Below are 72,089 nucleotides of genomic sequence, written 5' to 3'. Positions count from 1 at the left end.
AACTTAGATCAAAAGAGATTATGCACTAGCTCAGACAAATGCTCTTTATTCAGTTCTCTCAGAAATGCCTGGAATTTCCACTCCAATACTTGGGACTTTCTGCAGTTAGCTGGTCACCCACTGAGCAGCTGTGGAAACTGCAGGTTTCCGAAGGTTGCTGCAGACCTTATGAGAGCTGGAAGAAAATCCATTTTCCATAGCTCAGGTCACTTCTTTTTTTTTTCCTGGAAAACCCTGCATTCCATGGGTTTAACTGTCTGAATTTGATATATGTGAAATCCAAGCTTCTAAGCATGTTCCCCATGAGAGATTTATTTTTTTTGCTGCCACAAATAAAGCAGGCATCACAGTAGGAAAAACACTGGAAGAGAAGTGTTAGAATAGATGATAGAAGGGTGAGGTAACAGTATCATCATTTCCCAGAGGCTGAGACACTCATGTAGAAAGGAGGGTTCATGGGAGCTAGGTGACAGTTTTCTTGCTGGAACCTGAAATCCCAACCCCTAGTGACCACCAGCTACCACTGGCTTCAAGGTTTCACAAGGTGTGACACTCCTCCTTAGACCAGAACAAAGCCTCTGTGCCAGGAGAGCAGACATGGTGTTTCTGATCATGCCATTTGTGACATTTTCTGACAATACCAACAGCCACAGGAGGAGTTTTCCATGACCATAAGCAGCAGGTGCCCTCTACCATAAGCCTTACAACACAGAGTTATTTAGATCAAAGCTGGATTTTGAGCTCTCTCTCTTACATACCAGTAGGACTGGGGTTGAGGACTGATTCTGCAGTGACTTTTTGTTTAACTTGCTCTCCTCATTCTGTACTGTTATTTGTAAGAGCATGCTACCTGCTACCAGTGGTTATTGCAAGTGTTGTTGAGACTGGGCAGCAAGAAACTGCTAAATATAAAATCAGAGTGCAAGACAGTGTCTTGTTTCCTGTGCAGTGTGTGCCACTAAGCTGATGCTACCCTCTGGCACAGGGGCCTCACTTGCCTTGCTGTGGCAATTCTGCACACAATGTTTGGTGGGAGCATTAATGTGTGGTCCAAGAGCTGCAGAAGGACCTTATACCTCCCTCCTCTTCCACCCCTGACCATGTCAGCAAAGCTGGGGGCCATACTCACCTGCAGGAAGGTTTACCTGAACATGGCAAGTGCTGTGTGACAGCTATCTCAGCTAACCCTGAACAGCTGATGCCCTTCCCAAACACTGTAATCTGTCAGTTTACAGCCAGAGGAGTGGGCACCTGGACTCTCCTGTGCCTGGCCCTGCCAGCATGGAAGGAAGAGCTGTGCACAGGAGGAATAAGGTCACCCAGGGCTTGGACTTGGTCATGATCCAGTCCCTCCCCGCATGCAGGCAGAAGAGCCGCTCAGCGTAAAACAGAGTTCTCTGCAGGCAACAACGACCTGATGAGCAGGCCAGACACATGATGTCATCCTTTTTATCATCTATAAATCTCCTGCTTTCCGTACTCCTAGCCAACTCTATGATGTGGTGGATCAAGCTTTGCTAGAGAAGGAATAGGAGCCCACTTGTTATTTCTTATGAAATAACCTGTGGGTCCACCGCAGGGGATATCAAACATTGCTTATCCAAATGTATAAATCTTGTAAGACTTAACATGGGGATTAGGATGTACCTTCAGTGCAGCTCTGATGTGTCTGCTGTAGGAGAAATCACTTTGCCCTGAAGGACAGCACTTGCAAGTTTTGAGAATCCAGCGCCATTGAACATCCCTGTTCCTTCATACAAATACTGTCACTAAAGACAAGCCTTTAGCTGTGCTGAAACCATCAAACAAGTAAGCATGCATCATATCCAGATAACCATGACAGGGATGGATGTAACATCTTGAATTTTAGGGCTGGTTTCATGTAAATTGAGCACTGTAGAGCAGATTAGAATAAAATTATTCAGGAGACATGTAGGAGGAAAAAGATATGATATGTCCACATGTAAGTACCTTTTTATCTAAGTATTCAAATCTCATGGGACATAGTAAAAATCCAGGTTTGGCCAAGGTCAAAGGGCAGTTGACCATTATATTAAAGAATATCACTCAAGAACACTTTCTTTGCCACTGCAGTACGTTACTTCAGCTTGACTGGGGAGTTACAAGAAAATATATAATTTCTAATGTGAGTGCAAAACTGTTGGTAAACTGAGAGGCCTCAAAGCCTCCAAAGCAAACATGACAACCCCTGCCAGCAGTCCTAGCACAAAGGCACCATGCAAAGTACAGTTGGAAGCAGAGCTGTGTTTCAATTGGGAAGGATGGGCCAGGGTTAGGGTGCCTTCTGGAGGATACATCATTTTTGACATGAAAAGAAACAGAGGAATCAAGTACCACATAATTCTGTATCAGAAAGAAATGGTAAAAGGACTTTGAAAGGACACCAGTGGGACGCATGAGACTTTGTCAGTGACTACAGCTAGATTTCCATGTATGGTGGAGCCCATAAAAGTATTAAATGAAGTGCACCCCTAAATTTTCCTTCAGCCTTGTAGGTGCTTAAGATCACATCTTCACTCTGATGCACCCAGTGCATATCATTATGCTCTTCTACCACTGACAGTGTGGACTTTGTATAATTGCCACTTCTCTAATTTGGCAGAAAACTGTCTTGCATGGCTGATTGTAAAGATGAGCTCAACAGTTAATGCTTAATTCCATACAAGTATCTCCTAGGGTCCTGAGATCACTGTGTGTTAAAATATGGCCAGATTGCACTGCCAAGAATTAAATCCAAACAAAATTTATGGGCTTCCTGTGAGCTGAAGAGATAACGAATTCCCAGGGAAGGAAGCATGGCTTTTTATTGTGTGATGTTGAATGCGCACCTATACTTTTAGATAAAAATCAGAAAATGCAACTTGCATTTAACTTAAAATGACAGGAGTTACTACTTGGTCTCAGTTTTGGCCCTGGCAGGACTCAGGTTGCAACATCCATCAGGTTTAAAAGAAACATCTCTCCATGTTCACCTGAGAAGAAGCTCTGTTTTAAACACCTTTTGAGACCCAGTTATTTCCACACCAGCAATGAGAGCAGCTGAAATAAAATTCATGTAGCACAATGTGGGACTTGTCACTGGAAAAGCCCCACTGTGGAGACTCGCTGTCAGTGCCCCCAACCCCACCTCCATTCCTGTGCTACCTTGTTCTTGTGACTTTTGCATATTTACCAGGAGTGCGCCAACAGCTACTGGGAAGCCCAGGAGGCAGCTGTGGGTCTGGGGCTGATGTGGGGTTCTTGTATGTCAAGTGTGGGGTAAGAGGAGCAAGTGGTCTGCAGCTCCTTCTAGACTGAAGCCTGATCCCTGATGCTGGACATGGGGGACTAGGCTCACCTCACTGCTTCCAAACCTGCACTCTCCAACTAAGAAGAAATTTAGTTTTATTGGCCTTATCCACAACACATGGAAACTCAGCCATGGAGAAAGGTACCATACAAAGTACCCTAGCCTGAAGGTGCACTTGTATGTTAAGAAGTTGTTGAAGAACTGCTCATACTTACAGAACTGTAACTGCCAAAGTTAAGGTTTGCACGGTTACCAACAACATAAATGGCAGTTCCATAGAAGAAATGTGACTTTGCAACATGACTGGCTGCCAGACCTAACTCCAGTAAGCATTTTCTGACTCATTTGGTAGCCTCATCTTTGCCTGTCATCCTTGCCAGGCACAGTACATAACCAGCTTTCCATCTCCTGCAAAATCGGCAGAGTGACAGGAGCACGGGTGAGACAAACATTGGAAAGAACACGTTTATTGTTTGGCTTTTGCCTGGTTGCTCACATCCAACCTGAGCTGGACTCTCTTACACATGAGCAGTCTTGCCTTTGAGCCAAGAGATCTGTACACTGGTATAAACTGACATCAGTATGTGAAGAGTATGAGCAAAATCACATCCCTTTTTCAGTTCAGTTCTGCTTAGCTATCTTCCCTCTAGGACAGATACCTCTGATTCCCATTATGTTTAAAATCATAGAATCATAGAATCGCTAGGGTTGGAAAGGACCTAAAGATCATTCAGTTCCAACCCCCCTGCCACGGGCAGGGACACCTCACGCAAAACCATGCCACCCAAGGCTCTGTCCAACCTGGCCTTGAACACTGCCAGGGACGGAGCATTCACAACTTCCCTGGGCAACCCATTCCAGTGCCTCACCAAGCAAAAATGAGCATGAAAATACTGTGTTTTTTCAGGCTTCTCAGGAACGCGTTTTGGGCCTTTTTTCCTGAAGAGCTGTGCAGAACATTTTTCAGCACAATGAAGGAAGTGTCATTCTCCAGCTCTCTGTAGGAGCTCACAGCAGTTATACCTCCTGAACACTAAAATTCTGCTTACAAGTGAGATTTGCTGCCCATACAGGAGTATGTTTTGGATGCAAGAGTCCATGCTGGGTGAGTTGGTGCAGAGGCAGGTGCTGATGCTCAGCTCCCTACCAGCGCTTTGTTACAGCATCTTTTTCCCCTGTACCTCACCCTTCATCTCACCTAGAGCCAGTGGATATCCTAAATCATGTTCTCAGTAAGCATATGGTGTTTAAGATCTGGATCACAGAATCTGTAACTATTTAAGCTGTTATTGTTGTTATCTCTCGACCAGCACATCTGTCTAATACTCACAGCCTGTGAGGACTGTATCTCTGTTGTTTCTTACTTAGGTTGTTTACATGAACATGAAACTTCCTGGCTTGTGGCCTTTTTCAGAACTATAGATTATTAGTATTTGTTTATATCAAGGAAGTCCCTAGACAATCACCAGGCACCATTCAGCTAGGAAAGTTGTTATCTTAACATGTAAAAAATAATTCTTTGCTCTCCTTCAAGTCCATGATCAAAGCAAAAGGAAAGAAAGAAGAGGCACTTACAGAGCATAAGGAAACAACATCTGTGTATGACAAAAGTTTACTGTGAGAGTTGCTGGGTTGGATTGATTAAAGATTGTGAATGCAATCTCAAATGAAACAACATCAGAGTAAAACATAAGAATGGTTGTGCTGGGTCAGAACAGGCTGATGAGCTTCTCCTCAGTCTCCTCCTCACCATCATGCATGATCTCTTTGCTTTTCCAGTCCAGGGTTGATGCCCCCTTGGATGCCTTTGCTGGACATCTCCGTGGCAATGGCTGCTCATGCAAGACTGACAGCACATTCCCATCTACCTTTTCTGTCTAGTTCCTTGTACAGAAAAAGTAAACTGTGACTTAGACACCAACCCCAGAGGTAGCTCAGGGGCAGAAACCCAGACACCCTCCTAGCCAAGCTGTGCTCAGTCAACCATCTTGCATTCATCTCTTCACTCATTCACTTTAATCAGAGGATTTAAATATAGCAGAGGAAATGCAATTCATATAACACTGCTTCACTTCCATGATGATACTCACGTATAAGAGGTGCAGGTGCTCATTTCTGTCTGTATGTACACACATCAGCTGCTCTTTCAGAGGAGGAATCAAAGTTTTGTTTTTAGTTTTCTGTTACTATTACTTACCTTCCCAATGGGTTTCAAAAGTCAATACAGTATCTTCAAAATTATGATACTGTTCCCTTTTCTTAAATACCAGGAAAATCTGATACTCACAGTCATGATATCTATGAAAAATCTTTCCACTTACCTACTTACTTCCTATTACCTATGAGTAATATTTAAACATAAAGTAAAATCATCAGTCGAAGACGTCTGAGGCCAAATTCTTCTTTCTGTGATATTTTGGAATGCTCCTGAAGCTGATGGGGTTTAACAAAGACATTTATACAAAGTGAGCAGTATTGGAAAAGAGCGTAACAACACTTCTCAGGAGCAAAATGCTTCTCACTTGGGCAGTCTCTCAGAAGATGCAGGTGGACGGCTCCAGGAATGGACATGCTTACGAATATGGATCTTTCATATCCTGAAAAAACTTGGGATCCATTGCCTTCCTCTGAGGTGTTCTGCTTGTAGCCATTCATTTCCTTTCTTTTCTTGCAAGTGCTTGAAATGACACATTTAATCTGGAGTCAGAAGGAGTGTTTCCTGCCATAGTAAGTGTACTTAGTTTGGTTCTGCTTCACTGGGTGAGAAACAAAATGCCTTCTTTTTCCAATCTGAAGCTGAACATTTTTCCCATAATCTGTCTAAGTGAAAAGTCTTGACATAGCCTCATGAAGAAGAAAAAGTACAGCCATACCCCACACAATTAGCAGATCAAGTACAAGAGGAGAGGCAGGAGATGAGCACAGCCCTCTTGAATTCTCCTGTCTTTACAGAGGTGACAAGACATAGTATGTCCTGGTCCCCATGTCTATGGCAAGTGCTGTCCAAATGTTGCTTGCCATGACAAGACTGGCTTCTCATCCTTTGTTCAGTGATGAACCTTTGCATGGTGTCTGCCACTTTATGGGCACCTGGGATGAGAAAAAGCCTTGCAAAACAATCTCTTCTGAAATGTACCAGAGATCAAAACAAAACTGGCCTACTGCCTAAAACAATGAGGATCTTGGTGGTAGTTTCTGAGTTTCTTACATCTCAGGAGCTTCCCTGCATCATTTCTGTACCTTAGAGCCTTTCATTTAATCCCCGCAATAAAGCTGTTTTCCCCTTACAGGTGAATGACAGCAATCTGAAATGAAAAGGATGTTTGCCTGGTGCAGTGGTGATAGAGATACCTCTCACACGAATACATAGCATATTTTCTTGCTGCTCAGCAGGCGTAGGTGTCCCAGTCCCCTCATGAGCTCCTGCACGTTTCTGCCTGGGACAAGTTTTCATGAAACAAGCTAAATAAACAAGCTGCACAAAAACCCCACCAAGATAAAACATTGGATGATGTTGGACTGCAGTCACTAGTGTAGCACCCAAAGGAAATTAAAAGGAAAAAGGCAGGCCAGGACAGAGTTTAAGCCGCTGAAACTGGAAATCCCATTACTTCTTCTGGACTGTTTTCAAGCAAATCTGGGCTAGATGGAAGTATTTCTCAGTTGGCTAGATCACAGGCTGCTGCACTGGGAGGCTCACAGACACCAGGATAAATGACTTGTCCACACTGTTCTGGTCTTCAAGGACTGTCTGAGGCTGGTGTGTTTTGGCTATCGGCTTATGTAGGTTCCCCAAAACACTGCTGAGCCTCAGAAAAAAGGTTCTCATAAAAGAGTAGAGCAGAATGTGGGTGTAAGGCCCCAGAGAACGCCCTGTCCTTCTGGCCTGGACTTTACCTAGCAGATCTGGGTGCTGTTCAGGGCATTGGTTTAGATCTACCAAGTCTTGCACCAAGGTTACTACAAACACCTCCTAAGCAACTGTGGCATCTTTGCAATCACCAGAATTACTGAGAAGTTTCCACCTCTTGGTTTTTGGGTCTCCATACACACATGAATCTTGCCTTTTCTTTCAGGCATTTGGAAAGATGTTGGGACTAGGGTGTTATGGCCAGTTCAACATACACATTCATTTCTTGCTTCTTGGCTTGTTCCAGACTGCTTTCTCTGGAAAACAGCTTTTCTAGGCTGCCTATTTGATGTCTGTAGATGCTGCCTTTTCATCCTTCTGACCCTAGCCTTGTCTCCCCTCTGCAGTTCCTCTTAAACTAACTTTTGCCCCCATGAGCTGAGGATGTGAGCATTGCACATTACTACCATGAGGAAATGGCATTCCCTGAGCTAACCAGCTTTATATGAGCAGTGGTGCCTACAGTTGTTTAACACTGTCAATCATTGCTCTGTGGTTCAAGTTCTAGTGTCCCCTCCAGCTTTGCCTCCCAGCAGCCTAGCAGACTGCTTTTGATTTCTGGAGGGGATTTCGGATGTGGCAATTTAATTAATACACTACTGGAGCAAATTCTGTCACAAGGAAAAATTTCATGTTAAATTCTGTAAAGCAACAAGCGTATTCTAGTGGTGCCTTAGGATGCCTGAACACACTCTGTGTCACAGGGCTGCTGTGACCACCGCTCCTCAATTTCTTTGGATTATATCAAGACAGCCTGCCCTTTAGTGCAGCAGCTCACAAAGGGCAGGAGCAATTTCCATGGCAGTAACCAGTCTCCTCTCTCTAGAGGAAATCCCCCCAAAAAGCTCGACTGGGAGTCTGAGTGCTTGAGGGTTTGGTTGGGGATCTGTAATTGCTACCAAAAAGCAAGGCGGCTGGTGGCTTGGATGCTTGTGGCTAGAGAGGCAAATGGGTTGGTTGAGGCAATCCCCATTGATTATAGTGGGCTCGGTAATTAAGAGTTTAATGCTGTCCCAGGAACCAGGAAAACCAGCTGTTTTCCTGTAGGGGTCAGCATGGAATTTCCCCCACCATCACTTGCTGTGCTGCCCAGGGGAAGTTCTGGCAGGCAGGCAGCTACCCCAGCCTTCAGCCTTGTGACCTGGTAGCCAGCAGGAAAGCACAGAAAATGACCAGTGCTGAATGACCACGGAAATGAGCCACTGGAAACATTTGTCTTAGACCAGAAACCATGGCCATGCCATTACAGAGCACTATCTGGACTATTCAAGCAGTAACCACTCCAGCACTCTGCTTCAGGTGCCCAAATGCCCTAGCATTGCTTGGCTTGTAATACATCAGTGCTCGAATCCACTTTGCAAAGTCACTGTTTATCCAGACAGCAATCCCAGCAACCTCCTCTCCTTCTCTTTGCTTGGTCCTGCAGAAAGACAGCATATGGGGAAAATACAGCTAAGGCAGGAGAAAACGTTTGTCCCACAGCTACAGAGGCAAGTGACAGGCTCAGGCAACGAAGCTAAATACCTGAAGACAAAGGTCTTGTTCATGGCTCTCCACCTTATCCTAGTCCTTACCAATACCTGTTTTTGGGGTGGGAGATGACAGTGAAAAGGACGGAATAAGCTGCACTCAGGACCTACTAGTCAGGTATAGAACTGTAAGAGTGGTTGGATACACTCGATTATGCAGAAATTATACACGTAAATATAAATATATCTATATGTTCATAACTATATATTTGCATGTATATAGGAAAGATCTCTATATATGGCAAACCCATCAGTGAGCAGCCCTTATTTTTAAAGCATTTGCTGCCTCCCATGGGATACTGTTTAAGGACAAGCTTGCTAAGACCTTGGCTCGGGTCACATTATCTATAAAGAAGCTCAACATTATTTTTCCATCCTGCAGGTTGAAGTGCCTGGCTGGGTTTTCCTCCTTCAGTGGAAGAATACTGATACATTCAGAGGTCCCACATGAAGTATATATATGCCAATTCCATTAATTTCCTTCAACATTACCACAGCATCAGCCTGAAAACACATTTGTCCGGAGGTGAATTTTTCCCTAATGGGATAAGCAGAAGTATCTGTAAGAAGCGTTGTGCCTCTGCCTCCTCCTGCAGAATGGCTGCTAAAAAGCCCAGCAATGACAGGACTCTGATGTGTCCTCAGAAGAGCCAAAGAGCCCAGTGAAAAAAGCCAAGTGCCCTCTGCCAAGAGTGGCCAAGAGCCTGGATCCAGCCAAACCTGTCTGCTGTTCCAGTGCCAGTGAGCACAGACTTTACCTTCAGTGAGCACAAACCTCCCAGAGGTAAAAATGGAGAAACACCTTGGGAGCTGTTGCTTAATGTTCAGATATTGCCTCCTCCATGCCTTCAGATCTTTTGGGTCTCACCCAAAGACAGAGCTTCTGCCTCTTTCTGCAAGCCACTGTCAGGCTACACGGGTACGAGATGACAACCAGCTCTCTGAATTAAAATGACAAGCAAAAACTTTTGACCAAGCTCCTAAATGCCCTGGTTTCAGTGAGATGACCTCAGTTTTTCTTGCTAATCAACCAGTAGAATTTGTCTCATTTCATATTTTCTCTATGAGCCAGGGAAGCATTTCTGCTGGTTACAATGAAACACAACAAACCCACATTTTGCCTTAACCTGAAGTAATTCAAGACTGCATAGCCCAGCACACCAGTGAAATTTTTAACCTGCTTGACAACTACAACCCAAATCTTCAACCACGACTCTGTTAAAAGGCGGGAACAAAACTCCCCTCAGGAAGCATCATCAATGCACTCTCTGCAGATACCAGACTTGAGACATGAAAATGCTGTGAGATTGCTACACTATAAATCTCTGAGCAGCTAAGGAGAAAATGTAAGCCGAAATAAATTGCTGAGGACCAACAGACACACTGTGAAATTTTACCAGGAAAGGCCTGACAAAAGGGCTTAGTAGGCATTGCAATAAATGCACGGGGATGTAGAGAACATACTTCAGGAGCAGCAGGTATGTGATAAAGATGCGTGTTAAATACAACTAAATTGCAGGGTGGAAAAGTCACATGGTCTCCAAGGGGAGGCAGGTGAAACATGGAACAGGCTGGTAACAGGACTTCAAAGTGTCCATGTCAGGATTTCTTGGTATTCATGCTGATGTTTCTGAATTCCCACTTCAGCCACGGAGGATAGGTGTAAAATATCATTCAGCAGATACCACAAGTAAAAAAATACGTCTCATTCCAAAACTTTGGCAGTAGGTTACAAACAAGTTGTTGTGTAAATGGACTTAAAACATTTGAACACAAGTTCATATTTTTCATTCATAATTCATTTTTACTCTCAAATAGGGATTAGAGCTTGAGCACTTTTAAAGTTCTGTAATAAAATCTCTTCCTAGAAACACATTCGTAAGTCCATAGCCTGACTGAGCTCTTAGCCAGGCTTCAGCCAACCCAACAAAATAGTTATTGGCCAAACATTAATGATGAATCAAGCGTGCTTTTTATAGAGAATGATTGAGGCAAAGCAGGTCCTGTTCACTGTACGTCAAAGAAAAAGCCCTAGGAGTCCAGTTGCTTACTGAAGCAGTCACACCCCATGCTGCTGTGTCTCTGGAGAGAACATCATCTGTGCAGAAGTGCCACGTTTTCAGCACTAGAGCTAAGGAACCTCTTAGGCTTTTTTAAGACTCTAATGTTTTGAAGCAACAGAAATAACCCTTTTTGGCAAGCATTCTCTCCAAAATGTGCAGATAATTCCTATACAGTAAAAAATGAACGAGAAAACTGCACTGTACCAAGAGGAAAACTTATAAAACAGACCTTCCTGAGAGAAGCCAAGCTAAACGTGTCTAGCACTTTTCAGGAACCTGCCTTGCTTCAGCTCCTGTTGTCCAAACCACAGGGCAGTGCTGGGTTTGGCAAAACCCTGAATGCTCACGCTGGCAACCCAGTGGTCCCAAGGGGCTGCACCCTTCCAGGTGCACTTGGTAGTCAACTCCATTGCTTTTTCTGTGGCGGGGAGAGGGGCTGCTCCCATTACACAGCTTTGCCCATAGAGCACCACATCTTTGTATCTATGGGCTCATATTCTTTTTTTAATTCTAAAATTTCTAGTGTACCCTGACCAATTTCTTCCCTTGCCTATTGTCCTTCCAGGTCTTCATATCCCTTGACATAAAAAAGTATCCTCAAGCTTCTTCTCTTTTCTACTCCTCCAGTGAGTCTACAACTTCTTTTCTTCTTTCATAGACCTCACATCCACTTGTCTGGTGACTGCATGACCTCAAACATCTGTCCAGGACTTAGATGCTCCACCAAAACACTTCATTATGCATCATCCCTTGTCTGGCCTCTGGCAAGCTTATGTCTTCCTGTTCTTCTGGCTGGCACATGTCCAACCTGCCAAGATGCGTCTGCTTCCATGAACCAGGCGAAACTGCAAGTTTCTCATCACTTTCCTATGCAACCAGAAGCAGTTTATCTCGCAGCCAGGCTTGAGTTCATCCTAAGTGTTCAAAGCAGGGTTTTCTGTAGGGTTTAAGACATAAGGTAAAGAGTGTGAGACCTGAAGTCCCACTGCCAGATGTTCCACCATTTTAAAGAGGATGGAGGACCCATGGTTAGCTGCACAGCTGCAGCTCTGCTGAGGCCTGACCCACCTGCTGCTGCACTTTGTCTTTGCTGAGTTAATCTGAACCATCTGGCTGCTACCATCTTCTAACAGCCACACATTTTCTGCACATTTTCTTGTCACTGCCAGTGCTTTCTTCCGGTGTCTTTGCGAACACATCTGCCCTGAGGATTCTCCTTCTTATAATCACTTTAAAATATGTCACCATCTGCTCCCTCTTAAAAACCTCCTCCTTGATCCCATCACTAGTGACTGGCCCCTCTGTGACCTCCCATTCCATAGCAAGGTGCTTGAGCAGGGACATTCATTCCTTTGCTTCACATGACACATTATTTTGTATCGCATTTTGGTCCAGTGGTTTGTCCACGGTATAGCAGATAAACACCTCTGCTTTAGCCTCCTTCCAGACCCATAGCAAAATGCATGGCCTAACATGTCCTTTGGACATCACAAAGGGGATGATTTTTTGCACATCCCTGGATATTTCATACCACTAACAATTCCCCATCCTGAAGAGACAAAAAGGAAGTACGGAAATTCATTGCGAGAGCCCAAAAGCTGCTTCCCCATGCACAGTGTGCACGGTTCCCCATGTGACTGTTACGTTACAGCCAGTTCCTGGTAAGAACAATTAATACCTGCTTTAAGATGAAGAAAACTTGTGCCCAGGCCTCCTCCACAGCTCCGCTTTGAGTTTGAATTCTCTCAAGTCCCACAAAAAAAGCCACCAAGAATGTCACAATGCTAACCAAACTGTTAGTAATTTTGCTCCAACACAAAGAAATACCACCTCTTTTTTGCAAAGGTTTGAGACACACGGAAATCTGTCTTGCTACCACCTGAAGTAGGGAACCAGGAAAAACCCCTTCCTTCCATCTGTCAAAACACTCACTTTAGAAGGCACTAAATGATCTGGTTTCATGCAAATACAAGAATATGAGAAAAACAGGCTTTGATTTCCTCCACCAAATTTATACGCTAAGGGTGATTGGCTGAGTTCATTTGAAAATGAGAATCATGGAAAGGATAAAACAGTTCTGTAAGAACATACCCTGGGTGAATGGCAGGAGGGAGAAGGAACTACCTAAAGAGAACGAAGCCATTGACATTAGCACAAAAGGGCACAAACCGGACTGCAATATCATTAGGTTGCAAATTGGAAGAAATCCCTGGCCCAGGGTGCCATGGTGATGAGGAAGATCTCCCAGACTCCACTGGGACAAGCAGCCGACCAGGTGCAAGGTCTCTTTGGCTCCCCAAAGGGGTTGCATGCCCCACTGCCCACAGCCCAGGGAGCTGGATTTGCCATGCCAGAGCGTCTCCCCCAGGCCTGTGCCCATCTCCAGCCCACTGCCCAGCTTCCCTTCCTTGGTGGTTCAGCCTGCTCTCCCAGCACCAGGGTGATGTCTGTGGTCTACCCGTGCCACAGACAGGCTTCCCCTTTATGGGAAAACATGTGAGAAAGCCCCTAGAGTTTGTCTTATGGCACTGTCTTATGGTTAAAGAAAGCATTGCAGTATATTAGAGAGAAATTTTAGCACCTTAAAGATCCAGAGAAAATTACTTCTGTCATTGGACATTATTTTTATTTGTTTGAATGCAGCATCCTAGAGCATTACCATGGGACTATGAGGATCTGAAACTGGAATCTTTGAGATGAAAAGAAGAAATTGGTTGATTTTTTCCCTTTCCTTTTTTTTTACATTTGCTTTTAATTTATTAAAATACTTGTGAAACTTCCTGGAGATTCACTAGGAATAATTCCAGGGGGACTAATGCTCATCATTTTTCTGGAACCAATTAAGTCTAACAAACATCCACTGCCCTCATCGCTAACATATATTTAAACAGGGCTAAATCTATAATTTTATTGTAAACTACATATAATTTGGCTTATTTGTTTTTCTTCTGTGGGCACTGATATCTGTGTTCTGCTCTGAATTTGTCATCAATAAACCAGAATTCATCCAGAGAGAGCCATTAACTGCCTGTACAAAATAATCTATCAGAAAACGTTAGCAGAGGATGTCAGCAGGTGGGTCCCATGGACATTACAGAGAGCTACAACCATTTCTAAATGGGGAAAATGTTGCAATTTCTGCCACTGTTCGCTGCACAACTTGGCTTCTAAAAACACTGGCAAACAGAAATCCAGCACTGCCAACACTTGCAATTGTATCAGGAGTTGCTGACGCTGAACTTTTTAATGAAGTCCCCACTCCTGAAAGTATCTGGATTAGATGAAAATCTAAACTTCCATTTCTTATGCAAACACTGTTTTTCTAACCCAATCTAATCCAATATTTTCTATGTGTTCCTGCTGGTGGTGCTTACCATTCCCTGAACAGGGAAATCCCTGTGCTAATGATCTGAATGCGGATCTTCCACCTAAGCTGTAAGTAACTTCAGACTGGTGTCAGGCAGATCCAACACACCACCCAAACGGTAGCCATGTGTTTTACACCAGGAGGTGCGGGTCCATGATGATTGCAGTAAGAACAGCCCTCACACTCTGTAAGGTATCTTTTAAAATGCTATTTATTAGAGCTAGCACTGTAAGAAGAGAATAGCATGGATAGATGCCCTTACGTCCCTGTTAGGTGCTGGAAGCTTTGGGCAGTGTAGCATTTAACAGGACTTCAACCCATGCACAGTGTGCCACACGCAGACCCCATCCACAGTAGAGGCTCTCCCCTTTCAGTAATCTGAGCAATTAAAGGATTTTCTTACAAGGAAACTGCTCTGTAATGGTCTGTATAATGATCTTCTGGTCAGGATCACATCATCATGTCAAGTGCTATGCTGCATATGCATATGTTAGTGAGAGAGAAGAAAACCAAGAACCAGCAGTCCAGCTAAAATGAGTGTTTAGCATGGTAAAGACTCAAAAACAATAATCCAAATGGCAACAGAAGTTGCCTGGATAGGATTAGAACTGCTGCAAAAAGCTTTTTATATCCCCAGAAGGCTTGTTAGAGATGGGGTAAGTTTAATGTTGGCTGGAAATATTGTGCTAATAGAGGAAAATGCAAGTTCTGTAAAAGGAAATGATAGTGTGCTACAGAGATTTAGTAAAAAGCTATTTGAAAGACAAATATGGTAGTGTATCATGGGTAGAGCAGAAGCGGCTTTGAAAGAAGTCATGGTTTAAGAAAACCTGGTGCTTGTTTTCATTGCTGCCCCTTGCTGTCTGGAGGGGCTCTTCAGCACAGAGGATCCCAGATCACCCAACACCCTGTGTTTGGGTGCAGGGCCCAGCAGTACTCTGCTGAGCATAAGAAGCCCTGAAAAGGGTTGAAGGGACAAAGGCAAGAAGGATCAAGGCTGTGGCACGGTGGGGCAGGGCTGTCACACCATCTTTCTTGGCCGTTGTGATGAAAACCCACCACCTTGTCTACATCCTGGGCTTCCCCCGGACTCGGGCTTCTCTCCAGGTCCCTGCACCTAGGCTGTCTGTGTCTTACACCGGCAGCATGCTGAGCTGTGGATCTGGATAACTACCTCTAAAGGCAGTTTCTCACACCTTGATTAATGAACCATCCAACCTGGACAAAATATGTTCTGATTCATCATTTCACACAACAGTCCTTCTCTTACCTCTCCCTTGGCGTCACCACAGCAGTATTCTCTTATCCTGGCTGCTTTGGTTGTAGGAAGGAAGAGGCAGGAACATGCGTCTAAGGGCACTTGCAGACTTACATTGCCTGCTTTGTAGCCAGCAGCAAAGAAACTCAGTCCATCTAAATGCATATTCAGTCGCCATGTGTCCAGCACATGCTCCCCTGAGGAACCAACAATAAAGGGCAGAATGTGCAGGAGCACACACAAGGCAGGGGTAGCAAGAAGTGCAGAATTCAGCCTTAATAATCTGGCTATTTTTCACAAATGTGAAATTGAGTTTGTAAATGCAGAGCTCCGACACCCTCAGCCTTAGCAGGAGTGGCAGGGTCTTGGTGGGACACCTTCACTTTGAAGGACAGCTGTGCTGCTGAGCAAGTTTTTCCTGGCTATTGGACTTTAACTTAAAATGGCTGGCACAATTTTTAGGCCACGCTACCTTGCATAACCAGCCTCATCCTTGTGGAGAAAGATTATAAATCAAAATGATGACAGGACTTTCATGCTCCCAGGTTTGATCACAGATCATAGCTGTATTCTTTGTAACATGGATAACTACATAAACTGAACAAAGCAGAGAATGGCATGGGGCAAATGCACCCTGGGGCAGCAGAGGGAGGGCAATGCGGTGCCCAGGTGGGTGCCGGGCAGGAAATGAATTTAACTTTTCATTTCTGCAAGCACAGCTTGCTCGGGAAAACATTTGCTCGGGAAATATCACCAGTGAGATCTAAAAGTTCTTCTGTAGTTCTGAAGTTCAGTCAAGACCTGAGACTCAGAAACAGCAACGCTACCCACCTTTGGCCACAAAGGAGAGAGCTGCCCTGGGTTTAGAGGGGTGCATTTGCCCTTTCTCAGAGGGGTGGGGCAGAGAGACTTTCATGATACCCACATGGGGCTCTCGGCAAAAGTGAGGAGGACTGGCCACAGCCGGACAAGGAGCAAAGTGAAGAACGCTTTGAAGGGTATCTTCATAATGTTTTATACGTTACTTTGCTGGCTGGACAGCAGCACAGAGCATCTGTTTCCAGATACAGAACTGCTCATGGAAAATACTCTGGTGGCTGCAGAAGCTCCCTTCCCCCTCCCCAAAGCCTCCCTCCAAACCACACCAGTGCTGGATTGCAGGCTCCATCACTTGAGGCATTTTGCCTGTAGTCACTGGCAATAGATTTATACATGAAATCCAATTATATCCTCAAATTTATGATTATAGTGGAGTGATTTGTACTGCAAACAAAGGAAGGAGCTAATGGGTCACAAGACTTTTTCTGTGTTTCAGTTTGTTCCCCTGATGCCTTTTTCTTCTTTGATTTTGGGGGAGTTGGGGTTTGGGTTTTTATTGTTTTTTCTCTGCCAGAGAAGCGGCTTCCTCGTAGCTTGACTGTACAAGGGAAGAGGTAGGAGGCAGGCCAATAGGAAGCAGTGATTTGCCATGCCTTGTGCATCTAATTGTTTTTAATTGATGAGCTGTAGGCAGACGGTGGCTGCAACACTAAGAACTTTCTTTAGGAAATAATGCAAAGGTTTTTCTTGCCAGTGCCTGAATAATCCTGCATCCTGAATAAAAACTGTGAGAGTGCAGCCCAGCATCGGCACTGGCATAGCACCTCCAGTACAACTGAAAAGACATGGGCTCTGTTCTTGCTCAGGGCTTTTGCCGAGTGAAGGCAGCTAAAGGAGAGTACAAGAGCTCCAATGAAATAAGAAGAGCTGATGACAACAGATGCTTGCTCTGAAGGTGAGCACTGCCTCTCACCCTGTGCAACACTGTCTCTGCACCCACTTATCTTCCCTGATCTGGTGAGGAACCTCAAAGGGAAAAGAACAAAGTAAAAAGAACAAAGTAAAAAGAAACAGGATCTTGGAAGAGGAGAGGAGCTGCTGCTGTGAATAAAGAATCACAGATGGGAAAATCACTGCACAGAAATGCAGTGTGAATCACTACAATGGAATCATGGCTCTTTTGGTATACCTGGACCTCAGACGTTGCTGCAGACACTGTGTGTCAGAAGCCTGGCATATATTATTGCTATTACTAAATACTTCATCTTGGGTCATTTGGAACATCTGGTAATAAAAAAATCTGCAGGAAGACTGAGTAGCTCCCTGGATCTCACTGTTAACAATACTGAAAAGGCAGATAAAACCTTTAATTCTGTTCATGACATGAGGAATCCACCATCAATATCTTTCCACCCCAAATACACTTGGCACAGGATGCTGCAGGTATAAAACTCCACTTGGTTTCAAGGGACAAGTTTACAGGTTCATGAACCAGAAATACATGAAGAGCTATTACACACAAAGGTACTCCCTTCTGGCTCATAAGCACGCTGCTGGAAGATGGGGAAGCATCCCTTCACTTTTTTCCCAGTCTGACACCATTCCCTGGCTTTCAGCGTGGGCAATGGTAGGGCACAGCTTGCTGGTCTGGGTGAACCTCTGTCCTGACCCACATGGTTGCTCTTATGTTCCTGTAGATGCATTTTGTAGCAAGTCCAGTATTGCTAGATCATTCCCACACCTCTTCTAAGGTCTTTCTTCCAAGAGAAGAGCACCTCAGGTCTTATCAACACAGTAGTTTGCACTGGTGTAGATATTGTTTTAATGAGCCTGACTGAGCCAATGAGAGCTTATACACAGGCACCCAGTAATGTAATATTGTATTTTGGCTTTGCTCAAACCATTTCTTTTTCAACAGATTAAAACAAAACAGAATAAGCCACTCTTCAGTAGCCTAGACCTACACTACCCTATGTAGCCACCAGCTAAAACACACAATGTTAGTTAATCCCTGGTATTTTCCATGCAGAACAGGCCCCTCTTGCAGCTCCTTGGGGAAGCTTCACTCAGCACCATGAGGCTCCTACTGCTGTAGACAGGAATTAATTTTTGAGAATATACAGAGGTGATGTAATGCTAGGATCTGGTATGGCACTGTGCATGCCACCAGGGTGACAACAAGCCCCTCTCTGGTCCCTGTGGGGTGAAATACCACGACACTGACACTCAGCACTCTTGCCTCAGATTCAAGCCTTCAAGAGGATGGAGAGCCATCTTTTCCCTGGAAAGGCTGCTTGGAGTAATAGGATGCCTTCGAGGCATCCAGGCCCAGTATGGGATGAGCACTTTGTTCCACTGCACTAAGGAAAGCAAACTTAAACTTGGATTTTGGGCTGTTTTGGAATACAAGTATAAATAAGAACTATACCCAACTCATACTTTATACCTTGCAATGACAGAATGTGCTCGAAACTGTTCTTTCCATTTGTCCCTGCTTCCAACAAAATGATTCAACCTTGCACACCATTCAGAGCTTGAACCTTGTGCAGTTATTTTACATCTACATCTTGCTGAGATGAGAAAGTCTTTTGGCCATAAGGCCATATCCAATGTTTAAAACACAATCATATGGAAAAAATATTGCAAAAAAAAAATACTGGGAATCTTGAACCTCCAAAAAGACAGTGCTTAGAGCGGCTGGCTTCTGTTAAAGGAGAATACAGAAGAAGTTGGTAAAGACTCACTGCATCCCAAACAAGGCTCAAAGTGAAGACAACCCCTTTCATAATCCCAGTTTTATGTTAATCAGCCTCCTAACACTGCAAGAAATATATAACCTAAGGTCAAGAGAAGCAGCTTTCCTAGCTCAAACCATTCCCTCCACCCTTGCGCTCAAGAAAGGAAAGCATTGAAAGCCTCTTGGGTCAATCCCAAAGAGCAGGGCTGTGCCAGTCCACATCATTAAAGCAAAAGAAGTGGAACAGCAGCACAGTTTTTGTTGGCACTGCTGTGTGTAACTCACTCCTCAGCACTCACCACTCAGGAGCACGAGCACAGCCATTGCAGGCAGGCTGCTGGGGAAGCTGTCATGTAATCCCATGCCATGGTGCTGCTGCTTTCACCCATCAGTGTCATCAGTGTACCTCCATCCATGCCCTTGTCACCTGCAGGCAGGACGGCTGCCTTGCCTTCCCCCAGGACCATAGCTCTGGTGCAGCAGGGGCAGAAGCCATGTCCAGGGAGAGCAGGGGTTCCCTTCCCATAGGCTGGGTTTCCAGGAGCATCCAGGTCCCCATCTGGTGGGTCCTGCCAGCACCGCTGTTCTCTCCCCGGGCTGCTCTTGGCTTCCTCCTGTGCAGCTGTGCTTTCGCATCAGAAGGGATTTTTCAGAGAAAAGCGAAATTAATAAAAGTAAAGATAATTGGATGCCTTTTGTTTTACCAGAGAGACCCTTTGTGGTTAGCAAATAGACATGAAATGTTATAAAATGTTTTCTAACAGTACCCTATAGAGATGACTTGTCTGTAAAACATGAAGTAAAACTGGCAGGAAACCACCACATCGACTTAATGAAACATAACGTTAACTGACACCAAAAAGCAACCTCATTAAGAAGCAGAAGAGTTTACAACCTCAGTTATTTGAAAAATACAGAGGTAACCCAGCTATTAAATCAAAAGGGATCATTAGGGTAATTTGCACTACTTGGTTCACTGCTATTAAACATGATGCCATGAATGCATTGGGTTGGAATTTCTTTGACTCTATTATTCTCCCGACTACTGCTGCTCGAAAAAATAGCAAAAGATTAACCACCCTTTTAAAACCATACAGTGTTTTCCAACACTTATTTAGAAGTATTTCTGTATGAGCTAACCAAGGCTTAGAGTTTATGGAGCATATATCTTCCCAGCGCATAATAGTATGCACATTCTTCACATGGTCCATGGCTCAGATCAGGTAACTAGAGGTACTGCCTGGGTCTAACCATGGCCCTGGAAGCAGGTACTGTTAATCCTTTCTGTCTTTTAACTGATGAAACAACAAAGAGGCAAACATCACTGCCTGTGCTGCAAGCAAGCCCTTGCAGAGCTGCAGCTGTTACTATTTTACTTGCAATACCACAGTCCCAAAGCTTGAGTCTTTGGGTTAACAATCTACCAGATCATCTTCATATTACTGTCAGCCAAAGGCTCAGTATAAACTTACCTGAGGTAGTACATGATCCAAAAGCCTTGCTGAAAAGGCCTAAACCACAACAGGATGGGTCCTGACCCTATTTCTCTTTACTCTCCTCCCTGTCTGAAGTGTTTCTGTTTTATCACATCTCCTCTAATAGCATAGTTAGTCATTTATTCACTTTTAGATAGACAGCTCCCTTGGGAGAGTCAGCAGTTTCCCCATCTCTTTCTAAAGACCAGCACAGCACATGCTGGGTTGTCAGGGATGGTTCCAGCTGCACTATAAAGAAACCAATTAGGAGGGCAAAGCAATTACATGGAGTAAATATGCAAGAGCAATTGATTTAGCCATCCCCTTAAATTCTAAAGTGGTGTGCCATTGTTCTAAAAAGAGAAGGCTCCAAATGCCAACAGGCAAAGATTTAATATGTTTTTTTCCCTTAGGCTAAAGAAAAATTGGCCACACTTTCCTGGAGTCAACAGCAAACAGGTCACATTTATCATCCTGCCACTTATGCTCAAGAACTAGCAATTTAGCTGTTCCTAAATGGGTTGGTTTGGCCCTCCTGAAACTGCAGATGGGCTGTGGTTTATACACAATCTTATCCGATAGAAGTGACTAATATTAGAATAACACAGCACTGCAATCTTGGCATTCTGGAAAGCTGGTGAGATCCTAGCCCCATATTCTCATGCTTAACTGCTGCTGGTAATTTCAGCAGTGTTTGTGTTATTGCCATGATTTACGTCTACAGGTCCCAGATAAGCTACACATGAAGGGAAAAAATAATTGACAAATTCTGCTCTAGTCTTATGAGTTGTTTTTTCCCCTCCCAGGATCAAAACTCCTTTAGGAAAAAAATTATTATTCCCTCCCCACAGCAATGGATTCCTCAGCCAGCTCCTCTGTTACCATGTAGTCTGCTGGGAATATTCCAGAGTTATTTCTGAAGTTTCCTCAGATTTCCATATAAGTCCAATTCCACAGTCCTGCTACATGCCAGCATAACAGCCGACCCTTACTGCTTGGTATTAATTTGTGAAACACCCAGTTCTGCCGGTGCTCAACAGCCAGTTACACTGATCAGTAAATTAAGAACATAAAACCCACATGGGGCTTTGGGCAAGCACGGCCACAGTAATCACACCCATCTCTCTGGCAGCCGTAGTGCTTTGTAGTAAACCTGCTTCAGAAACTGAGGACACAGGAACCATCCAGTCATTCCCATGTGTTCTAGCACTGATCACCTCCAGAGACGTGGGGCTGTTGTAAAAAAGATGAGGGGAAAACCCCCAATATCTGAGCAAAAATGCGTGAAACAAAACAAAATAGCACTCCATTTGAGGAAAATAAATTACTCTGAGGCTCCAAGTCAAGCACAACTTGAAGCATTTTGTGAAAACACCATGCAATTAACCATGACAAGTGCAAGGTCCTACACCTGGGTCAGAGCAATCCCAGGCACAGCTACAGGTTGGGCAGAGAAGAGATTCAGAGCAGCCCTGCGGAGAAGGACTTGGGGGTGTTGGTTGATGAGAAAATGAACATGAGCCAGCAGTGTGCGCTCGCAGCCCAGAAAGCCAACCGTATCCTGGGCTGCATCAAAAGGAGCGTGACCAGCAGGTCGAAGGAGGTGATCCTGACCCTCTACTCTGCTCTTGTGAGACCTCACCTGGAGTATTGTGTGCAGTTCTGGTGTCCTCAACATAAAAAGGACATGGAACTGTTGGAACAAGTCCAGAGGAGGGCCACGAGGATGATCAGGGGACTGGAGCACCTCCTGTATGAAGACAGGCTGAGAAAGTTGGGGCTGTTGAGCCTGGAGAAGAGAAGGCTGCGTGGAGACCTCATAGCAGCCTTCCAGTATCTGAAGGGGGCTTATAGGGATGCTGGGGAGGGACTCTTCGTTAGGGACTGTAGTGACAGGACAAGGGATAGTGGGTTTAAGCTTAAACAGGAGAGGTTCAGGGTAGACATAAGGAGGAAGTTCTTTACTGTAAGTGTGGTGAAGCACTGGAATGGGTTGCCCGAAGAAGTGGTAAATGCTCCATCCCTGGCAGTGTTCAAGGCCAAGTTGGACAGAACCTTGGGCAATGCAGTCTAGTGTGAGTTGTCCCTGCCCATGTCAGGGGTTTGGAACTTGATGATCTTAAGGTCCTTTCCAACCCTAACTATTCTATGATTCTATATATGCTGGATAGAAGAGACAGTTCAGCGTGCTGGGGAGGGACTCTTCATTAGGGACTGTAGTGATAGGACAAGAGGTAATGGGTTAAAACTTAAACGGGGGAAGTTTAGATTGGATATAAGGAGGAATTATTTTACTGTAAGGATGGTGAGGCACTGGAATGGGTTGCCCAGGGAAGTTGTGAATGCTCCATCCCTAGCAGTGCTCAAGCCAGGTTGAAGAGAGCCTTGGGTGATATGGTTAGTGTGAGGTGTCCCTGCCCATGGCAGGGGGGTTGGAACTACATGATCTTAAGGTCCCTTCCAACCCAAACTATTCTATGATTCTATGAAAATAGATGCAGCATCTTCAGTGTGATAGCATTCATGGTGAGGGCTTCCTATTGGGACCTGATGTCCCCAGTGTGCCACAGGCTGGAGGTGCAAGGCAAGCATCTGCTCATGGCCCGTGCATCCCTGTTCCCTGCTAAAACAGTGAGTTAGCCAACAGTAACAGTGTTTGTTTTGTTGCCATCTCAGTAGACACTCTAATAGAGCTAATAGGAAAAAGAAACCTCACCAGAGAAGGGAAAGGTCAGAAGGCTAATAAAATAAATGCAGCTATTGTGCATTCACTTGGCAATTTACAAGGGTGTATGATTGTCTGTTCTCTTTTTCAGTAGTAAAAGAGTCCACTGACAAATCCAAAATGAAATTTTAGCTTTCACTCAAGGTTTGTTACTGACATGCACATCATTGCAGAGACAGGAATTTTAGAGATTTAGGTTTACACTTGCTACATTCACCCCTCACTTCATTCCTTGGGGGGGGGGGGAGTTGAGTTTTCCTTCCAATCAGTTCTGGCTGTCCAAAGAGAAGCAATATCATCCATGAGAAAACGTTGGCCAAAATGGTAACTTTACACCAAGAGCCCTGTATTGTTCTTGAAGGGCACAGCTGGCCAGCTGTTGCCCTTTATCAGTATAATTACAGCTGGGTAATTCATGGTTGTTTTGACTTTAAGCCTGTGAGTGATCCTCTGCGTATAATCAAACACCTGCTGAAGTGTTTGGCTGGACTGGGGCTTTGAGTCGACAAAACACGGTTGGATAAATGGTTTGCTCCCAAGCCCACCTCTCACTGTATCAACACCATAGCCCTGCTGGATTCAGGGACCCCTCTTCCTGTGTGTCATACACACACACCTGTACACGTACACATAATATATCCTGTGTGTCTGAGAGTCACCAGGCACACAGGGGGCTGGAATTTGATCCTCTTAACAGAAGCAAAATCACTACCATGCTGGAAAAGATGTCTCTTTGGACAAGGGATTAAAGTGCAGTTGCTGCCCCTCTCTGGGGAGAGTGCCTCTGAGTTCCCCTCCCTTCCAGCAAGGGCCAGGGCTTTGAAGCAGCAACAGCAGCCTGTGGCTGTGAACATGGAGACACCTTGGGAGGATCTAACCAATACCCCAGTGCTCGCTTTGCATGCGAGCAGGATGCATGGCTGAGGCTACATGCTCTCCTCCACTGCCACACCTTGGCTCTCCTCTCATCAGCAGAGAGAGATAGCCATGACTCTGAAGCAAGGCAGCTGTTACAAGGCATCTGAATACAGGCCATGGTATGAAAAACAGCTGATCAACTGGGGGAAGAAAGCAGCCTGAAAGGCTGCAAAATAAGTTACAAGTCCACACCTACACGTGCAGTTTTGCTCCCGGGCACCAAGGCAGGAGGTCACCTGCTGTAATGAAACTCTCCCAGGTCTGCAGAAGGATGCACTCAGAATGGATCCTGCCTTTCACCTCAGCTGGCACACTTTTCTGCTATGGGCTCTTACACAGTTGTCAGCTGAAACAGCAGTGTCTGCCACCTCCCTAACAGCCCAAAGAAAAGGCCTACTTTAAAAAGCAATCAAACACACAAGAAGGCTGCATCCTGACTTCTTGTACAGCAGGCTGATGCAAGTAAGCGTCCAGCCCCAAGCCCTGTGGTGGAAGGAGGGCAGTGTTTTGGTTGGTTGCACTTCCCTTCCCAGCATACCAAAGAACAAATATTAGAGAAGGAACTCACCATAATAGAGAAGAAAGAATATCTGTCATGCCAGCCATCCCTGTGCAGCAGTGCAGCTTTTCATAGGTAGTGCGTTTGCTGTTTTAAAGGGTCCACATTGGGGCATTTCACATCACCCATTACTAAAGTTACACCACGATCACAGAAAGCTATTTTTGTACTCTCTCTGCCATACATGCTTCATGGGTAACTATATTCTGCCCTGATTTCTCTTAACTTTACTTAATTTCTCTAAAAAACAACAGCCTGAGATTCCCCACAGAGTTAATGGATGTTGTGGTAAGTAAACAGGGGATTAAGCACCACTTACGGATGCTTTCATTCTCTGCTCACAGTACAAGGAGAGCTGTAAGTATAAGGCTGACAACCATGCACACAAAGAGATGCTGGGAAAATAAAGCAGGTTCATAGATCAGCTACAAGAAAAATTTCACTTTGGTTGGTGTCCATGTTCATGTAGTTGGTAATGGACCATATAGGCGATGCCTTTTGGCAGCTCAGTAAAATAAAGCATAGCATGGGAACACAATACTGGCTTGTGAGCATCTTAATTAAGTTTTTACAGAAAAACCCATTGCTCACCATGTATAACATATCTTCTTGGCATCCTGAGTCAAGACTTTTCTACATTACAAGTACAGCTCTTTAGTTTTCCCATGAGTTTCCTAACCAAACTCCTTATTCTATGGAAAAAATAAATTATATTATACCAGGGTGATTCAGATGGGGATTAGTTATTGCTGTCTCTAAAACAGATATCATCTTTTCTTTTGGGGGCTCTCTTGTATCATATAGGATTGGCTGGCCTTGGAAAACCTGGTTGTTCCATACACTTCAATGCAGAGGCTCAGACTAGCCACAGACATCCTACTAAGCTACAGGGTTACACACATTAGTAAGAGAAAAACAAGGATTTAACCAAATCTCTCAACTTCTGGAGGGAGAACTCAACTTCTCATCAGGGGGAAACACAGGAAGAGTAAAGCGCATGATGTGGGAATTGAGAAAGGAAAAACAAAATATATTAGATTTACTGGCTTTAAAACATAAAGAGATGCTGTGATTACCCGTTTCATATAAATTCCTGCATAAGCCAGGCCTTGACATGATTTATTACCTCCAAACAAATACATAGTTAGTTCCTTTACAGCTGTAATTACATGTATCTTCAGAAAAAGAGCACTTACTCGCACGCTAATATAACAGTATTTTACCAGTATCACCCATTCACCTTTTGGGAATACATTCCTATCCCCCTTTCCAGATGCTTTATGTGAATTCCTGTTGCAAAGATACCTTAGACATGACCAATACATTCACTAGAGGACCTCAGAAGAAATATGGGATGTCCCAGATCTCTTTATTACAGAACACATATTGCTATTCAAACTTGTTCTAAGTCAACATCCCTTGGAGGAAGAACTGTCTCAGGTTTTTCTACAGGCTCTCATTACCACAGCAATATTTATGGCTGTGCCCTGGGGAAGCAAGCAGACAGCCTAGTCTGTCCCACGCACAACCAGCAGTCCCTGGGCCCTGCTTATACAGTGTTCTCTTAATACAAACTTTATCTTAGGCCAAGGGTTCAGCCAATGACCTTCTAGACACCTCCACAGCCCCAGCAGCAATTGTTTGGACAGAATTCTAGGCCACGTTAAATTTCTTAACCTTAATCTGTTAAATGGTACTGAAAGAAGAGCACACAGCCCATTTGCTCACAGCTGTTCTAACCCAGCATTACCAATCAGACATTCACAGACCATCATCAGGCTGGATGGGGTCCCCCAAGGGCTCTGTCAGTTCCTAATGAAAAAATACAGAACGTCTCAAGATACTCGTACTTTCTCCAAATACATACAAATCTGCTGTGTTTCCAGAAAGAAGCAGAAGCAGCATCATTTGTCTGGTCTCCATTGCTTGTGTCCCTTCTGAAGTATATCAATATCAAGGAAATTGCAACTGAAATTTCCCAAAGGACCTGTGAAGAAGGAAAGTTTCATGTTCTGGGGACACAGGGTAAGACCAGCAGTCAGGACCTCATGGGCTTCTCCATCTTTAGAGAATCATTGAGACTTGCTTGATAAAGAGATCACTGAAATGCAGCTGACTTCTTAGCCCATGACACCCCTGGCTACCAATACCACATGTGAGCAATTTAATACAAATTGAAGATAAGCGTATTTGTTCAGAATTTAGACCTCTACATACTGACATGTCACTTTTTATCGAAAGATTCACTAGCTTTAGGAAGTTTTCAGCTGAATCTGAGCCAGTTTAACTTTTTAATTGTAATACCTTGCTTGGATTAGTTCCAAACCAAATTAAGTTTATTAATCATTCATCATAGGTGGGACCCACACAAAGCTTGAAGATCAAAACCAAGTCCACAAAACAAAAAGGAAAACAATCACCTGTGTCCCAGTGAACACAAACATTTTGCACAGGAAAGATAACATACAAATCAATCATTTTAAATGCAGAATGTGTTGTTCAGGGCAATTTTCTCATTGTTTTCCACATACTGCCATTTCCCCAAAAGTACCACACGATTATTTGCCAGTCATATCAAGCACTGTACTATGTTGCAATACTTCATCCTACCGGGAAGAACACAACCTTCGACAGTCAATTTTGTTTGGCCATCTTGAATGATGGATGAAGCACAGTATTGTGAAACGCCTCATGTCCTAACAGACCAGAGCACCCCTTTGGCTAGCAAAGAAGATTAATTGGGTTTTTATTTGGTCCCACTAAAAAGGACAGTGCCAGTTAAAGGCATATGAATGGCAGAAAAAAGCAGAAAATAGTCCACAGAAAGGTTATAGGAAAGTGGTAAGTTCCTTCCAGAGTAATGCAAGTCTGGACTCCAACAAGAATGAAATGAAAGCAGGTCACTTCAGTGTGACAGCCCTGGCTTTTTTTTTTTTCATGTATTTGGGCTAACAGTGTACCATAAAGAATAGTAGTGAGTGTCTAAGGAAAAAGATGAAAAAGACTTTTTGTTCTAAACCCAAATTTTAAATTTGCACAGCATCATCTGAACAGTTTTAGAGAGTACAAGAAGCAGATAGTGGTCACCACTCCCAGTTCTCTCTTTCTCCATGTGGCAAAGAAAGTGCCATAAAATGGATTATTTTGTTCATATGGAAATGAAAACCTGCTGGAAGTGCTCTTCTCTGCCTACGTAGATCATGTCTTTCACAGACAGCTGTCTGCCAGGTTCATCCAGCTGCCTGCTCCACCTGAGTCATGATGAACTAGGGTGTGCAACTGCTGTCAATCAGGAAAGGTGGATGTTTGAATCTGAACTGTCTGTACATCAAACAATAAACTTCACAGGCAGTTACAGGTTCTTCTGGGAGCATTTTCTTTAGTGATAAGCAGCAACTACCTCTAGGAGAGGTGAGGGTCCATACATACATTAATGTCTCTTAGTTTAATGTTAGTTCAAGTTGAGAGTGAAGGTTACTTACTGTGGCAATTAGAGGAAATGCAAACAAAAAGGATATTGTTTGGTCTAGGTGAGGCCCTTCTTTTAATTAATGTATTTTTCTTAAAGATTAATGCTAGCAGGGCTGGGGCATTCTTGATAATCCTTGACTACAAGCTGAGAACTCAACAGATGAGGTCAACGGAGATGATGGGGTTTTTTGGGTGGATCGTGGGCAACTCCTGTGGGCTGATCTTATTCTCCACCAAAAAAACACTGCAAAAGATAACCAAATAACTGGCTTTCTACAAGCAACAGTTGTATACTTTTTCTAATTCCTTGGGTTGATTTCAGAAAGTTTTCACAAGTTTCTGACATTGCCAAGAGTAGTTTACAAATGAGTACAAAAGGCAAAACAGAGGCGCTCTCCTCATTCTCCCTTTTCCACTGTATTTGTTCTTCTGGTCAAGGTGAAGGATAAAACCTGACTATTTCTCCAGAGAAGCTGAGGTTGTGTTATTAAAAAAGAATGTGATTATCCCATTTTTCAGCCTATAGCTGGTTTTTGGTTTGTTTTTTCCCTCAAAACCCATACAGAACTGGTGCTGTGACTTGTAAGTAATTCTCTCCTTTTGATCTGCAGTTGGACAGGTAACTCTTTTTCTTCTTTTTCATTTATTTTTCATGTTGTTGATTCCTACTTGGTGCTATATTTAATTTTGTGTATATTTAATTTTGTGCTATATTCAATTTTGCGCTCATTAACATAAGCCAAATGTCTCTGCCGACTGCCACCAAGACAGTCCTTCTGACTTGAGATGAACAAATTCATTGTGAACTTCTCTGAAAAGTAAACCCCACTCCACAGCCTAATAACTGTAGAAGATGAAGTCTAAATTTGATCATGATGAAAATCAGTAAATCACTTGTTTAGCTGCCGTTACATGTTCTCTGACTCAGTCACCAAATTTATTTCATTCCTGTTTCCCTTTTAAGCAAACAGAAAATAGTTTCATGGAGCTGGAAAATGCTTTGGGCAAGACTGAGGAAGCAAATAACCTATTTACTGAATACAGAGTGTTGACTGATTCAAAATGTCTTGCCAGTTCATCCAAAGTCACCAAACGCTTAGAGCTAGAAAGAGGATGTGGGGCTCAGTTAGTGGGATAACACAAGATATTTTTCTTGAACTTTGGTTCAGAGATTAACAGGAAAACTTCATTTTTTACACATTCATAGTGTAGGACTAGCATTTCACCTCTATGATACATCTGGGTAACTGCAGGCAGCTTTAGTGATGAAGCGATATAAGAACCATATACAGCCACTTGGATTAACGTGTCATCACTTCCATGTAAACAAGGTCTAATGGTGGACAACTTCTGTCTTTCCAACTCATTGTCGGCTCACGCTCTGCCACAAGGGGCGAGTTCCTCTCCAGTGCTCAGCTGTAGTGGGGAATCAAAGCATGGAAGCCACATGAGCAGAGATTGCACAGCCTCTCAAGTCTGGCAGCCAGATGTTGGTTTGCAAGAGTGAGCACAACCAGATGGCTTTTCTGAGGTTTTTTCTCCAAGCACCCAGAAGAGGTTAACAGAATGACACATACAGATAAGCTCATGATCACATTCTCGTATTTAAACACATACACGTGTTAGCCCCTTCAAAACTGTAATCCCTAAGGATCCATAATTAGGCAGGATGGCTAGAATTTTCAGATGTCAGGTCCAGCTCAGACTCTGTAAGAAACTCCAAGTGAGCAACAGCCAGACTAAGACTTCTCCATAATGCTGTCTTGATGCCAGGATGAACCCATCGGTGCAGCCCACAGAGTTCCCTCTGCAGCTGGTTCCAAGCACACACTGGGGTGCAGCACATAGGGACAGGTTCTCAGCTGTTCCTGGACAGATTTGCTCTTTTCTACCCATGCAAAACTGCCCTACAGTTGAACTCTCTGGGATCTGGAACAACAAAATACAGCAGAAAGATCACTGCACTTTGTAACACACTGGCTGTTAATGCAGAGGGCTCAGTCAAAGGGAAGAGGGCTTTGATGCAATAGTCCTACATGCTGACAAGAGCTAGCTCCTTGGATACTTCTCTGAGGCCACAGAAACATGCTGTTTTCTGGTGAAGCTGACATCAGAGATCACTGGAGACAAATCTGGGCAGGTCAGTCCAGAACCAGTGGACACAGATGTTACTTTCAAGGACCAGTTTCAGGGCTGAACCCTCATCACCATCTCAGTGTCTATGCCAGACAGCCACATCCGGAACAAAAACATTTAGTTCCATTCAATATCCTGTGTTTTCTCCTATACAAAACATGGGTTTGACACAATGCGGGTTGCACAGCCCCACACCAGCTGGAGAATATGCATTTAGGACAGCAGTGAATATCAGCAGATGACAACAACCACCACTTAACTGCTATGACTTATGTTTAAGATAAAACAAAATCCAGGAACTACTCCAATTCCCAGACAGATAATACAGAAAAGCAGCAGTCCTGGCTCTGAACTGTTTTTAACTGACCTGGATCTCATGAATGCAAAAGAAAAACTCCCACTGGAGATTTTGACCCTCAGACAGACTAATTCCAGTTGATCCCATTTCATTTAGTTATGCAAACAAGCACAAGCCCTGAACTTAAGTTCTCATAAATAATATTCCTCCATCCCCGAAAAAATGCAGGTGAAAGTTTTAGTTTTGTGATCCTTATTCTTTCATAAGAATAAATAAACAAGCAGGAATTCATGAGCATTTCTTCCCTGTAAATACCAGTACAGCTCATTGTAATTAAACCCAAGGTCTTTTGAAATGGTCTGAACTCATAAGTAGAGATGGGGGAGCCCAGCTGGAAGAAAACAGTAAACTCACTCTGACACAAGTTCCTCTCAGCATCTTGGGAAATGAACTCAGGCACTCCAAGGACCCAAGAATCAAGCTCTCCTGGCAGGCTGGCCAGGTTTATGTGCATCTTCTATGGGAGGAAGAAGTCAAAGTCAGCCCAATGATGCACCCTCTGAAAGCCTGCATTTCCCCTCCACCCTACAGCCCCTTAACACAACTCTGCTTGAGGGCCAAGAGTGGCTGGAAATACCCCAGTGAAGCATTTAGCCAGAACACAAATACATAGATACACGGAGAGGCAGAAAGGGAGAGCTTTCCCAAACACCACCTCAGTGAACCCTAAATACTCTGTTCAAAACAGCTCCGCCTGAAATGACCTCTGGAGAAGCCGGAGGCTTGGAGCCCACGAGAGCTGCCCCGACAGACAGGAACACCAGACTTCTCCAGCAGCTGCAGGGTCTGGGGAGCTTCTAGATTCCTGGAAACACTGACAGGTTTTCAGTTCTGGCCAGCTGTGACCACAGCCAAGTTTCAGAATTCCTGCAATCTGGAAGCCCTTGCTTTTAGCTGCCTCGGGTCTGAATTTCTAGAGGCATAACAGGGTTTGCAATGTCACCCATTCCCATCAAATTCCAATACTAAAATGGTACAAATTAGGCCTTCTCAGAATAGTGAGATGTCATGCAAATCATGACCCTTTAATAGATGCTCTCTCTTTACTCTCTGGTTTGCAGACCTCTATTGTGCCAGTGATGATTTTCACAGTAACAGTGTGAAAACTTATAACCTTCTCTTAAAAAACAAGGGAAAACTGAAATGCCTGTGCAGTAGTCTTCTGATCCTCCCAGTGATGCAAAACTCATGGACAAAAATAGCTGAATTGCCATGCTACTTGCTTCTAGACCTGACCTTCTAGAGCTATAACTCTAATGGCAGCAACATAAAGGGGAAGCCCTCTAAGATGCATACAGCTACAAGGAACAGAAGAACTGCAGAGCTCACTCTGAAGGAGGTGGCCCTCAATAAGGGACCTCAGCAGAAGCAGGAAGAAGCCAGGGAAGTAGAGATTTGGTTCCCCCCACCTAGAAAGAAGATGACAAAACCAAGAAAGCCCTAAGGAATTGTAGTCCAGCTGAAGACAGACCTGCACTCTTAAAAGTTTACACCTTCCCTAGCAGGGCAAAATTCCCAAAAGGAAGCCCCCAACGTGTCTGCAAATACCCAGTGCAGTAACCAGCAACTTTTGAATGTTTCCCCAGAGCCTTGGAGAAATTATTACTTCCAGAAAACTCTCATTTATTCTGCAAATTTAAGTGCAAGAGGAGCCCACGGCTATGGAACTGCCAATCATTTCACATAGTTCTGGCACAAACACCTCCCGAGTGTACGGAGAGTTCTCTGCTTTCCAGGGATGTACCATCAACCCAGACAGATACTTAAAACCAGTGTCATGGGATATGTCTGTCAGAGAGCTGCTCCAGTCCAGCTCTGGCAGGTCCAGGCAGCATGTTTGCTGACTTGCTTGTGTGCTAATCAGTCTATCCACCTCCCCAGGTGAGAAAATCCAGTGAAAACCTGGAGTTTCTCTAGAGCAGCAAGAGCCCTGTGAAGCAGCGCAGTAGTAAGTGTAAACCTCCATGCCTCAGGTAGCCAGCTGTGTATTCTCTGCAGTCTTGGCTTAATTATAGCAATGTAACAGACTTTGTCCCTTACAGTTAAAACTCTGGTCTCTCGGCTTGAAAGCCCATTCAGGATGTCATGGGCACCGCATGTCCCTATACAGACATCATTAGAGCCTACGAGGTGGCAAGTGGGAGCCCCAGGAGCATCTTCATTTTAATTAGGGGTATTCCTCTAGGCACTACATGCCTGGCTTCTATAGCAAAACCTATATTTGACTGTATGTATCAAAATGCCTTAATTGTCTTCTCCACAGCCGGATCGCCTCCTCGCCACATACGGTTTACTGACGGGGTTATCTTTATTATTTAGTAAGTGGAACCCCAGACATCTCCCCTCCCGTGCAGTGAGAACACCCAAACTACTTAACCCGCGTCCTGGAAACCCAGCTCGGAAGCCCCGCTGACAGCACAGTAAAGCAGATATACACCCCCACCTAGTGGGAAACCCACAGCTCCGGTTCTCTCGACAGGCACAGCTTCAGCTCTACCATCAAATACGGACCCCCAAAGTAGCTTTGCTTTGTGAATCAAAGGGGTAATAACGGCTATAGTGATATTTGAGGGCATTACTTTCAATCATTGAGCAGAACCCACTTTAAGGAAGAGGCAGGATAAGCCTACTAAGTTACCAGCATTTTATCCACTCAATATTAGATATGACTGCAAACCCAACTCTCTTAGTTTATACTAGTGTAATTACTAACTTCTGTAAGGTCAGTGCAATAGGCATGTTAGATTAAAATGCTGCTATGCCGTTCTGCTATTTCGCTACACTAGAGATCTGAATTCTTGAATGCGAAACAAAGTCAGCCTTCTGTAATGAAGGAGGGTTTAGCACATCTAGAAGAGCCTACCAGCTCACAAGCCGAATCACTGAGTATTTTTTTGGAGAAGGTTTAGGGTTTGCTACTTAAAAAAAAAAAAAAATACATGCCCTAGATAAAGGTGGAAAATAATTGTGAGGTAGAAAGTGGAAGCAGGTGGAAAAATGCTCCTTTGATCCATTTCCATTTCTTACTGCTCAGTCTTCATTCCAGAGGCCTCCTGTTTCAGCAGCAGGGTGAAGGCATCATCCTCTGGCTCACTGGGACTGGCCACAGCATTGGCCCCACTGCATGCCTTATGCAGGGACAACACGAGTTCCATTTGGCCAACCTTAAATCACGTCAATCTTTTCTAGCACAGAACTAGACACACATACTTTGTGATTCGTACTAGCCTTCAAATGCCTTTTAACAGGTCAGGGGGAAAAAACCCAAACCCACGTGTGCACTTGCAAGTTGCAGCAGCATATTGTCCTTTGAGACCTGATTGCACCCATTTCTGAGAAGTTCAGCCACTAAAACCCATTTGCAGTCTGCAAACCAAAGCTTCTAAGTGCAGCAGATTTGCCACGTCTAAGTATTGCTTATGGGTTCACCCTGATACATTTTGTTCTTCTGACTTGCAATACATAAACATAAAATCAACTGGAGAGGAAAAGACCTTTAAGATCATCAAAGCCAACCATTACTACAAGTCCACCACTAAACCATGTCATTGATGGCCTCATCTAATAGTTTTTGAACACTTTCAGGGACAGTAATTCCACCACTTCCCTGGACAGCCTGTTCCAATGCCTGACTATCCTTTCAGTGAAGATTCGTTTCCTGATACCCAGTCTAAACCTCTGCTGGTGCAGATTGAGGCCGTTTCATTTTGCCCTATCACTTGTTACTTGGAAGCAGAAACCAGCCACCTCCTCTCTCCTTCCTCCCTTCAGGTAGTTGTAAAGAGCAATAAGGTCCCCCCTGAGCCTCCTCTTCTCCAGACTAAACAACCCCAGTTCCTTCAGCCTTTCCTAAGAGTTGTGCTCTAGGCCCAAGTCTTGTGAGGAACAGCATTCCAAGAGGATTTGGGTTAGGTACTGCACTTCACTCCCCTCTTGAAAATTACTCCAAGTTGTTGTTTTAACCTACTGTAGCCTACAAATTAACTGTGTACACATACCCAGCAGCTTCACAAGCAACATAGCTAAGCAAGGACTAACAAAAGCTAGGCTAAGGGGGACAATGCAATTCTGTTGCAGCTTTGGCCCAAGTCAAAGCCCATTTCAGCTAGAACTGAAGTTAGAAAGCTCACTGGTCAGTCCTGTCTTGCTGATCAAACCTGCACGTAATTTCATGCTCATTGATAAGAGACACACCGCACAGTTCAGGCTGGGGACAACTTTACATACACAGCTATTTTTACCTTCAGGATTAGGGAGCTCTAGGTAGAACAAACTGTTAGCAGTTTAGGTTTTGAATCAGGATCTTGGACTTGTCCATTCAGGCAGGGCGTTTGAGACTGGCTGTAACAATTTACCTTCCCATTTCTCAGTTCCTGTAGGGAGAGACACACCTCCACAGCAATCTCTGTAACACAAAGCACCAGTTCTGAACAGCAACAGCCACTCCAAGCTTGCTGCCTAACACAGATTAGTAAGAGACTCCTGCATGTTCACTGTCCAGGCAGTCAACAGCTCTGCTAGCTAAATTGTAGGTACATACTCCAGCTCCTGGTGTCACAAGAACCATTAGGACTCCTTACAGATTTCACAGAAGTTTGGAGTGAAGACAGATTAACCAAGCCTGCCCTTCAAATGAGCCACACAACCGTTAGTCCTTTGTAACTGTCCAACAGAACAAGCATTAAATCATTTTCATTGCTTCAGTGTTCCTACTATTTACATTTTACACTTACTAAATTTTCATCTTCCTGTTCCACAAACATTCCTGTTCGTATATAGCTGTGGACTCCCTACATTCAGACCGAAAGACAGGATACAGGGCAGCAGGACTGAGTCTTTAATGCCTCAGCAAGTGCTGGCGCTGCTTGAGGAGCTCTCCATGGTTTATGTCCTCACTGCCAAGAGTTAACTCACACTTCCTCCGTAGCTTAAGCTCTCCCTTCCAGAGCACCACTGCACGGATATGTTTATCTCTGTTCTGTAAAAGCGCGCAGTACCAAGATGCCTGACATACATGTTACTTCACTCACCTACAAAGCCCTGCTTCAGCATTCACTCATTGTGAGAGGGAACACTCCACTGGGGTTTTTGATCTCTGCTATTTCACCATGTATCATATAGTCTTGAATAAGAAGTAAAAAAAAAAAACCACAAAAACCTCCTTGCTTCCTTCATCTTCAGGCAGACTCCATGACTCTCCCTAATGATCAACAAGATTAATCAACTCTGTAACTAATATTAAGTCCTCAGAAAGGATTTGCCTCAATAGTCTTGCAGCAGGAATACTTCGGGCTGCATGAGGTATTTTGCATTAATTAAAGCATTCTGAAATGCTTAGAAGGAAACACTCAAGGACAGAGGATGGGAACATCAAGTTTGAATGATGTGTTTCAAAATAAACCCATCACCCCAGTAAATAATTACAGCAAAGATTTTTGGGTTTAATTGCCACCTAGGAAATACAAAAGAAAATCTATGTGATTTTCATTGGCTTCCTTTCTAGGAAGAAAAGCTGAGCATAGCTTGTGGCAGAGCTTTCATTCACCAGCTCTCCAGACCTAAGAGGGTTCTGCAGACAGAAAGAATATGGACCCTTCAGGACCCTTCAAAGCTGCTGGTACTGGTTACCAATAGACTTTATATTTTTCATCACTGCTCTCACACTCTCAGAGGCAAAGCAAGGGTATGATGGTGTAAGATTTAAACAAGATTACAAAGCAATCCAGACTTAAGCAAAAGCTCAGGTTGCCTGAGAACTAGGCCTAGAGAAAAAGTATTTAATGGTAGAAAAAATGAAAGCCACTTTAAATATGAAACAAGCCATGTTTGCACAACTCACTCATTTGCAAGCTGTATCTCTGTCCTGGGTTCAGCAGCAGCAGTCATGTTTCTCCTTCTTGGTAGCTGGTGCAGTGCAGTGTTTTGACTTTCGGCCTGGGAACAGAGCTGATAACAATGATGTTTTGGTTTGGCCAAGGACTTTGTGAGCCTCATGCTCTGCCAGGGAGGAGGGGAAGCCAGGAGGAAGCAGAGACAGCACACCTGACCCAAACTGACCAAAGAGGTATTCCATACCACAGCACATCATGCCCAGGATGTAACTGGGAGTGAGCCGGAAGGGCTGGTAGACTGCGGGGTTGGAGGAGGTATCGGTCGGAGCTTGGTCGGGCTTGGGGGGCAAGTTATCAGTCGGCTGGTGGTGAGATGATGTGCTCTCTTCCCTTGTTATTTCCCTTATCATTATTATCATTGGTGGTAGCAGCAGTGATTTGTGTTACACCTTAGTTACTAAACTGTTCTTATCTCAATCCGTGGGAGTTGCATTCTTTTCGATTCTCCTCTCCGTCCCTCTGGGAGTAGGGGGAGGGAAAGAAGGGGAGGGAGTGAGTGAACGAGTTGTCTGACTGGGTTTAAACCACGACAATCTCACCAGCCGCAGCTTTGGTTAGTGACTAAACACTGCTCCTATGGTGGTGGTAGTTGCTCTCCCTGCATCTGCTAATGAAAGACATTTCTTTCTTCATAGACACTTCTCCCCTTAATCTAACTTATTACTTCATAAGAGCAGCCTAGCAGTATGGTACTGTAAGGCTGTTCCTTGTTTCCCTGAGAATCCATCCTGAACTTAAAGAAGCATACTGAGAAAGCTCAAAGAAAACTCACAAGGCACTATGCATGCCTGTAGCATCCAGCCAGAAATGCTTGCGACAAAATTAGTAAAAAAAGCCCAACCAAAAAACCAAAACACATGATTTCTTTTTCAAGCTCGCTCAGGCACGCTCTTTTACACCACAGAGTACTTCATTCCCACCTCAAGCTTAAGTTTAACTTGTTATAACTGCTTCAGGAACACAGGTACACAGAGACAATTTATAATTCAAACATGCATGTCATCAGCCTCAAAGGATGTTTTAGTATGCTCCTGAACAGCTAGTATGAAACCAGTTCACATGCTGACATTTAGTTCCCCTAAGAACAAGGTAGCCTGACACAGGACTGTAGTGTCTTGCCCAAGGTAACACTTCTAGTGCAACAGTGCAAGACATGAAGATCTTATGTAAGGTGGTAGGGATGGCTGAAGGCAGTCAAGTCAGGCAGGCACAGACACCTATTGCCCCTTTCACCTACCTTTTTAATCTGGAAAAAAGCTCCACAGGTGTAATACAGCAAATTACAAAACGTGTTCCTCTTCTCCAGTAATTTTTAAATTAAGTAACTGGACCAGCTATTAATAAAAATCAGTCTCTCACAGACAGCTATAGAACATTCTTCTTTAGAGTTTTATTTCTTTATAGCAACATTAGTACATATTTCCACATAGGTATTTTAGTGCAACAAGGAAATCCATTACCTCATAAAGCTTCAGCAAGGTGATCTATGTTTCTATATGCAATGGAAAAGATTTGAAATGTCTCCCTTTGTTGCACAACATTTTAAAGCTTCAAAACTCTAAGTAAACACCTTCCACAGAATTAAACAAGCAGACACTTTGCTTGATTATGAAATGCTTTTGTTGGATGAGCTAAGTGAGAGTAGAGCAATTCATTTGTAAGCCACAGGCACTACTACAAGAGTGGTATCAGAGTAGAAGTGGTGACATTTTAGAAGTCTGTGCAAGAATTCCAACTCTACTTTTTGCAATCTGCATATCTTGAAGATACGTTATCCCAGTTGATCACATTCCAGATGGCTTTCAAATAATCAGGTCGAACATTTTTGTACTGAAGATAGTAAGCGTGTTCCCATACGTCAATTCCTAGCAAAGGAATGAGACCTATAAAAAAAAAATATATATATAAAGGGGTAGGTGTTGTAGATCTCTGAAAACACACTTTACATGCAAAGCCTTATAGCACATCCCTAAGATGTACCCGATTTCTGAGTCTTTACCTGCAGGAGACAAAGAGCTCTCCAGCAGAGAGATGCTTACTGCAACATTTTACAGAACTGTTTGCTCTCCACACAAACACTGAATAAACTGAAAGAGCTGATCAAGATAAACACCTACAAACACTCTAGAACTGGCCTGAAGAGATAACTGAAACCACTGTTTCTTTAATGGGGAGTTTTCAAGGGGGTAGGAGTGAAATTTACCCTCATCATGCTGTATGACCCTACTATACTATTTTTTTTTCCCTACTGATAAGCAATACATGGACTGCTGACAGTACATGAAATTCTTTGCCAGAACATATTTTAAAGATACCTATAACAGGATTTGGACTAACAGCCACTCCAGGCAGGACTGTCATCAGTCACAACCTCTTCCCTCTGTGGAGGGTGTCCAGCCTGCCATCATTACTTCCAGGTTTCTCTAAGCAAGTAAAATTATCTTCAAAAGTGATCATTGCCCATATTACATTGCTTGCCTAGCTGTACTACTTATCCACATCCGAAGTTGATTAAACTGACACTCATTAGTCTTTACAAATATTAAGAAAGCAGATTAAAGCATTCTCTTTTAACCCCAGAGTTACTATGTCCACACTCCCCTCTCCTGTTGTCTGGCCTACGCTGACAGTTCTGTGAACAGCCCCTCTGCCAGACAAAAACTAAAGGCAAGAGGCTTAGTCTTCCTCAATACAGGCAAACTACTCCAGTTACTCCAAAAACCACAAAGAAGCCCAAGCTAAAATTATTGTCTGAGTGCACTTTCACAATATGCCCCATCTACTTCCCCTTAGACTAGACAGACTTTAAACCCTACTGCTCTTCACAGTTTTTAAGTCCTGCGTTACAAATGCTGTTTTAAAAACTGCAACTGCTTTTTGCTTTTGCTAGTAGCAACATCTGGTTTTCCAGCCCTATTTACCCAACAATTTCTTCTCAGCTTTTTCCCCCACAAGCCCCTTTTCAGATTTCATACACTTGCCTATGAAATCTACAAAGAGAAAAGCAGAGTGGAAGGAAAGAAACCTGACCTGTTGTTCCTTGCAACGGGTCTTGATTTGCACAAGCTGCTATTTGTAGGCGCTGCTGCTCCTTGTTATAGCCAAGCCACCCCCAGCCTGATCCCTGAACACCAACAGATACAGCTGTCAGCTTCTCTTTGAAGTTTGCAAAGGAACCAAAGTCACGCTTGATAGCATCCATCAATTCTCCTTTAAAAAAAAAAAAAGATACAAAAAGCTCATAGAACATCGGGTATCACCTGAAATAGAAGGAAAGAGGAGAAGCAGCATTTGGGCTCTGTGGGAAGGAAGTGTCTAGACAAGCAGAGCAGTTGCATCATTAATTAAGTCCTATCCCAATCTGCTTAAGAGGGTAAGCAGACCAGAAAGAAATTGGTGGAACAGTCAAACACACTGTCCTCAAAGACACAGTGAGGGTGCTGTCAACTGGATATTCAAGGAAAGAAGGTAAGGAGCTAGTCTCCATACCTAAAAGGACAACACTAAGTGGCTGTGACTTGTCTCAGTACAAAGAAATATGTGGGCATCTTCAATATCAGTATAATGAACCTACACATAGTAAGAGGTATTTAACCACTTCCCTCAGATTTTAGGTTTACATTTGCTTCTACAGTTAAGTAATCTATTTGATGAGTAAGTTCCATGATAAGATCCCTTATTTACTATTATTAAGATAATCTGTGCTAGGGCAAAGGAAGCAGAAATCAGTATGCTTAGTGTAACAATACACTGTCAAACTACTTCCTTTCCCCTACACCCTAACACACTCGTGGTTTCCAGATATTTAAGAGTTTAAAACCTGAAGGTGGCTATATTCCTAATTAGCACATGGAAGAATACTTCATACAGTGCAATGCTGCAGAATTCTTCATTCCTTTCACCATCAGCTGGTCTTGAAAATCTCCTGGAAATAGCTGCAAATGCATCTTAAGCCAGGCTTTAGCAGGGTTCCTACAAAAACCTTGAGCCATTCAGTCAGAACTGAAAGACTGACCTTTCAGACTCACTGACTTCCACAGAAACCACACAAGTTGGGAGAGAAAAATCAAGGCTCTAAAGCATCTTTTCTGAGAATACAATCTGAAAACAAGCTGTATCAGAAATGGACTTACACCAGAATTGCTATTTTACGCTCTAGTCTGAAGTAGATCATCTTTGTACTTCCATCGTAGAGTCAGAAGTCACAAGCAGATGTCACCTATGAACACTGAACCAGAGTACAAAGCATCTGAAGCCCACTAATTTACAGACATACAAACCTCATTCAAAATCCTCAAGTTCATCACAAAAACTTTTCTGAGATCTGGGCCTTTACCTTTAATTGCAGGTCACTTGCAGATAATCACTACTCTATCCTCCCCCAAAGGGGATTTCTTCATTTAGGCTTTAACTGCTAAACTATCCCTATTCAAATTGGAGCATAAAATCCATCCACTAGGCTGGATGGCCTGCAGAAATTTCTTCCTTTTCTGTGAACTGAGCACACATGGCAGCTCAACTAGTATAGCTTTGTACAACTATTTTCTATTACAAAGACAGAAAGGACAAGATAAAGCAATACCCAAGTATTTTGCAGGGTACACATAATCACCTTTAGAAATTAAAAATACTTAACACAGAGCTAGCTTTTTATATTCTCAGCTTGCATTCAAAAACCCTGAACTCCTCAGAAGTGTGATAAGTGTCATACAGAAAGGCCAATTAACTCTTAAAAAATAAAGATTCCTTAGACTCTTTCAAAGAGAAAAAAAAATCGTTAGTTCTACTGGCCAATTAAAACTGATGCAACAAACCACTGTAAGAAGCACTAACCTTTAGGCTCTCCTCCTCCATTAGGAGAAAGGTTTGTCCAGAAGATGGTGTGATTGATATGACCCCCACCATTGAACTTCAGTGCAGGCTGAAGCGACACCTGAGCTGTAACATCACCTAAGGAGGCAGAAGATAAAACAACATAAATAAAAACATCATCATCACCATAGCAATCATTAACACAAGGCCTCCATCAATCTCTAAAATCTTTCAAGTTTTATTACTAAGATTTTTGTCAACAGACAGAAGTGAGTCTACACAGTAACCCTGTCTAGAGGTAAGCTGATACTCTTCAGAAAAGACCACAACAGAGAATATTCTACCTTCTTAAAAATGTGTACACATTATTTCATGTATTTTCATCAGTCTGACTGAAAGATCAAAAAATTCCATGGCTTGTTGCATATTTTAGTGTCTCACACCAGCATGTGACCGACATGACCCCTTAATCTGAGCCAGTGGCATAACTGACACTCAAATTCAGATCTCTTCACTGGGCATTTCATACATTGACTGCACATTTGTTTTACCTCCATCTGTAGTCAACTAAGATTATTTCACAAGAATCAGCAGATCTTCTGACATGAACACCATCGAGGTGTATGAATTTTGCTTTATATAAGTTTATTACTAACCTTTCATTACAAAGTATTTGTTTAGTAGAATGACTGCAATTTCCTACTGACTCCATCTTCCCTTTAAGTTACTAATGTAAATATGGACTAAATCCACAGCAGTCAATTTCCTTCTACTTTTACAGTACTACAAAGAACAGAATCCATGCTTTTCAGTTACATCTCGTTTGCTTACCAGCACCACTGAAGTTTACAAAAGCTTGCCTGTAATATTTCACTTTATTAAAAAGAAAACTAGAGTTACAGAATCTGAAAAATTTAAAAGAAACTATTTCCCCTAGAAAGAAGAGCCACCCATTTTTTTCCTCCTATTATCATCTGTGTGAACAAGTTTCCATCTCATCTGTTGACTATGAACATACAAACCTTTTGCCAGCGCCTCTTTGTACTTCTCCTCCGCAACATTCAGGTTGTTCACGTAGGTGGCATGATGTTTGCTGTGGTGCAGCTGCATGATCTCTGCACTAATATGAGGCTGCAGAGCACCATAGTCGTATGGCAAGTCAGGAAGAGTGTGCTTTTGCCTAGAGGCCAAGCATCCCAATGGTGCTACCACCTTGGCACTGCTTCTAGAAGAGGAAAAAAAAACAAACCAGAAGTAGTATTTATTCAGGACTTGGGCTTCACTGAAGCAAACTATGAGTTATGGTCACTGCTTAAGTACATGGGGTGGTATCTTAGGTCAAATTGCCATTTTTCAGGAGCTCAAAGCAAGCACACTCTCTTGCTTAACTGCAAAGATAAATTCACATAAAGGTCACAGATACAGGGCTTTGCAACTTAAAGCTACCACTTATCAAACCAAGCCCCCCAAGCCACAGCAGTCACACGCCCTCCCATGCATAACGGCAAGGCAGGGGCAGGAATGGATAAGCCAGGAGTCACACGCTGACATTCAAAGCTTCACCTAATCGTTATTACTCTAAAACAGAAGCCCAGATGTCCCTTCACTGCCCTCCCCTCACCATACACAAGGTGCCTGTACTGGAAACAAAAAGGCTGAAAACCCCACGGGGTCAGGAGCCTCTGGCAGCGTTAACACCAACACACGTGCTTCCTCGTCCCTGTGGTGGGTATCGCACACAGAATGCACTGCGCTACATGAGGACAGAGCAGCCGCGGTGTCCAGCCCAGAACACTATGCGGGTTCTGGTCACCCTTCCCCGTTCTAACACCTCGCACTTGTTATGAGACATGACAATGACCACGATGAAAGGAGAACCGCTGGGCCGAGAGGAAGGTCAATTCCTGAGGCCCTTTTGTGTTTCGCTGGTGACCTTGGCATGAACAAGGAACAAAACGAGCAAAACCCCCGCGCCCCTGACAACTGGCCGAGCTCGGCGACCCCTGCTAGGAAGGGCTGCCCGCACCCTGGCAGGCGGCGAGAGGCCCTGGGTGGAGGGCGAGGGCAGGAACCGGGTGGGTGAAATGACGTCCGTCAGCAGCCCCCACGGCCGGCGCCGAGCAGCGCGGAGCAGCACGCAGCAGCGCGACCTCCCGCCTCCCGACATGGCGGGGAGCCGCTGAAGGGGCGACCCCACCGCCGCCGCCTCCTCCCCCTCCCACCGCTCCGCTGCACGTCCCTCACCGACATTAGCTCTCCCACGCACACATGCATGCACACACACAGACACACACACACCGCCGCTCCCACCTGCCCGCCGAGGCCAGGCGGCACAACATGGCGGCGATGTCGCGGCGGGCACTACACCTACGGCGCAACCGCGTCCTGGCCCGCCTCCGGCACCGCCCGCTCCCGAAGGGCTGAGCTTAGCGGTGTGGCTGCACTTCTTCAAACTGAGGGAAAAATACCGGTTTATTGACACTCTACGTAGCACATTATCATAAACAGAACCACTATATAGAGCTGTTATCTTAAAACTCAGGCCTGCGGCGCTGCGAGCCGAGGCGAGCAGCCTCCGCGGAGGAGGACGAGCTCGGCTAGAGTCTCTACCGACCGGAAAGCCGCCTGGCAGCAGCTGTGGCTGTTGCTCGGCTGCAGGGCAGCAGGGAGGGTACAGCCGCACAAGACCGCTGCATTAACCTCTCAAACCTGCTCGAGACGTGTTTCTGTCAGTCCACTGACAGCAGAGTTAACAAATACCTTTTCAGCTATTTTGGCTACGACTTACTTTTTTTTGATTCACCTCTGTTCTTCTCCTCGCTGTTGGGTGCATCTTGTTTGCCAGCATCAGGTTTCCTCCTGGTAGCAATTCAACAGCCTTTAGTGCTGATGGAAATCCCTTCATTTGGGTACCTTCACCCCCATCACCTAGAATAATCAGTATAGTAAGTGCAAACAAGTTCGAAGACCCATTAAGATTTGGTTCTCCAGGAAGGTCGGGGAGGAGAACTCTTCAGACAAGTTCAGAGGCACTCTGCAGACAAGACAAACGGGTCAAATTTGGACTGCATGGAATCATCTCTGCTACTACAAAACCCTCCATGTTTTGGGTTTTCTTTTTAGATAAACACGTATATCCCAGGATCTTATAGAACCCATGTCTACCAGACTATAAAGAAAAACGAGTTACAAAAATTCAGTGGGGCTTACGTCTGAACAACCTTGTTGAAAATAGATTACCTCATCTTGGAAACTGGCAGGAAACACACCTGGAGAGACCCAGCCACACAGGGCATCTCAGCCTATTGTCTGAAATCTATCAACAGGAGGTTTGGAAATAAGATTTCCCCCGAATGCTGAAAGTACATGCAGCAAGATTTAGGAAATACCCAATTGTAAAGAGCAATATGTTGTATTTATCAGTGATTAATAAAATAATACTCTGTTAAAATGAACCAACTACATTCAAGATTGTTAAATGTCCTAATATAGGCACTGGCAGGCAAGATCACAAATATTATACATACAGAAACGCTAACCTGCCATTCATTAATGCACTGCAGTATGATCTCCATGAAAGCAAGTCTTTTATAGCACTCATTTTTTATTCACTGGCACAGCTGCTGAGTTGCTTTCATTATGAGAAACCAAAAAATCACCCCAGCCTGCTCCTTTAGAAGATACCCTCTAAGCAGAGAATGACAAGGGTAATGCCCTACCCTGCCTCACAGTTATCTTCCTTCAATTAGCTAAGCTAGCTTCCAGTCTGAGACTAATTTGTATTTCTATTTATAGTTCTTTAGCTAAACTTTAATTTACTATTGAGGAATTATCATACATTCATCTTCATATGAGGTTTTAAGAAATTAATATCCTATAGTAACTGACAAATTTAAGTAGCAAGCTGTCACCACTTGAAAGCTATGCTTTTTTTTTAACCTTAGCACAATTAATTGTAATTACTGTAACTGCAAAGATACTTAACATTCTTCTAGTTCCTTATACTAGGTGAAAAGATGTTAACCATTTTCTTGGAATGATTTGCTTCCGTATTTCAGATACATTTGAACCATGACCACCAATTCCCACACAGGGCTTTTTGCCATCCACCATTATCAGCTAAAGCCATTGTTACCTATAATCAGCATTTTAAGCTTCTTAAATACTATATTCTATCATGTACAGAATCCAGGATGTACATATACACACATTACAAATAATCAAGCAATACTATATTAAGACCAAATAAAAATCACCAGCAACTACAGAACCCAGTCACCATCATAGGAATTACTTTGGGTGCCACATGCTGGTATGGTTTTGTATAGATACTTGCCACTTCTCTTTCATACATTCAACTGAATGTTGAGTAATTGCTGGTTTTCAGGTAATGAGGGCTAAAATAATGTTCAAAAAACAACCAGGTACCACCAATGGAATTTATGCAGAGTGACAACTTCTAAGTAGTTTTAATACATTTAAGTGAGCCCTATAAAATTAAAATAGCAGCAGTACATGGACTAGCATCCAACAGTCATTTTTTAAGCTAGCAGTATTTTAATTACATGCATTTGTCTTGGACAGTGTTACCATAGATGAGAATATTCATAGAACAAGCCACTTAAAAATGGTACCACAGAAATCCTTCTATAATGTAGGAATTTGACTGTGTAAATGTGAAACAATTTCAAGGATGTCCCAGAATTCTGAAGAAATACTGCTTTCAAACTACAAAAGTCTGTTTCCACACTAAATTGCAAAGATATAAAGCTATTTACTATTGTTTTAGTGGCTACATATCAAAATTTGGTTAGTCATCCGGTAATTGCAAAATCTACAAGTTTCAATGTTGAAACGAGACTTGAGTCTACCCAAAAGTAAACTGAGAAGTACTTTCATCTTCCCTTTGAAGAGTGCTTAAAAGCCTGTGCTTTTCATTTCCCTTTTGTGATCTTGCTAATTATGGAGCCAGTAGATAGAAAATAACCACCAGAAATTCAGGTTCTGAGAAATTCATAACTCACTGCTACTGAACAACAAAACTATGCTTAAAGGTATTTTTCCTCTGCACTTACTAAGAAGTCAGCTCCCTCAGGTAAGCATTTAAAAAAAACAACAGGAGTTACATCTGGTTTAAAGAGGCTGAGTTACCAACTCAAAGCTTTGTAGTTTAATTTGTATATTTACCTTTTGGATACTTCTAGGTTTCTGGGTTTACTTTTAATCTTTAGAAAAGCCACATTCCAAAGTTTTAACTCCCCCCCTTCCCTCCCTCCCTCCCCCCCCTTTTTTTCCTCCTTTTCCTTATCCGTCAATAAGGAAAAGTCCTGTAGAATAAGCACCATCAGGCTGACCCGAAAGGACTGACACAGGAACAAATTAAAATAAAGGAAAAAAACAAGTACTGTAAATACACCACACACAAATAGGCCACATAAGCCAATGCAGAGCAACGAGGAAATTACATTATTAAAAATTTTTTATTTAGGTTTGGTCAGTACAGGTAAGATAATATTGGAGTCACAGAGCAATATGCATAAACAGGATACAACAGTTCTTAAAAACTGAGTAACTATGCACACAATCCATAAACATTCGGTCACCTAAGGAGAAAATGCACAGATGTATGGTGGGGAAACCTTAATTAACACTGAAACTACTACAGGACTCCTTTAGTAAGTCCATCTTTTAGTGATAAAACTACTGTACTGGGCAAACTTGGCAGTCATAAACCCACAGCTATTATGACAAATCTTGAAGGTGGTGTTAAGTATAACAGTATGAGTAAGAATGCCCTTACACAGCACAGGTTCTAGATATACACAGATTTTTACAGACATCATTTATGTTATACTTTATGGAAATAATTTCCATCTCAACTTCACATTAACTCATATAAAAATAACTTGAGCTACACAAACGTCCTCTTAGCAACATTCAATGTAATTAACTGTTAAAATTTCCAAAGAGGCAGAGGTATTGAAGCAAAAAGAAACCCACAAAAAAGGCAAAATTGTGACAAGTATGCACTAATTTAAACGGCTTCTGGACAGTATCCTCTCCCAATTTAAATGACACTGTATAAAAATGTTGCAGAAAAATGTTACAAAACTGAACCCTGCGCATTTACACTGGAGTCCAAACCATTCTGGACATGTCGAGAACCCACAGTTCTGTTACCTTTCATGCTCACTGTTTTCTCCTCTTGAGGATCATGATTGGAGTCTGTGTCATTTGAGTGGTGAGTGAGAGAGTTTTCACTGCCAGTGGGAGAGTCTACACTTTCATACCCAGTACTGAGTTGGTTTATGTAGCTACCACTTCCTCTACCAGTTCTATCTTCAGAGTGGTTGGACAGCTTATTACCATTCCCTGGAGAAGCCGGGAAGTCATCCTCCGCGCCGCTACCCTCCCTATAAAAACCAGGCCCAGACGTCCGCTGATGGGAGGAGCTACCATTGCTTGGTCCGTTCGCCAGACGGCTGCAGTCTTTACCCACAGCCTCTCCCTGGTCTGTAGGCTCAGAAGATGGAGTCCTGCTGGTACCTGGGTTGGATGCCTGGGACTGCTGCTGCTGGTACTGTGCCAACTGCTGGCGAGTCTCCTTCAACTGCTGCTGAAGAACTAGAATGGTACTCTGCATACCCTCTACCTCCTCATCAAGCTGGATGATGAAGTCATTCAATTCTATATAAAGAAAACACATTTGTTGCAAACACTTAATAGCCCATACATAGCTTGAATCTCAAAAAAAAAATTAAAATCCTACAACTCAACATTTTATGCTGAAGTTTTTCAACAGACTTTTTCAGCCATCAGACATGCACTGGTTTAGATACTCTGCCTCTGAAGGAGAAAATGCTTAACTATAATCTACATATTTTTTATAATGCTACTCAAAATGTATGAGAAAAAAATAATTTCTGGGCAAGAAAGGAAGATATCTGGAAAACAGCTCAATTCCAACAATTAATATTCTGCAAAAACCACCTCATGTATGTACTTTTACTGAAGTACAAAACCTCAGCAGAAATCCTGTAAAAGTGACCATGAACCACATCAGTATAGAATACATCCAAGTAATTACAAAAGTCTCTTCAGCAACAAAAAAGATTTTAGTCACATTTCAAGGACGTTTCAGCTCTTACTGGTTTAAATCCTTTAAATCCCACATAACAGGACACTAAAACACCTTCTTTCTAACAAGAGTGTGAACTAATTCAACAGGGTGTTTTAGTACTTATGTACTAAAAGGATTTACAATTAGGACTCTATTTTCAAGCAAAACAAATTTGACCTGAAAACAGTAAAAGAAACACTAACTCCCTTAGTCTTCAACTGCACCATTGATATGACAGCAAACAAAATACAAACTGCTTATTACTGTAAGAAGTCATAAAATTGAAGCCTTTTTGCTGCTATAGAAAAAAACATTAGGAAAACTTACTGCAGGATTACTGTCATCTTTGTTGATAAGGGGAAGAAGCAGTAGTGCTTAAAGAACACATCTCTGGAGCTTACTTCACTATACTGTACTTGATATGCAAAATCTTTAAGCTATGTCCACATTTGCTTAAATTATGAGCTTGATAAATTTAGATTAATTGCATTATCTAAACAGCAGTTAAGAAGTAAAAGGTAACTATTCCAACAACATGTCACTACACAGAAAAAAAAAGCAATTTCCCTTAAATATTTATTTTATATTGCTACTTTCTCAAAAATAGGACTGGGGGGGGGGGGGAGAGAATGAATTATCCTTAAAAATACAGGATACGTCAGATTTGGATAATGCCAAATCAAGTCTATGCTATCTTAGACTTCAGTTGTAAGACAAATACATATCCAGTGGCTTACATGATGCCCAAACAGCTCATTCCTCAAGACTTACTGTAATAATCAGGTAACCTACCCTGTTAACAGTCTACCAAAAAGACACTGATTCTATGCAAAACTCTCATAAAAGGTTTTCTTTGTATTTGCATTTTCTCCTTCATTTAAATTATGCAAGAGGCCAGAGCTTATAGGCAATTTTGATTTATTGTCAAATAAATCAAATACTGTAAAATTTGGACTGTTAACACAAATGAACTATTTTAGTTCACCTGAGTTACTTAAGCATTCTTAGGCACTGTTAAAGAGTTTCAGCAATGATTTGCTTTTAAAATTATTTTGAAATAAGTCAGAGTTAATGAGAATCATTCTATTCTCAGTGCATGCTTAGCTTCATGCAACATTAATAGCTTTCATCTTACCAATTCACCAATAATATGTGCAGTCTCAACATTCCTTATTAAATAGCAAAGCCCACAGTCTGGAGTTTCAAATTAAAATACTGCATTACTGGAGCTGTAAATCCCAAGTCCCCCAAAGTTGTTTTGGTGGTTTATTTTGTGTCTTTTTATTATTAATACTACCAGTAAAGGTTTACAGTTGGTCATATTTTACTCAATGTTGTCCTTCCACTCTGGCAAAGATGGTTTTACAGTTGTGTATCATCAGGAAATTAAACTAGTACGGCAAGGCAACTTCCATTTTCTTAAAAAAATCCCTTACCATCCTGACTGCTTTTAAGTTCCTCACTATATTTCTTCTGTAAAGCCAACTCTGCCTCAAGCTGTGCAATACGTCCTTGGGACAGCTGCCTTCCAAGCTCTTGATTCTCCTGGATAAGCATTCGACACTTCGCCATTAACTTTTTGCCTGTTTGGCTGCAAAGGAAAGAGCCATCTATCACAAAATGAAGACAAAACCTGCAGGAATCTTCTGCAATCACAATCACAGACAAAAAGGAGATGCAATTTCTGCATGTCACAATTCAAGGAACATTATGCCTCAACATAATTGTCATAGCAGAAAGTCTCCCTATAGTTACCACATGCTGTTCCAATGCCAGTTGATCTTCTTTCGCTGTCCCATAAAGCGGAAGGCAAGTTTTATTACTGCAAATACGAATAAGCATATTGTTCTTTTTTGATACCAACATCTGGATTATCAGTATGCACAATATTGCATGTACTAATTCTCAATGGAGTTAAATACTTGATTAAAGATGTGCCTTGTGATTCAAAAGATAAAGTACTGCATAAAAATTACATGTGTAAACTGAATTATGAACAAAAACATTCTTCATTTATTATACTAGTAAAATTTAATAATTACATTTGGGTGAAAAGAAAGTTGTTTGGGAGGGAATATTAAATCCCATTTAACTTCTCATAGTGACATCTGTATTTCTTTAAGAGGTTTACACATTCTTTTGAATGCTGCCCAGGTATTCTCCTTTAAAAAAATTATGTCTGGCTTTCAACTCAATTTATGTATTTGACAGTAATGTACACAGTCAGTTTCATGATTTTTATGGTCAGCTTTTCCTAAGCACATCTTGCATGGTGAGAACAAAATGTAGTTAAACATTGGCAGGAAATTTAGGAAGGAATGTATTATTAATCTACTTCTTTTAGAATGACAGATTTTAAGTCATGAGTAATGCTCATTAGGATATCTGTTTTCCAAAAGAAATGGGAAACAGGGAAAAAAAATGGGAAACAGGGAAAAAAAACTGAGCCAACAAGATTCAATTTAGTAAATGAATAACATCACACATCTTTAATCTTCATTATAAAAACTGCACTGTAAAGCATTATAGGAAGTAGTATGCAAATTAATATATAGGCAATACAGCTGACTCCATGAAAGAGAAAAATTAAAGTCTTTTAGGACTCTTCATCTGCCAGAGTCAGGATAGCAACCACAAACAGTTCTTTTGACAGGCTCAGCAACATAATAAAGCTGTCCTTTTCTACAGAAGTTCTGCCAAACAAAAAATTAAAGAACAACCCAAACTTGAACAAGTTTATTGTGAATTCAGTGGCAGAACTTGCATTACTTTTTAAGACCAAGAAGGTCATTTCATTTTGTGTGTTTGCTTTTAAACAAGTGACAAAGATCAAAAGAACCCGAGGGTTAAAAAAGTAAACAGGAAATTTCCGCTACAATGCACAGCCATGTTTCTCTCCTGCAACCAAAATACCCAACCAAAAGAATTTAAAATAGTAATTTCCTTAACTACCTTTTAAGCATTCAAGCCTTAGACAACTTTTAAGTTCTGCCAACTCTGCCCCATTTAACGTTTCCGACTGACTTTCCCAAATCTTTCAGATGGGTTGCTCCAGAAGGAATCTGGCTGTGTAAAGTCCTGGAAGCCTGAAAATCTGCTAAAGGCAGCAACCTGTTTTCTTTCTTGATGTGATGTCCAATGCCAGGTCCTTGAAGTTTAAATTGTGCTGACCTAATACAGTCCAAGTCACACATTTAAGATGCAAGTTTCCTTAGAGATGTTCATTCTGTGTATAGCAGGACCACTTTGGAGATAACCAAATATAACATACCCCAAAAGTTGTTAGGCAGACATGCCATGATTTTTAGCCATTTGCAAATTCCTGTTACTGTACAAGTTGAAGAAGTTCACAGTGCTTAAGTCATTTAACGCTTTTCTCTTCACAAAACAACATCAACTGCAGAATTAGCAAGTACCAGTTACCTTGGAACTGGGACAATTTTAGAATCCCATTAATTTCTTCATGTTAATGCCTGCCAAAATGTAAAATATTTATTACCTGTATAGAAATTTGCATAGTTACCTATAATGCTATTTCTTCCCATTAAAATTTTTCCAGATGTTCTGAACCAGTATGGCACCAAGTAACTTCTCCTCGCAATTTACAAAAAACACATGCAAAAATATAAAATCAGTAACTATCAGCTGTAAAACTAAGTTTGACGTTGTTGAACATGCATGCAACAAAACCTGTAGGAATATAAGCGGTTATTTCAGAAGACTAGTGTTTGTTGTACTAGGCTTACTGCAAATGTATACCTACATTTAATGATGGCTAAACTGGCTTAGCACAGCCACTCCCTTCATTACATATCCTTTTATTTCTACTCCCAGCCATCAACGATTACACTGGACCTCTTTATCTACAGCTAAGGCTCAGGGTTGCAGTTAACACGTTATCCTGAGCACCATTCAGGGATCTGATTAGGAACATCATCTATTCGATAAACTAGGCCAGTTGCCATAAAATAAGAGTAGTTGCATACAAGGATGGACAAATAAAGCAGATGCGGGGAGCAGGATGCAAAAAAGCATGAAAAATCCTCTAAGTACTTTACATGTGTCATCATTTCTTTTCCACAAATAACAAAACCAGACAAAACCTTTAGTTATTTAAGATAGCCTCAATTATTAACCAGGAAATAACTCTAATTTCCTGTACTCCAGCTACCGTATATATGAATTATGCGCATTCACACCACTGACTTATATGATTATTATTAAGGTATGTTGGAGCTACAGAAAGAAAATTTTAATACTTTTGCTTGAAAAAAAGTGTTACGTTACTTGTCTCTCCTCACAGATACGTAACATATGAATATATGCATACACATATTTAGAGTCTTAAGACTTAAGAAAACAACCAACCTGTATCTAAATGTATTAAATAATTTTCTAAACTCCAAGTTAAAATAAGCAGTCTGCATGGCATACCTTTATAGTGAGCTTTACAAATGGCTTGGTAACACATTAACAATTTATTAATTCAAGTCTTACCTCTGGTCTGATGCTAGATCATTAAAATCTTAGATACTGCTATAGCAAAATCATTCCAGATGTATCACTTCTAAAAAGGTAAAGTTTTTCTGTAGGTTTTTCTTTTGCTTTTAAGTCATTATCATGCAAAAAAAAAATAGACCTGCGTAAGTGCACTACTCTTCGATCCCATAGTAATCATCTGAAGCACAATCAGTTAAGGTATTTCTGAGTTAAGATACCTCTGAGTTAAAAAATACGTAATGCCATCTTAATCAAAGTGATCAAAACAGTTAGAATACATCACCTTCTGTGACAGCTGGATGTCTTTTCTTTTAATTTAAAGTATGAATTTTCTGGGATAAGACTGAGTCATAAAATATTACCCAACTGTTTTGAAAATCAAAACCTCAGATTATTAAATAGAATTCAATTAGCTAAGGAAAAAAAAACAAACAAATGCCATATCAAATCTGCATTTCACTTTACAGACCTCAGACACACACTCCCCACTGTCTGAGAATGCTACTCTTACAAGTAACTTGGGACAACAGAACAGAGGCATCAATAAGAGTAGCAAAGGCTCCTTCACTGATTCCACCAAGGAAACTGCATGCATTTAGATTTTTCTGGTTTGTTAAAATACTCACTTTGTTTTCAGAGAACGAGACAATGCATAAATAACAACCTGTTCAATTCTCGTTCGTCCCAGGAGTTTCACAATACAACAGTATAACCAGTAGTGTTCCTTGAACTATGCATTACAACTATTTCAAGGCACATTTTATATAGAAGTGCAATACAAAAAAAACCCAGGTGTACAAAGGAATAAAAACACCCCACCAACACTGAAGACAGTTGCCATTGTGTGCCTTCTGTATTGAGCGTTTGATATCAGTTCTTAGTAGAGAAGATCGAAAAATTCTCATTTCTGCATGAAAACATGCAGTGAAATACTTATCACAACCAGTTTTTCTTCTATATGCTAGTTGTGATCAAATATATTGCTTCCAGCAATTTTAAACCTGCAATTAAATAGAACGTACATTTTGTACAGTCCTAATTTTGAGGCGTCCACAGTATTACCAACCATCCAGGAAACAGTTCATTATTTAGCAACATTGACTTAAGGCTCCTTCAAGTGCTAGAGAGCCCAAAGGCTAAACAGTCAAATGTGTACACTACCACTGTTGTGATATCAAATAGCACTCATGGCTATTCAAAAGTGGTTAGCAAGTAAACTCTTTAATGCAAAATTCACCTCATCGAGTTCTGACCCAGCAGTTCAGTGAACAAGCAGGAAGTCCACAGTCTTATTGGCAAAACTGACTTACAGTGTCTCTAAGTCACTAGGCTCAAGGTTAAGAGCGAAGCATATTCCACTTCTACATTTTACGGGAATTTTACATGTTCAATTCATGATTTATAATCTCTAGGTTCTCTCTCCTCCAAACTGTCTGTAGACACAGTGTGCCACAGACTTAAGACTTCTGTTTCTCCCTCTATTTTCTTCAAATAGAACAATTTCGCAAATGTCTACATGTTCTAGAAAAGATTTTTTTCGAAGATGGCCATTTCTTCAGAATAGTCCGACGCCGTCAGGCCTCTGAAGCAAAGGGGGAGAAAAAAGCTGAAACACAAGGTTCATCTGGTAAGTTTTACATTAAGCATTACAAGCTGGACAGTATAAGAATCTGGCTTTTGCCTCAAAACGTCTGAGTCTTGGTGTGGAAACGAGTACTTGGTTGTCCCACCATAGCATTCTCGTAGTGGGACTGTCAGGGAAGTCTTGACTGGGGAGTATTTGTTTTGTTTACCTATCAGGCGTAAATTTCCAGGCACTCAGTTCATTTTGGGCTTGTTCCAGTTTGTCTTTAGTCTGTTCCAGTTCACCTTTCATTTTTAGGAAAAACAAGTTGATGGCTGGGTCCACCATTGTTGATCGCAGCTGGGCAACACTAGGCTGCTGGACTTGCTTGAGGTACTGAATCTGATTCTGCATAAAATAAGAAAAAAAGACTGTTATCCTTACAACATTAAATAAAATTTTAATGTCATTTAGATACATATAGTTATTCCAAACATAACTTCAAGGAAGCTTGCCTTCTTTCAACACTGTAACCTGAAAAATGCAGGGGAAAAAAAAAAAACATGTCACTTTTGCCCACCTGCACCTATCAATGTGCATATTCACCCAATCCCTCATCCCACCACCTGTCAAACTTAAACTTCCAAGGGCCTTTCCCCCCACCTCCGCCTCTTGCTGCTTCAAAATTGGTTTCTACATACAGGGTAACATTTGCCAAAGCAGTGACTGGAACACCAGAATATACCCCGTCTTTTGTATCTGCCTGCACTCCTCTGAGGGAAAAAAGAAGTATATTCGGAGAGTTATCTGCTTAAAACAGACAGCTGGTTTTCATGTAACCTGAAAGTTAGTATGGAATATTACAGTCTATATTGACACATAGTATTTTTAAGCAACTACTACAAAGGTTTTTAAAAACTTTTACATGTTTTGGAAATGCAACAGTCATTCTTAGGAATGCAAGTCTGCATAATTTTTTAAACAAAATAATTTAGAAACATTAACAGAAATGAAACATATTTTGGTTTAATTTGATTCTCCTACAATAACTACAACCCAGAAGATTTATAGTTTTACAATTCAAAATCCAGAAGACTTACAATACAGTCAAAATTTCAGAAGGAGTAACTGCAAGAGAATTTCTATTAAATACAACATTAATTAATCAAAACCTGGATGGATTTAAATAGGATTCCGTTTTTTAAGTTTCTTACGTTTTAATTCCATCACAACAGACAATAAGATGTACTAAACGGTACGTATTTAGTTTAGCTAATCACTAAAAATCACATCAGCCTCCAGAGTTCCATTCTTAGATTCAGTTTTTTATGCTCCTTGTATCACACACATTTCTTCTTCGTCAAGAGATGAATAAAATTACACGAGATTAAGAAACAAGCATTAACTGAAGGTTGGGGGGTTGCCTCCTCCTGCACACACAACCAGACTTGACAACAACAGTTTCACTGATGAACAGTATAAGGCATCATCAGCAAAACAGAAGCAAAAACTCACCCTTCACACATTGCTTTACTTGGGACAAGCAGCAGAGTCAAAAGCCCTGTTAGTTTAACCATTTTCATGTACAGTTACTTTGTTATGGGGTCTTTACACAGCAATAGTAAAGAAAAAGTATACTTAAGTACAAACATTCTATTTACCTTAATGCACAGTAGCGACCTCAGTCATTTCTTGACTGAAGACAACACAAGTTTTAATTTATATATTAAGTAGCAACAATTTTTATTTCAAATAAGTGATTTCAAAGGCACTGAAATAACTATTTCCATTGACTCCACACTGATTTGATCTTACCAAAATAAAAATGTTTAGCTACCTTTAAAAATTTAAATAACCACCATACTTTTAAACATACAAACTTTTATATGCCCAAAAAGAAACACAGAGGGACTAAACTACTCAAGAACTCACCTACAAACATTACTTCAAAACAGAAAGTCCAAATTAAGTTCATCGTAACATTTCTTAGATGACATTTTACCCCCATGGGTCCCTTGCCTCAGTGAATGTACAAGATGCTGCTCACTGAAAAACAACCTATTTAATTTACTGTTCTTGTCTTTTCTATACCCATTCATCTTTCCAACACTTGCACCAGTGGTAGTATTTCAACAACCTGTGAACTCCTTGCAAGGACTAGCACTAGTAGAAGGCAAACCAGCTAGTTTAATGGATGTTTGCACATACAGAGACGCTCCAGCTGGCAAGGCATTCCAGGAATAGAATTATGCTACAGCAACATTGCTCGCAACTTATTTTTAGATGGGCATCAAAATAAGGCAAAAAAAAACAGACCATGGTCCTTGTCTTATTTAGGCCCAGCTCCCTCCCTCTTAGACTTCAGCCTAAGAACCGTAACAGCTTTCTTGCATCAGTGGCACAAAGAATTGCTGCCACCTGCTCCTTCCTCATGCCAAAAATGCACGAGAACACTCAAGAGAACCCAGCTGATTTTGTCTGTTGTCAGTTCCTGGACAGAGCCATTTGGATATCTAGCTCAGGCCCCTAGGCCATGCAGAGAGCACTGCACAGGCTCTACTTAACACCTTGTTCCTGAAACAATAGAGAAGAAAGTATCTGCTGAAGCTGAACAATCCTTGCTCACTCCCTCCCCAGACTTGAAGACCATTTATTCCTCCAGTTTTTCTAACTCAATTTTTATCCATTCCTCCGTATTTGTAACTCCCTTCCTCCAGTTTTAACTCCAGAGGTCTCACCTGCCAGGTTTTTCATCCACCCAGACCTAGCAACCTTATCCTCAACATGACCCACTCCTAAAGCAATCCCATACCTCCTAACCTTCTGCCTGCTTCCTTATTCCATTCATCTTCCTGCTTATTCAGCCCAAGCCTCCTATTCTTGCTCCCTCTAACCACTTTCTGGTACATCCCTTATGTTGATATTCCAAGTGGCAAAGCATGGGGAGCAGAAGAGTTTACCTGCAGTCAGGAACAACTTCAGGCTAGAGCTGAATATACAGGAATAGTTCTCTCCAATGGCAGACCCCAGGATATGCCCACTCTAACACCTAAAAAGACTACGGGCTGTTCACATTCCAAAACACAAAAGCGCGCTCTGGCTGGTATTTTTCGAAAGCCCATCAGATGGACAGATAAGGATGCAACTCCACAGTTATAAAAACCTTGATATCAGCTTTCTCTCTGCTCTAACCCAAGACAGGGTAACATAAAACTAGAGTTATTTTAGTGGGCATCAGGCTGCAGGGAATCTTGTTTGGGTGGATTATTTTTCTTTTGCTATGACAGGTAATAACATTTCCATCCCCCATGCTTCTCACATACTCTTAGAACAGCTGAACCTTTTCAGCTGAAGTTGTACAAAGATACACAAAGAACAGACCCTCTGACATAAAGAATTTAACCAACAGAACGCAGGTACTTAACATAAAATGTAAGCACTCTAAGTAAGTACAACTACATATTCTTCTTACAAGGAATACACTGTGAAACAAACATGAGAAGAAACACAAGACAGCTGTAACCTAAACCACAAGTAGGTTGAGTAATGACCATGTAGGTACTACAATCCAACTGCACCCACAGGGAGCTTCTACTCGTTACCTGTTCCATAGGAAACCTATTTAAGTAGCAAGTATTTCCAAATGCCTGTCTGCTCACTGAGCTACAGTAGCTGTGCAGTAGCTTGGGAGGCTTCCTGAAGCAGCAATAACTTGATCACCCCTCTCTGCCAGAAATAAAGCTTTATGTAGAAATAGTAGCCAATATTTTACCTGCACTTCCCTAACAGCAGCAACCTCTTTTATGAGGGCTGTTCCTGCTAGGGGAATGGTAGCTCAAGGCTGCTGCCAGCAGGGTACATGAAGTATTAAACCCCTGAACTTCAATCCAGCCCTTTAGTTAGCCACCCTAAACTATGCAGAGTAGGTCTGCAACACCAGTCACACTCTCAGGAAGCTCCCAGCTCAAAAGAAATCCATATATTCTGCTGCTAGACTAAGCACAGATGACAAGTGAGAATGGAGCTAGGCACTCAACTATCACCTAGTTTCTTCAAAAAGAGTACTGATACAGAATTAGGACAACAATTCTGCCACAGCTATTCTGACATGCACACCTACACTTGCAAGATGATGACTGGTGACTTCTGTAAGCTGAAGTAGGCTTTTATGTATTTTATCTTTTTAAAAGGTGGCTACAAATTAAAACAGTAACTAGGAAAGTCACACCTTATCTTAGAGCTAGTACATTTTAACTAGCAAGTTGTTTTACATAAAAATCACTAAACTCCCTACGTCTTTATCAGCAACTATCATTTGAACATGCTATTTTTAAGTTTTAATCCTTTCAAGTTTAAATAAGGCAATTTTGTAAGTATAAAATACGTTTCAAAAATGCATTAAGAGTAATATGAACAATAAACATGCAAGAAACTTAACATGTTAAATGCTCCATCTAACTGAGATTTGACAAGAAACATTAAAGGCTGACATATAAATAACTGGTCACTGGTATATTTTACATGTCAATATGGACTACAAAAAATTTTTAACTATGCTAAAAGTTATTTTATGAACTAAAAACTAGACATGTCAAATAACTTATCATAGGGTGAACATTTTTGTTCATTTGTGAAATGATTTAGTATCCTACAGCTTAGCTTTGCATCTCATCCAACATGATTTTGCTACTGCTACTTCACTGGGGACAAAAAAAAAAAAAAAAACACAAAACAAAAGAAAACCCAACGTCTAATACTAATAAACAAAGTGGTCTTTCAGAGTTTACATCTGAAAACACCTGAAGGTGCCAATGTCTCTATTACAGCTTCTAGCCCCCTTCTTCAAGGATATATCTTCCTATCTCTGTGTACTATGGAGATCACATCCTTGATGTTATTCCTGTGTCAATATCAGGAAAAAACAGAAGCCACTTGGGTGGATAAATGTTTGGGTTTGTTTCTTTTCAGTATCCCATTCCCACCCCCCCCTTCCTCCTCTTTGATTTTTAGTACCTTAAAATAAATAAAAGCTCTTCAGAAGTTCTTCTAAACACATTCTGAGAAGCCTGTGCATTACAGCTTTAAATATCTACAAGTGCAACCAAAAATCCTAGAAGTCTTCAGGATCTTGTCAAAACTCAAATACCTGAAATTTCTGTCTAATTCTTTTAGAAATAGGCAGAAAGGTGAAAGTAGTACACTCAAATCTTGTTTTGATGAAAAACTTGTATTTCTTTTTATTTTTTATTATTTATTGTTTCAGTGATATGCTCAGAAGTTAGAAAGAAAAAAGCACAAAACCTCTTATTATTGCTGTTCTGCTGTTCCTCATGGCAGGATTTACCAGCAGAACTAACAAGAGAAGCAGAATCAATATAGTAGTCTTACTACTAGGGAAGTGGTGTGGTATAGCACCAGAACAGATCTTCATGAGCATCCTGGGCTACATTAGAAGTGATGCCAACAGGTCAAGGGAGGTGATCCTTCCTCTCCACTCAGCACTGGCAAGACATCTGGAGTACTGGGTCCAGTTCTGGGCTCCCCAGTACAAGACAGACATTAGGATGAGGCCAATGAAAGGCCATGAAGATGATTAAGGGGTTAGAGCATGTGACATACAAGCAGATGCTGAGAGGGCTAGGGCTGTTCAGCCTGGAGAAGAGAAAGCTCAAGGGGAGCTTATCAGTGTGCATAAATACCTGATAGAGGGAGTAAAGTAGGCAGAGCCAGGCTCTTCTCAATGGTGCCCACTGAAAGCACAGAAGGCAATGGATACAAATTGAAACAGGAAATTCAACTTAAAACATAAGAAAATGCTTTTTTCTGTGATGGTCACTGAACACTGGCACAGGTCACCCTGAGAGGTTCTGGGGTCTCCATTCTAGGATATGGTCAAAACCTGACTGTGCACAGTCCTTAGTAACCTGGTCCAGCTGATCCTGCTCTGAGTAGGCAGGCTATACTCGACAAACTGCAAGTCCCTTCCCACCTCAGTGATTCTGTGATTCATATTTTGCCACTGCAAACTTCAGGTGCTTTAGCCCCTTTTCTCTTCATACCATCTCTTACTGTGAACTAACATCATCTTATGGTCTTAAAAGTAGTGAAAACACCGTGTACAGAGGTAACTGTCACACTACTATACCTGAGAGCTCTGAAAACCTACGGGGGGGGGAAGGAAGGCTGAAAGAAAATAACAGAGAAAAGCCACAAAATAAGAGAAACTCTTGTAAGTATTTCAGAAATTAACAATAAGCAGCTTTTCACAATCTTCCCTCAGGAAATACCAAATTAAAGTAGCAGATAAAATTTATGTTAAGAAATCCAGAAAAGCTCAAAAGTCCACAAAGTGGTAGAAGATAGTTTCAGAAGTCACAGAAACCCCACAGAAATAACAGAGAAACAAACAGCAACAGAAAAGGCATTCAGTACAACGAACATCAGAAACCCGAAAAGACGTGCCCAATTTCAGAAGAACTTCCCCTGGAAGTCAGTAGCTCTTTCCCCTATCTATCCAAACAGATGCAGAAGCTTACCAATACCCTTGTTATCCAAATCCAACACGTATCAGCCTAAAGCTTCCTAAATGAAACCCAGCAAACTCAATCTTATCCTTATGTTTCAATTTCTTCCTGCATCCATCTGGTAGTCAGAAGTAACATCTTTGGTAAATATGCACAGCTGATAAATGCTTGAAGAAAGCAAGCATGGTTCATGCAAGAATCAGTGTGGTTCTGAAGAGGAAGTCCTTTCAAGCACAAGTGCTGCTGAAAATCTACTGAAATAATAATTAAAAAAGCAAACTTTAAGAAGTGATCTTTACTAATTCAGTGGAAATTTAAGTGCCCTGCTATTTCTTTAAGCACAGAAAATATGATGCTATACATATATGACAACATAGCACATGGGTACTGGCTCAAAAGCTGATATGCCTGCAAGTCTGAAAACTCATCTTTTCCAAATACTTACAGTACACTCTTGCATCTCCTGCTCTTTAGTTGCCAGCCTCATCACCAGAATATTTTCTCTTCGGGCAGATTCTTGCTGTTGCTGTTTCAGCTTCTCTTCAGATTCTCTCAATCCCGTCACATCATTAGCTAATACAATAACACACAAAAAGCACATGTCTTACAGCATCCTCTCATGAACAGTTTTTAAAGACAGCTAAACAAATCTAAAAACCAAATTCACAAAAAGCAGAAGTCATAAATATGCATGACTACAGTAAGCATAAGAAAAAAAATCAAAATATCATTAAGTGTTAGAAAAGCTTGACAACAGTTGGTTTTAAATACATCTTTCCAACCCTTCCTTAAAACTTTGAAAATGTTTATATAGGAATAACTTCTAAATTGCTTGCTTAAAACCTAGTACTATTGCAACTTGCGCTCTGAAACTTGGGAAGCTGGAACTGCCCTTAAGTCTAAGGGATAACTAAGGCCAGGGTGGGGCAGGAGGGAAATCTACACTGCCAAAAAGCAATCCAGTCTATAAAACAGCGCTATTGGTCATCAATCCTCAAACTCATTTTAACACTCCATGAGGAAACAGCAAGATATTTGAGAACTTCAAAAATGGCAGTTTAGCCGCAACTGGCATCCTCCTGATCCATGAAGATTTATGAAAAGCTTACGTATGAAATGAGAGAAGGCAGCACAGTACACTGTCAAATTACTCCAGCAGGAACACATGCAAACAGCATGATACAAACAATATAGATTCCTCTCCTACTTGTCATGTATACAATGAGAAGTTGGAATAATTAAGATTTTTATTTTTTCTAATTACATGAGAATGATCAGCTGTAAACTAAGAACATAAATTGCTTCAGAACAAGTTGTTTCTAAATAATCATTTGCCAATAATTCAATAATACTGATTACTACAGCCCATACTCCATACCAAGGTTTCCAAAACCGAGAAACTGGGAATGTTAAAGCAACTTATTTATCTGTGTTACCTGGGGACTAATTTTAGACCTATACCTCTATAAACTATTCCTCCTTGCACATGGTTTACAATCTTGCAAGGTCACTGATGCATGCAGAATTCTGATGGGGGATAACACTTCCTAACAGAAAAGTCCTGAAAATGTACCTATTTGGGGAGTTATGTTTTGAGATATTTCCCCCCCACAACTGTCTGGGTACAGATGCTCCTACACATGCAAAAACAGACTTCTGGATGCTGTATAAGATCTGTAAAGGAAAATAAGCGGCTAGGAAAGTTGGGAAAGACTGAAAACTTACACTAGAAAAGAAACAGATTTTTTCTGACAAGTAACTGACATACAGATTATCTCATTTCTAGCAGTTTTAGAAAACACAGATATTACTTTAACACCGATTCATACAAACATTCAGGTAACTTGTACCACTTTGAAACTTGGCTAACTTACAATTAAGGTCTGTGTACTTGCTCTCCAGAGCTTGCACGTATGCTTCATACTGTTTCCACCTATTGCAGAGATGAAGAGAAAAAAAAATTTTCTGAAGCTCACTTTATTAAATCAAGGCATCTAAACCTAAACTTTCAGAGTATACATTCATGCCATAACCAGAAAATGTCAAGAAATCATACAAGTGCATAAATGGCAATTCCAGGTTTTTAAAAAGGGGCTCTGAATCATGGAAATGGTTAAATCCACTTTGCATCTCAAAAGAGTAAAAAAGTAGCTGTGCATTACAACATGGAAAACTGATATCTTAACACAGTAATATTTTGGACAAACATTGGGATCAAACACTTATTACGTATTTATCCACATAAAGTACACAAGATACATCTCATTTTCAAGCCAGAACAATTCAAGCAATTCTGTAACAGAAGTCATAATATAAAGATAACACGAAGTGTGTTACCAAGTGAACAAGACATGCAGAAGTGTATTACAATACACTACAACTGGCAATCGAGGTTAAGCAGTTGTAGCAGCTCATTCAAGTCAAGACTACATTCTGATTATATTCATGAGCCAGAAGCCAAACAGTTTACTAACTCTGTGATTGCACATTATTTAAGCAATTCATCCACAGCCAGAAAGCCTCACGCTTGAAAACAGCATTGCGTTTCACAGAAATCATCAAATCGGTAGCAAATCAAAGACTGCAGTAAAGCTTTGCCTTACAAGCAAAGTTCACAGGACAGCTTTTGGGTTTTTTTTGTTTTTAAAGAAGTACTTTGCTCCCAATTATGTATCTTCCTCATGATGGTACAACTCCACATTGTGAAGCAAATTCATGTATTAGCTTACCATTAGAGAAGGGGTAAGTTTTGGTTCCCTCCCTTCCCAACTACCCTTTGTTCCTGACACCTATCTTATGCCAGACTCATGGTAACTGCTCTAGTTTAACTCTATAACCTACATTACTACCTCAGTCAAAACTAGAAAGTTAACTTTGGATTGTTTTTTACTATCTAGTGAATTCAAACAGCCCATTAAAGGGTCCTAAGAAGCATCAGATCTGTAACAGCCGTTGAGATCACTTCACTGGGAAAAGCAAAAGCAAGCACAAGATCTATTCCTTTTATCAGCAACAAAATTTTTCATCTCTTTAGCTGAACATGAAGTCAGCATCAATTAACCCTCAAGCTCTGTAGAAGAAAACTTCTGTATTCCCACTTAACCCTTCAGCTTATCTTTGATTGAAAAGGAACATTCTTAGGAACAGAAGTTTCACCATTTGACCACTAAAAACTCCTGAACTATTAGTTCAAGAGATTTCAATCCCCCAAAGTAAAACTGGAACAGTCCACTAAATACCAAGCCTGGAAAGAAAGAACTTAATTTTTACATGAAATAATTACATTTAATGAAAGAGCTGGGCTTCAAATGCAGCTGCAGAATTACTTGACTTTTAAGTTACATCTCACAGCCTGAAAACTGTAATTGTCAAAATTGTTAATACAGGCTGTACAAGAGCAACTGAAATGAAATGAAGACCTGAAACACTAAGTAGACATGACCATCACAAAGAAAAAGATCAAAACACCACCACCATCCTGCCCACAGTCACCAAGAACATCAGAGATAATACCTCCAAGTCACTCCTCAACAGCTGCTAGTATTTAAGCAAGAACTTAATTCCTGGAAAAGAAAATCCAGAGTGCACTAGGCCATGTCACGGATTTTTCAAGTCATGTGCCTGGAGAAGTTGCGGCTAATCTAGCAGTGGACGTAGTATCACCTAGAAATCCCAGCTACCAAGTTCAATTCCACCACATCCCAAGGGTCCAGAGCTACAAGTTAGCAAAAAGAAAAATGTCAGAAAAAGCTAGTATGCCCTGAAGCCTCACTTAGGGCCCACTGCTATCAGGAAACTGAAAAAGTCAACTCGCAAATGCCACCATATGCCACAGAGTAGGTCTTTATATCCACTTAGAAACTTTGATGAAGACTGTCCAGAACTACTGTAATCCTCTGCATAAAAGCATGCCACTTCCCTGTAAGACACAAGAACCGATTAAAGACCTCTGATAAATTAGGAAAGTTCCTATACAAATAGCATTCCTAAAAATTACACATTTTGACCATTTTCCAGGTAGCTTATTTTACAGGCTCTCCAGGAAAAATAGTTTTATCCCCAAGTACATTCTAAAAGTTCAGAAACAGAAATGTGAACCTGAGTGGGAAAAAAAAGGCTAAAAGCTTTTTTCTCCAATCAGTTTGGTTTCACTCATTAGCTGGCTTCTTGATCTGTTCAGCAGTTCATGTCAGTAATCTGATAGCTAAACACTGGCAATCTGAAGAGCTTCATTTAAGTGCTACTTGGAAATGCACTAAAGAACAGAGACAGAACTGTACACTGAACTAGACAGTCCTGAATCTGATTTACATTCAAGGGGCTGCTTACAGTCTCACATGAACTGGAAGGTAATTGACCAGCATTATGTAGGTTAGTTAATTCCCTTCTTTCTCTAAAAATATGAAGCAGACTGAACTTTGCAAGTCCAGTGACTGTAATAAGTTTAGAAATGACTGTAAGTACATGTTGACTGACATTCAATAAAAGCACTATATTTCCTCAGAACTGCCTGTGTAAATCAGGGTGCCTCAAATAACCAGGCCAATACCGATCAGATTTTTAGCTGTGATCCACACAGTGCTTTGTTATGTTCCTGGCTCTTCCTCACAGAAGCTCCTACACAATCAAGCTAAGTAGCTACTGTGTTAAAGGGAAGGGGAAAGATGAAGGAAATGAGTCCACAGCAACAAGTAATGAGACAAGCAGAAATTCCCAAAAGGCTGAACTGAAAGGCTTTTTGTTGACCCTGCTCGTGTTTAGTCAACAGAAGCTAAAATGAGCAAACCTGAATTATGTACTTCATGAAACACAACAGTGAAATTTGGATTTATGGCACAGAAAGTGATGAAAAAGGGTATTTTCTACATATGTGTCTTATCAGTGCAATTGTACAGCAATGAGGATGTATTATCCAAAAGCAAATGACACATGCTCATATCTTAAAATGCATTTCCCTCCCCAAAGCATGAACCAAAAATAAAAAGGCATTCTAAATCTTAATACAATGCAGCAGCATTCAAAACACACTTTTCTATGTCTAAAACTAGTAGAGATGCCTTTGATTAAAATAGCATTTACATATAATATTTTATTCCAACCTACACATGAAGCCAGCAGTTAGTGTAGTAATTGCCAGTTTTACATGAAATCACAAGGTGCACTTACTATAGAGCCATTAAATATGCACCCCAACAAGCAAACAAAACAGTGTTCTCAGGACTGCTTAATGCAAACAAATGGACACAGCCAAAATGGCATTTAAGTTTCCACTTCTGGGTATAATGGACAGTTATTCTCCTTAAATCCATCATGTGGCCTTTTTGAGAGCAGAAGCTGCTTTGTCTGCATTAAGATCTGATAGCAACACAGCTGTCATGAGCAAATTCTCTCCTGCCTCTTCATTAACATAGTTTAGCTGCTGACATACTTTACCTCTTTGGGTATATTCCTTCACATTCTCACTTCAATGTATCCTGGAAATGCATCTCTTCTATGATAGCAACTAATCACTGATAATGATTGGTTCTGAATAATTACACTCAGAATCCTTTTTTAGCCTCCCCTTTTTGTTTGCCTTTTTGTTTGTTTTGTTTTCACACTTTCAAGTAGAAAGCAAGTGGCACAGAATCCATGCTTTGGTACTTTGACAGGAATTTCACAGCTGGAAGTAAGGGCATAGCTAAATCTGTAAAGGTGTTTGCTATTCCTGCGAATAATTTTGAGCATACGAACTTTTGTAAAAAGGTTCACAAGGCCTAAACCACTCAACATCAAAGAAGTATTTTTTCCTACTGTTTAAATACATTATCCTTTACCACCCAAACAATTAAGATACTCAGAAGGCAGAAACCAGTTTTAAATATATGAAGCCAGTCTATGTTGACTCCGCTGGCAAGAACTGTCACCCCAGAAGTGGCAGGATAGTTTGCTCAGCAGAGTGAGTAGCTGATCATATACACTAAGCGTTGCACTTTATCTTCAGATTTCTACAGTTTAATCTTCGTTTCATGAAACAGCAATATCTGAGACCCTAATAATGCTAATAAATTACAGTTTACAAAAAGCCAAGAATTAAAGTTTACCAAAACAGATACACAAACTATTCCAGCAGATAAACAGATGACCCACAAATACCTAGTTTAGTTAGCTCCTTGTTACAAGTCAGGAAATTCAGATATACAAACAGCTTAGATTAGTTTCTTTAAGCAGGTGGTCTGTGTGACAGGATTGCCTATTATTTTTTCCATGGTGACACTCAGCCTTCTAAAAAATGAGAAAGATGATCAGGTTCTTCTTTATGCAAGTTCTAGGTGATGAAAACTTCATTTTAACACTTTACTGTTAATATCTGAACAAGCTGAGAAGAAAACCTAAAACTTACTGTAGGAGTAAGGAGTTGACATGTTTCTGATGTTTAAAAATAACTTGCTATCTAGCAGAGGAATGTAAGCAACCATATCTTCTAAAGTTACAAGTGAAGAAAGAACCTCCTACTCATGTATTACAAAATATTATTCAGGATTTTGTCTCTTTGGAAAAAGTGATTTTCCCCAAACCATATACAAAAATGTTTTAGACAAGATGAGAACTTTACAAAAGGAATGCATCATGAAAAGGATAAAACAGTTTTTCAGAAAAAAGGATGCTAAAAAGAATGGAAAAGGGAGGCTATACATCTCATTAAACATTCACTAAAATACTGAGATGGAAAAATTGCTTTTTACTTTACCTTAGGATGAGTTCATCTCTAGGTAAAACCTTAAAATCTGCTTCACTTAGGCGAACCTATGGAGTAAAAGGAAAAGCATGACTTACCAAGCAGTCATGATTACCTGGGAGGGTAAAGGCCTAAGTATTTTTAAACATACCTTCTTTGGGAGAGGTTCTTCATTCGTCATTGTGAACTCTGAAAGGGAAAAAAAAAAAAAAAATCATGATGTTTTGTAGTATAGTTACTAATTTATACGAAATGCTGAGCAAGTCAGAAACTTGTACTTCTAGCCTTAATTTTTATCTGCAATATTAGACTACTGAAATATTGGTTTCACACACTGCAGAGCCAGAGTACAAAACACCACCATGACAAGTTTGCTGCTGTAACCTAGATATGAAGTCAACAGATGCATTTTTTTCTAAAAGGTAACCAAAACTTCCTTTAGCTGTCTAAAAAGCCTACCACAAATCAATTCTTCCTATTTAACTAAGAAAAACTACCCAACTTCATCCATGTATGTTCAGCTCAAACTGACATTCTGTATGTGCCTGTATCTACTTAACAGTTTTTTTATAAGAGAATAATCAGGGTTTGAGGAAAGTCACTTATATACTGATACTTCACTAACTCTTTGGAAGAGAAAGAATAATTTGTGAATATTACCGCTAGCGTTTGGGTCATGTCAAAATAATACGTTCTTCCAAGTCGTTATTCTCTTACTTTAAAAATTCTGATAAACAGGAAGCATTAACCAGTTATTTTAAAACCCATGTGAACATTAAAAAAAAAAAAACAAATAAATGACTTGAATACACACAAGAAGAACTGAATTTGACTGTGTATGTAGCATAATAGGATGGCACTGTGCTAGATTAACTATTTGCACTTCCTTGAGCTACTGGAAACTCTTCCTTACCTCAAAAGGATAATACGTAATATTTTCTAAAACTATGATTACATATTGATTTATAATATAAAATATAAAAGATAAGCATGCAAGGAACAATGAATCCAAGGCTTGCTAGAGGCATTCATATTTGCAATATGCTTTCCAACACAGAAGTGGCATATAAGATTAAAAAAGCTTGTAAAGCTGTTGTAGTGCACATATACCAGAAAAAAGATGTGTCAACTCCTTGGTTGTAACCACTTAGCTTCACAAAAACAATGCTCTTAAGTAGTTAAGACACTCATTTCTTGAAGACTTTTACAGACTACAGACTAGGTATTTCACAACATCACCTAATGAACTAATTTAACTTTTCCAAATCCTAAGACAAACAAATACACACCTAATGAAGTAGAACCTTTCCAGTGTACAGTAACCAATGACAAACAGCACTCTACTAAGGGCCCTGGTTAATAAAAATAAGCACCACCACCCCCAAAATCCAAGTACAATGTACAGATAAAACAACTTCCAAGCCTTTCACAAAAGGTGACATCAGAACCCACAGAAAGGTTTCAAAAGATATTCATTAGAAGCATCTCACTGATGAATAGCAGCTTCCTGTTCCTAGTCTTACTAATACACAGGCAACTCCCCCACTTCCACCACCTTCCCTCTCACACAGAAGTTACTCAAGCATTTTGCTTTAACTTCTGTATGCAGTTCCTTATTTGAGCTTGTTTTATCAAGAAAGTACCTTATACATTTTCAAGTACATGAGACTATTGATACAAACTGCTGGTGCCCAACTCAGCCATCCAAAATAACACAGAGCAACTTGAAATCACAGGGGGAATGCTCAAGACCACTGTATTTAGGTTGCCTACCTCTCCCATTATAATTTTACTGAAGATTTTTTTAATCTTTTAGCACCTTCAGTATTTTGAAGCAATCACATAGATTTCAGGAAGTTTTAAGTCCTTGACAGAGAGCAACATGATTTTCAAATGTCCCACCAAATTACAGCTGATTAAATTGTGCACAGATGTCATTATTTGTGTGCTCCTCAGAAAAGGACAAACACACAAATAACCAAAAAGGTGAGTTTCCCCAGAGACTTGTGAACCCTGCAGCAGCATACAATTATAAACTCTTGATTGTTGTCACAATCCTGACTGAAAGAAATCAAAGGCTGATGTTTCTTCTATGGGTAGCCTAACACTGTATATCCAGATCTCATGCAAGGTTCCAACATTCAGTTCTCTACAGCAGCAACAGACCTGGTGACTCTAACCTCTACAACCAGCTTGCCACCAGTTACAAAGCCATCTCTTGCTGTCAAAGTCATAAAAGTGCTGAAGGACTGTGTTACAGAAGTTACCACCTTAATGCCACCTACTATCACTTGTAGCAATAGAATCACGCACTAGAAAAACACACTTGCTAAAAATATTCTTCCGGTTATTTCAGAAAAGCTAGGTTGATCACATCAACAGGCAAACACTAGTGCTCTTTCTGTATGTGTGGATTTCACCTCACGACTCCATGCAGCAGCTTTTGTAGCACTTATGAGTGAGAAAGTTCCTATCACTATACATTTCTACCATTGCACTCAATTTTTCAGAAACATTAAGAGCACCAGGTCGACGATATCAGTTGTCAGTGACTTGCTTTAGCTGTTTGTTGGCAGATTAATTTGTATGCTACAGACATTACAACTTTGAATTTAATACAGTAACTTGCACATTGAATTTAATACAGTAACTTTTCAAGAACTGTGCAAATCCTCACTTGGCTCTCCTCTGAAGAGATGCATCTCTCCTACACAGGTCAGAAAACTTTTGCAAGAGCATGATGAAATGCTATTTTCTACAATAAAGAACCACCAATGAAAACAACATTCCTGTATAACTGACTGGAATTAACACGATTATATTTTGTGATTTATATGATGAACAGCTTAGCAGTGCTATCCTAACTAAGCACTTTCCTGATTTTGGGGAAACGATGGCTGCTACGCACCACTCCTGCATATCTGCTCCTGGCAACAAGAAATATAAAACCCTTCCCCATGCTCGAAACAACACTGTCATGGGCACTGAAACTTTTTTTTTATGTAATCTCATCCTGGTTTAGACTTTTATGACACTCTATGAAAAACAGTGAAATATGTGAAGTGCATTTTAATTTTGGGAACTCCAGTAGTCTGTATACCTTTTACTACGAAGCTTAGAAAATACACGATTTAAGGTTTCAAAAATACTCTAAGAAACAAAGTAGCTAAATAATATCAGGTATGCTGCTTTACTAGTTACACCTGAAGTAACCGCCAGCTATTTTAACGATATGAAAATGAGTTCCAGAGGGAAAACCCCGGCATAAGCTCCAGAGAACCGAACTGGGGGAGGAGGACAGAGAACCTTCAAACCACCACCCTGACCGAGCAGACTCCACACTCGCCTCACCAACCGCGCTCTGAAGCCGGCACCCGCGCCTTCTCACCCCCGTCCCGCCGCGCAGCCCCGCCTCCTGCACAGGGCCCCCGTCAGCCGCGGACGGGCCGCCCCACCGCAGGCGTCTGACAGACTCCGGCGCCGCCGCTCTCCCGTAGCTCGGGCACAGCCCACCCTCGCTCATCTTTAACAAGGGGCGACAGAAACGCGTCTCCCACAGCCGGGGGGCGGCGGCCGTGCCCGGGCGTGACGGCTGCGGAACGCTCCCTGCGGAGCAGCCAGGCCGGGCTCGGGGCCTCACACAAAATGGTTCTAACTGCTTCCGCTCCGCCCCCTGCTCGAGGTGAGGGATGGAGCCGCCGCCACCGCAGTTTGGCGCTCCGGGACCACGAGGAGCCCGGTCCCTCCCGCGGGCCCCGCCACCTCTGGGGTGAGAGGGAAGCGAAGGCGGCGGCGGCAGGGAAGGGGCGGGGAGGAGCGCTCGCACGGTCACTCACCTCCCGCCCGCGGTGCGGAGGCCTCGCTCTCCCAGCACGCTAGCCGCCTGGGCCGCTCCCGTCACATCGAGGGCGAAACGCCGCCGCCACCACTCACACTTGCCACCAACCTCCGCGACCAGCTCTGCGAGAACCGCCGCTCCGAAGCCGGGACGGCCACCGCCGCGGCGTCCCCACTACCAAGACTTCCCAGCGCGCTACTCCCGCCCGCTCTTTATTTGCAGATTCTCTGCGCTACAAAATGGCGCCCAAGGAGGAAATGAGCGCCCGGCCGCCCCGCCCCGCCCACACACCGCGCTCGGGGCGGGGGCTCTGAGTGCGCACGCATCGCGGCGCCAGCCGCCGCAGTGGTGTGAGGGGAAATGGCGCGGCGTGGGAGCCCTGTTGTTGGCAGCCTTCTTGTGGGGCTGCCCTGGGAAAGCGGCTCCGCCGGAGGGGCCCGGCCCTGCCCTGCCGGTGCGGCGGCTTTCCTTTGGTTGTTCGGGCGTG

At 41.8% G+C, this 72,089-nt stretch overlaps 2 protein-coding genes across 4 annotated transcripts; both read right to left on the bottom strand.

The window, feature by feature from the left end:
* Positions 1 to 37,896: 37,896 nt before the first annotated feature.
* Positions 37,897 to 43,780, bottom strand: SOD2 (superoxide dismutase 2). Of its 2 annotated transcripts, none has more exons than XM_062641640.1 (5): positions 43,649 to 43,780; positions 42,361 to 42,563; positions 41,360 to 41,476; positions 39,557 to 39,736; positions 37,897 to 38,409 (listed from the first exon to the last, which is right to left on the bottom strand). In XM_062641640.1, exons 1-5 carry the CDS (start codon positions 43,675 to 43,677, stop codon positions 38,264 to 38,266), a joined length of 675 nt encoding a protein of 224 aa, XP_062497624.1. In that variant the 5' UTR covers positions 43,678 to 43,780; the 3' UTR covers positions 37,897 to 38,263. The 2 variants fall into 2 exon arrangements, with proteins under 2 accessions (XP_062497624.1, XP_062497625.1); XM_062641641.1 differs by having other exon boundaries at positions 42,361 to 42,560; positions 43,649 to 43,774.
* Positions 43,781 to 46,810: 3,030 nt separating this feature from the next.
* Positions 46,811 to 71,871, bottom strand: WTAP (WT1 associated protein). Of its 2 annotated transcripts, none has more exons than XM_062641880.1 (8): positions 71,601 to 71,871; positions 67,916 to 67,953; positions 67,777 to 67,832; positions 62,921 to 62,979; positions 61,492 to 61,619; positions 54,752 to 54,930; positions 49,895 to 50,049; positions 46,811 to 48,025 (listed from the first exon to the last, which is right to left on the bottom strand). In XM_062641880.1, exons 2-8 carry the CDS (start codon positions 67,943 to 67,945, stop codon positions 47,442 to 47,444), a joined length of 1,191 nt encoding a protein of 396 aa, XP_062497864.1. In that variant the 5' UTR covers positions 67,946 to 67,953; positions 71,601 to 71,871; the 3' UTR covers positions 46,811 to 47,441. The 2 variants fall into 2 exon arrangements, with proteins under 2 accessions (XP_062497864.1, XP_062497865.1); XM_062641881.1 differs by having other exon boundaries at positions 71,711 to 71,871.
* Between the last annotated feature and the right edge of the window lie 218 nt (positions 71,872 to 72,089).

This window comes from Pezoporus occidentalis, unplaced genomic scaffold (genome assembly GCF_034315485.1).
Source record: "Pezoporus occidentalis ecotype Australia unplaced genomic scaffold, CSIRO_AGI_Poc_V1 ctg7, whole genome shotgun sequence".
NCBI classification, from domain to species: Eukaryota; Metazoa; Chordata; class Aves; order Psittaciformes; family Psittacidae; genus Pezoporus; species Pezoporus occidentalis.
This window is presented reverse-complemented; position numbering and strand designations above follow the sequence as displayed.

Excerpts from the sequence above, each read along its gene's own strand:
- SOD2 (XM_062641640.1), bottom strand. The coding sequence starts at position 43,677 with ATGTTGTGCCGCCTGGCCTCGGCGGGCAG. Across the intron at positions 42,564-43,648 it reads CGCCTGGCCTCGGCGGGCAG|AAGCAGTGCCAAGGTGGTAG; the intron begins GTGGGAGCGGCG and ends TTCCTCTTCTAG. Across the intron at positions 39,737-41,359 it reads TGGAGGAGGAGAGCCTAAAG|GAGAATTGATGGATGCTATC; the intron begins GTTAGTGCTTCT and ends TTTTTTTTAAAG.
- WTAP (XM_062641880.1), bottom strand. The coding sequence starts at position 67,945 with ATGACGAATGAAGAACCTCTCCCAAAGAAG. Across the intron at positions 67,833-67,915 it reads AAGAACCTCTCCCAAAGAAG|GTTCGCCTAAGTGAAGCAGA; the intron begins GTATGTTTAAAA and ends TTTACTCCATAG. Across the intron at positions 62,980-67,776 it reads AGAGATGAACTCATCCTAAG|GTGGAAACAGTATGAAGCAT; the intron begins GTAAAGTAAAAA and ends TCTCTGCAATAG.